General features: G+C 56.1%; 2 protein-coding genes and 1 long non-coding RNA gene across 5 annotated transcripts; 1 reads left to right on the top strand and 2 right to left on the bottom strand.

Annotated features, from left to right (window-relative positions):
- Positions 1-7,062: 7,062 nt before the first annotated feature.
- LOC117876598 lies at positions 7,063-20,165 on the top strand. Its single transcript, XM_034768850.1, has 7 exons — positions 7,063-7,445; positions 15,088-15,278; positions 15,913-16,275; positions 16,686-16,865; positions 17,328-17,450; positions 19,493-19,828; positions 19,927-20,165. Exons 1-7 carry the CDS (start codon positions 7,168-7,170, stop codon positions 20,163-20,165), a joined length of 1,710 nt encoding a protein of 569 aa, XP_034624741.1. The 5' UTR covers positions 7,063-7,167.
- An 8,657-nt stretch (positions 20,166-28,822) lies between these two features.
- LOC117876270 (CD276 antigen-like) lies at positions 28,823-40,273 on the bottom strand. Of its 3 annotated transcripts, none has more exons than XM_034768250.1 (5): positions 39,876-40,269; positions 38,622-38,984; positions 37,092-37,376; positions 36,218-36,275; positions 29,405-29,558 (listed from the first exon to the last, which is right to left on the bottom strand). In XM_034768250.1, the coding sequence occupies exons 1-5, from the start codon at positions 40,108-40,110 to the stop codon at positions 29,540-29,542; spliced, it is 960 nt and encodes a 319-aa protein (XP_034624141.1). In that variant the 5' UTR covers positions 40,111-40,269; the 3' UTR covers positions 29,405-29,539. The 3 variants fall into 3 exon arrangements, with proteins under 3 accessions (XP_034624138.1, XP_034624141.1, XP_034624139.1); XM_034768248.1 differs by lacking the exon at positions 29,405-29,558 and adding an exon at positions 34,471-35,328 and having other exon boundaries at positions 39,876-40,267; XM_034768247.1 differs by lacking the exon at positions 36,218-36,275 and having other exon boundaries at positions 28,823-29,558; positions 39,876-40,273.
- A 2,557-nt stretch (positions 40,274-42,830) lies between these two features.
- On the bottom strand, positions 42,831-50,183 carry LOC117876331. Its single transcript, XR_004645469.1, has 5 exons — positions 50,095-50,183; positions 47,582-47,672; positions 46,579-46,754; positions 45,375-45,486; positions 42,831-42,960 (listed from the first exon to the last, which is right to left on the bottom strand). It is a non-coding gene; the product is annotated as an uncharacterized LOC117876331 (long non-coding RNA).
- Between the last annotated feature and the right edge of the window lie 4,511 nt (positions 50,184-54,694).

Raw genomic sequence — 54,694 nt, 5'->3', positions numbered from 1 at the left:
ACTGCTCCCCCTCCCCCCTGCCACTCTGTGCCCTGCTGCCTGGGTAAAAGTGTGTGTGTGTGTGGGGGGGGTCAGGGGTCCGGCCCCCAAGTACCAACCACCCCCCTATTCCTGCCCCCCAACTCTCCCCCCCCCTTCAGCTCCATGGCCGGGGCTGGGGACAGCCTGGGGTGGGGGAGGGGGGCACTTACGTCCCCTCCATGGAGCCTGCAGCTGGCTGGGGGCGTCAGGCCCACCTGTGTCCGTCTGTCCCTGCCGGGCCCTGCCCGTCCCCCTGTCTGTCCTTGTGTCCGGCCCTCCCTGCGTCCGTCCGTCTGTCCCTGTGTATGCCCCCCCCCCCTCCGCTGGCTCAGCGATTCCTGTCTCTAAACGCGGCCTTGGCCCGGGGCCAGCTGCAGCCAGGCGCCCTTAAAGGGGCCAGAGAAACCAGAGCCCGTGAGAAGGGGGCTGGGTGGGGGGCAGGGGCCTGGCTGCATATGGGGGCAGGGGGGTTGGCTAGATGGAGGAGGGGATTGGGGGGGGCTGGGTAGACAGGGGTGCTGGGGTGGGGAGCTGGGTGCCTGGGGGGGGTGGGGAACTGGGTAGATGGTGCTGTGTGGGTGGGGGGTTGGGGGGCTAGATGGTGTTGTGGGGGCAGGCTGGCTGGCTGGCTGGGGGCAGGCAGGAGCTGGGTAGATGGGGATTTGGGAGCAGGCTACATGGAGCTGTGTGGTGGGGGCTGGGTAGATGGGGGTGTGGAGGCAGGTGGGGGGGCTGGGTAGACAGGCGTGGGGGCAGGCGGGGGGCTGCATAGATGGGGTGTGGGGGGGTGGCTACATGGAGCTGTGTGGGGGGGGGAGCTGGGTGCCTGGGGGGGGGGGGAGCTGGGTAGATGGTGCTGTGTGGGTGGGGGGCTGGGGGGCTAGATGGGGATGTGGGGGTGGGGGGCGGGCTGGCTGGCTGGGGGCAGGCTGGCTGGCTGGGGGCAGGAGGAGCTGGGTAGATGGGGGTGTGGGAGCAGGCTACATGGAGCTGTGTGGTGGGGGCTGGGTAGACGGGGGTGTGGGGGCAGGCGGGGGGCTGGGTAGACGGGGGTGTGGGGCAGGTGGGGGGCTGCATAGACGGGGTGTGTGGGGGTGGTTACATGGAGCTGTGTGGGGCCGGGGGCTGGGTGGCTAGATGGGGATGGCGGGGCGGGGCGCTGGCTGGCTGAGGACAGGGGGGGCTGGGTAGACAGGGGTGTGGGGCTGGCTACATGGAGCTGTGTGGGAGTGGGGGCCGGGTAGTTCTGCCTCCCCCCGGCTCTCGCTGCCATTTCCTGCCCTGCGCCTGTCTCCGCATCAGAGCCCACAGCTCGTCCGCTGGTCACTCCCCCAACCCGTTTCCTGCCCCCAGACCATTTCCTGCCCCCAGGGACTCTGAGCTCAGAGCCGCGTGCTGGGCCCCACAGACCCAGCTGGGCGTGGGGCAGGGGGCAGCGGGAGCTGGCCCCTCGGGGGGACCTGTCGTGCCAGGCTGGTTGCAAACTCAGGAAGGCGCCGCTGCTCCCCCCGCCGGGCATCGCGTCGCCAGGGCCGGGGGCTGCGTGTGGGGTGGGTGCTCGGCCGCCATGCGCCTGCTGCTCTGGGCCACTCTCCTGTGGCTGGCGGGCGGCTCCCGGCAGCGCGGTGAGTGCAGGGGGCAAAACCTCCACGTCAGACGCATGGAGCTGCGGGGCAGGGGCTGGTCCTTGCTCTGGGGGTGGGTGCTGAACCCGGATCTCGGGGGGTGGGGGTGGGGGCTGGGCCGGTAGGGGGCCCCGGTCTTGGGTGGGGGAGGCTGGGTGGTGAGGGAGCCCCAATCTAGTGCAGGGTGGGGGGCTGGGTGGCGGGGGGGATCTCGGTGGGAGGTGTCACGGACTGTGGGGGAGAAAAGGCCCTGCACCCCCCACTTCCTGTGATTTCCCCGGGACGATCAGCCAGCCAGTAACACAGAGGTTTATTAGACGACAGGAACATGGTCTAAACCAGAGCTTGTAGGTCCAGAGAACAGGACCCCTCAGTCAGGTCCATCTTGGGGGGCAAGGAGCCCAGACCCCGGTGCTGGGCCTCCCTCTGCTTCCCCAGACAGCTCCAAACTGAACCACATCCCCAGCCGTCTCACCCCCCCGGCTCCTCCCCCAGCCTTGGGCCAGTTTCCCGGGCAGGTGTCACCTGGCCCCAGCCCCCCCGGGCTCTCAGGTCACTTGAGGGACGATACCTGAGCGTAAAGTCACCCCCGATATCCCAGTCCCAGTATAACTCCCCCGCCCCATCCCCAGGCCAGCCTGCCCCCCTCCCCACTCTGTCACAGGGGGCCTGGCCAGCGTCTCCCAGCTCTGACTCTCCTCCCCCACCCAGGTCGCTGCCTGGGGGGCTCTGAGTTCTGGGTGCAGCAGCGCCCCCCGTGGGCAGCCCGGCCGGAGGGGGCGTCCCTGGAGATGAGCTGCACTGTGGAACCCCCCCCGCCGCCTGGGGCCCTCAGGGCCAGCTGGCACCGGGGCCGCCTGGCGACGGGGCTGGGCCAGGCCCGGCTGGAGAACGGCTCCACCAGCGTCCTGAGCATCTGGGCCCTGCGGGGCAACGACTCGGGCGTCTATCGCTGCCACCTCGTCCTGCTGCTCTCGGGGCAGCCCTGTCTGCTGCTGGGGTCTGGGACCCACCTCGTCGTCACAGGTACCCCCCCCCCCCCCCCCCCCCCCCCCCCCCCCCCCCCCCCCCCCCCCCCCCCCCCCCCCCCCCCCCCCCCCCCCCCCCTCCCCCCCGGTCCTGCCCCCCCCCCACCTCCCCGTCCCGTCCCGTCCCGTCCCCCAGTTCTGCCCTTCCCCTGTATCCCCTTCCCTGCCCCCAGTCCTGCCCCCCGTCCTCCCCTGCCCTGCCCCTAGCCTGCCCCCCAGTCCTGCCCTGCCCCCGAGTCCTGCCCTGCCCCCGTCTCCCCGTCCCGTCCCCCAGTTCTGCCCTGCCCCTCTATCCCCTTCCCCACTCCCGGCCTGCCCCCTGATCCTGCCCTGCCCCTGTATCCCCTTCCCCGCTTCTAGCCTGTCCCCCAGTCCTGCCCTGCCCCTGTATCCCCTTCCCCCACTCTGCCGGTGCCCCTCACTCCCGACCCACAGCCCCTGCTAGCCCAGCCCTGGCCCCCCAGCTCTGCCGGTGCCCCTCACTCCCGACCCGCAGCCCCTGCTAGCCCAGCCCTGGGCTCCCCCCAGCTCTGCCGGTGCCCCTCACTCCTGACCCGCAGCCCCCTGCTAGCCCAGCCCTGCCCCCCCCAGCTCTGCCGGTGCCCCTCACTCCCGACCCGCAGCCCCTCAGAGTTCCACAGACAGAGCTGACTGGGAGGAGATCTCAGGATGTCTCTTTCTCTCTCTCTCTCTCAGGTCCCCCTGCTCAGAACACGACCTGGCCCGGTCTGCAGGGGAACACAACCCAGTTGGAGCCCGGACGTCGAACGCTGTCCCCACATCACTGGACCATCCGGCTGCTGGTGCTGGGAGCAGGAATCATTCTCACGGCTGCCGTTGTGCTTTGTCTGCACAAGAGGCGGGGAAGGGAGAACCGGGAATGAAACCCGCGGCACTCGGCTCCTTTAGGAACTCGAATAATTTCTGCAGGGCTGAAAGGAGCCTCGTTCAGAGCTGAAATGGCACTTTCAACCCTGGATCCCTCCTGCCCTGTCACCTTCTACTCCTGGGGGGAATTCTGCACCACTGCGCGCATAATTCATGTGCTGTGCATAATTTCCCGCCCCCGCAGAAAATAACTTCTGCAGGAAAGTTGCTGCAGTTCCACCTTTTGCCCACTAGGGGCCCCTGTGGCTCTAGAACAGAGCAGGGCCACGTGGGGGAAGGGAAGTGGCTGAGTTGGGGCACAGAGTCACGTGGGGACAGTGCGAAGGGGCTGCAGGGACACAGACAATGTGGCATTAGCTCTGCCTAGCCTGCTTGATGGCCCATTAAGGCCCATCAGCTACAACTGACCCATTGAGAGAAGCAGATACACCTGGTGACTCAGCAAGGCAGGGACAGGCCTATGGACAGAGCTCTGAGGTTTTCCAGGCCATGTGCTGGATCGATGTCTTTGGGACAAAGAAAGCAGAGACCACATGGCAAGAGACTATAAAAGGCTGATGCCTCATCTCCATCTTGTCTTCAATCCTGCTTCTTACCTCTGGAGGGATTTTGCTACAAACTGAAGCTCTGAACAAAGGACTGAGGACCCATCCCAGCGGGGGATGTTCCAGAGACTTGATTTGAACCTGCAGTTTATTCCATCACTGCTACAAGCCTGAACCAAGAACTTTGCCATTGCTGTATGTAATTGATTCCATTTAACCAATCCTAACTCTCATCTCTATCTTTTTCCTTTTATGAATAAACCTTTAGATTTTAGATTCTAAAGGATTGGCAACAGCGTGATTTGTGGGTAAGATCTGATTTGTATATTGACCTGGGTCTGGGGCTTGGTCCTTTGGGATCGGGAGAACCTTTTTTATTTTTCATAACCATTCGTCCCTATAAGGAGTGGCACTGGTGGTGATACTGGGAAACTGGAGTGTCTGAGGGAATTGTTTGCATAACTTCTGGTTACCCATACATAAGAATAATCATTCCCTGTTTTCATTGCACAACCGACACTTTTGGTGAACATAAGAAAGGCCGTACTGGGGTCAGACCAAAGGTCCATCCAGCCCAGTGTCCTGTCTACCGACAGTGGCCAATGCCAGGTGCCCCAGAGGGAGTGAACCTAACAGGTAATGATCAAGTGATCTCTCTCCTGCCTTCCATCTCCACCCTCTGACAGACAGAGGCTAGGGACACCATTCCTTACCCGTCCTGGCTAATAGTCATTATTGGATTTAACCTCCAGGAATTTATCCAGTTCTCTTCTAAACCCTGTTATAGTCCTAGCCTTCACAACCCCGTCAGGCAAGGAGTTCCACAGGTTGACTGTGAGCTGTGTGAAGAAGAACTTCCTCTTATTTGTTTTAAACCTGCTGCCCATTAATTTCATTTGGTGACCCCTAGTTCTTGTGTTATGGGAATAAGTAAATAACTTTTCCTTATCCACTTTCTCCACATCACTCATGATTTTATAGACCTCTATCATATCCCCCCTTAGTCTCCTCTTTTCCAAGCTGAAGAGTCCTAGCCTCTTTAATCTCTCCTCATATGGGACCCGTTCCAAACCCCTCATCATTTTAGTTGCCCTTCTCTGAACCTTTTCTAGTGCCAGTATATCTTTTTTGAGATGAGGAGACCACATCTGTACGCAGTATTCGAGATGAGGTCGCACCATCGATTTATATAAGGGCAATAAGATATTCTCTGTCTTATTACTATCCCCTTTTTAATGATCCCTAACATCCTGTTTGCTTTTTTGACCGCCTCGGCACACTGCGTGGACATTTTCAGAGAACAATCCACGATGACTCCAAGATCTTTTTCCTGACTCCTTGTAGCTAAATTAGCCCCCATCATATTGTATGTATAGTTGGGGTTATTTTTTCCAATGTGCATTACTTTACATTTATCCACGTTAAATTTCATTTGCCATTTTGTTGCCCAATCACTTAGTTTTGTGAGATCTTTTTAAAGTTCTTCACAGTCTGCTTTGGACTTAACTATCTTTAGCAGTTTAGTATCATCTGCAAACTTTGCCACCTCACTGTTTACCCCTTTCTCCAGATCATTTATGAGTAAGTTGAGTAGGATCGGTCCGAGGACTGACCCTTGGGGAACACCACTAGTTACCCCTCTCCATTCTGAGAATTTACCATTAATTCCTACCCTTTGTTCCCTGTCTTTTAACCAGTTCTCAATCCATGAAAGGACCTTCCCTTTTATCCCATGACAGCTTAATTTACGTAAGAGCCTTTGATGAGGGACCTTGTCAAAGGCTTTCTGGAAATCTAAGTACACTATGTCCACCAGATCCCCCTTGTCCACATGTTTGTTGACCCCTTCAAAGAACTCTAATAGATTAGTAAGACGCGGTTTCCCTTTACATTGAAGTTCTCTCTGTCGGGCTGGTTTGGTTTCCTTGGTGTGCAAAGGACCCCCGCTTTGGGCTGTGACTGCCCGGCTCTGGGCGATTTGTCCTGAATTGACGCTCTCAGGGGTATCCCGCCAAAGGCAGCAGTGTTACAGTAGAGCCCGTCCCCCTGGCTTCTGGTCGGGCTCATTCTCCCGTGCCTGGAGAGGCTCTGCCTGGGGCCTGTCCCTCTCCTGTTCCCTGCTGTTGGGGAAGGGGAGAGTGGGGAACAGACCTCCCAGCCAGAGAGGTGGGGGTGTCTGTATCCAAGCCGAGGCTGTGATGGGGGGGGTGGGGTGGACCTAGTGTTGGATCCCAGCCCCTCGCTTCTCACAGAGCCGCCGGCACAGCCCGTCATGTCGTCAATTCAGATCCAACATGGCCTTGCTGCCTTGCCTTTGTTCTGAGCAGAACTGCAAGTGGGCCGGGCGCTGCACGGACCCTGGCCCGGCCTGGGGCCCCCGTCGCCCCTGCCCGGACCCCCGCCCGGCCTGGGGCCCCCGTCGCCCCGGCCCGAGACCCGCCTGGACCCCCGCCCGGCCTGGGGCCCCCGTCGCCCCGGCCCGAGACCCGCCCGGACCCCCGCCCGGCCTGGGACCCCCGTCGCCCCGGCCCGAGACCCACCCGGACCCCCGCCCGGCCCGAGACCCGCCCAGCCTGGGGCCCCCATCGCCCCTGCCTGAGACCCGCCCAGCCTGGGGCCCCCGTCGCCCCTGCCCGAGACCCGCCCAGACCCCGGCCCGGACCCCAGCCTGGCCAGGGACCCCCATCGCCCTGGCCCAGACCCGCATGGAGCCCGGCCCAGCCTGGGGCCACTGTCACGCCAGGCGCTGGATGAACTGGTGGACACGGAGCCCTGCTGTGAGCACGTCCCGAGCGAAGTCTGTGAATGTTTCACAAAGGTCGCTCAGACGCTGGCGCTGTTATTGCAGAGTTCGCAGCCCCCTCCCGCCTCCTCCTGCCTCCAAATCCAGGAGATTTTAAACAGCAGCACTGGTGGGGTGTGGGCGGGGGGGGAGGGGGGGAGGGGGGGGCTCCTTGTTCTGAGCCTGTTGGGGTCACGTTCCCAGATCATTTCCCGGCCCAGCTGGGACCCAGGGGCTGAGCCCGAAGCAGAGACTCCAGCTGAGATCCAGGGAGTCCCATGAGGGCCCTGCCCCGTTTCTTCTCCGCCCCGACGCAGGCTCCAGCGGCTGCAGCGGAAAGTGACATAAACAAGGACTGCAAGAGTTTATCTTTCGTCTGTTTCCTCATTCCGTGGCCACGCGTCCTAGGAAGCAGGGCAGGGGCGTCGGCGGGGAGCTCAGCGCTGGGCTTGTTCTCCACGGCCTCTGCAAGGAAACAGCTCTTGGGGTTCCCTGAAGTTTTGCCTCGAAGGCTGCGAGTCCTCCCGCGCCGGGCCAGGTCCTGCCTTTTTCCCAGGTGAGTTGGGCCAGTCATGGGGGCACTGGGCCTTGTTCTGTCCCGCACGTTCCTCGGCCAGCTGTAGGCACCAGCCCGCCTGCGCTTTGTTCCAGCCAGGGCCGGAGATTCCCCGTGTCTGCGCTGAGCCGGGGGTGTCAGCCCCCAGCCCGTTGATCCCAGAGGGCCTGCAGCCTCGGCTTGCCCCACTAGCTCTGTGCGGCCACCGGCCAGCCAAGCCCCGGGAATTCCTCTGGCTGGTTGGAACAGGGTGTCACAGAGTGTGGGGGGGAGACAGGGTCCTGCACCCCCACTTCCTGTGATTCCCCAGGACTCTCCACCAGCCAGTGACACAGAAGGGTTATTAGACGACAGGAACACGGTCCAGACCAGAGCTTGTAGGTATGGAAAACGGGACCCCTCAGTCAGGTCCATCTTGGGGGGCAGGGAGCTGAGACCCCAGCCCTTGGGCTCCCTCTGTTTCCCCAGCCAGCTCCAAACTGAAACTCTCCAGCCGTCTCACCCAGCCTCCCCCCGGCTCCTCCCCCAGCCTTTGTCCAGTTTCTGGGACAGAAGGTGTCACCTGGCCCCACTCCCCTCCTGGGCTCAGGTTACAGGCTCAGGTATCCTCCCTCCAGTGAAGTCCCACCCTGGTATCCCATCCCCATCCAGCACCAATGCAGACAGTCCCAGTAAAACTCCCCTGTGACATCCCCAGGTCAGTCCACCCCACTCCCTGCTCCGTCACACAGGCTCGCTGTCATTTCCCGCACCTGCCTTGGCTCAGGGCCCCGTGCCCTGGCAGGCGGCTCACATGCCCGGGAGCCGCAGAGCCCGAGCGCGGCGAGGGAGGAGCTGGGGGGGCACACGGGGGCCTCTGCCCTCATGCAGCTGCTGCAGCCTGCAGGAGCCCCCGGGGCCAGCGCCAGGCCTCAGGCTGGGCAGGAGGGGAGGGGGGACGCGACTGCTCCCCGCTAGCAACGCTGCCGCCTTTGCAGGGCTGCTGCCCCCCTGTGCCGCGCCGGCTCCTCCACGGCTGGGGCTCGCCGATGCTCTGGCTCCCCGGTGCCTCCGGAAGGTGGCTCCTCCCTGCCGAGCCAGGGCACCGCTTTCTGGCGCCCCCAGGGCCGTCCCTAGGATTTCTGGGGCCCTATGCAGTATTATTAAACATGTGCCCCTATGCCCGACGGCAGCCTGAGGTTGCAGCCCGGTGGGGGCGGGGGCGGAGGGACAAGGCAGAAGGAATAACAAGGCACCCGGCCCGCCTCATGGTGGCGTAGAGTCACAGTTCCCCGCAGAGACCCTGTACCCTCTCCCTCGCGCAGAATGGACATGCAGAAGGTATCTAATTAAAAGCACTAAACTTGGGAATAAAAAATGTCAGTCACAGGTTTTTTGATATGCCCTGAAGTTTGTCAGACATTTATTTGTAAAACTTTGTAGTAAGGGTGAGTCAGCGTCCTGCTGAATACAACATGAAATATTATGGGATCCATGATGCAGCTCTTCTCTGTTTGACATTTTCTTAATCAGTATTTCTACGCTGATTTTATATTTTAAATGTACTCTTAAGCCTTCATAAAATAATTCCAGCTGACTACATCTTTAACTCACTGAAACAGACATTATTTGAAATGAATCAGTCACAGAGGTGTAGTGTGTTCAGAACAATGTTCATTGCTTTTAGAAAAAGGGAACTCTAATTTACTGTGTGGGATCTCCAGAACAATACACATGTTTACGAAATTTCACCAACTTTAAAAAATATGTTTCCAAAGATTTTAGGCAGAACAAAGGATTTTATATCTTACTAAGGTTCTGATTTTGCTTAAAACTAGTTCATCAGATAGTCAGAAGTAAAGAAAGGGAAACTCTGTCCAGCTATCTGGAAGCAAAGGGCTGTTGCTTCCTTCAATGGTGGGGAGGGGAGAGGGGGTGAAGGGAGGAAGGGATGGACAGAAAGGACAGGAAGACTTTGGAAGTAAGTTTTTTTTACTATAGTAATTAAAATGTGTATTTTAGATAAGGGGGGTATTTTGAAGGATTTGTTTAAAAAACCATATGTCTGAAGATCCAAGCATTTAAGGCTAAAGATGATTGTGCATCTAAAATCTATGCAAGGATTTTTTAGAGATGTGATTTTTATAATCTTCACCAACTCACTAATGAAATATTTTTAAAGCAAATTTTACACTAAGGTCCCGTAGACTGACATGTCCTGAGTAAATATGACAGTCATGCACAACTGGTTTTGTCAGTACATTCAGAAACTGACAGGAGATACCTGGGGGTTGGCAAATGCCTGTTAAATGTCTTCACTACCCCTTGAATAAAAACAGGAGTACTTGTGGCACCTTAGAGACTAACAGATTTATTAGAGCATAAGCTTTCGTGGACTACAGCCCACTTCTTCGGAGGCATATAGAATGGAACATATATTGAGGAGATATATATACACACATACAGAGAGCATGAACAGGTGGGAGTTGTCTTACCAACTCTGAGAGGCCAATTAAGTAAGAGAAAAAAAACGTTTGAAGTGATAATCAAGCTAGCCCAGTACAGACAGTTTGATAAGAAGTGTGAGAATACTTACAAGGGGAGATAGATTCAATGTTTGTAATGGCTCAGCCATTCCCAGTCCTTATTCAATCCTGAGTTGATTGTGTCTAGTTTGCATATCAATTCCAGCTCAGCAGTCTCTCGTTGGAGTCTGTTTTTGAAGTTTTTCTGTTTTAAGATAGCCACCCGCAGATCTGTCATAGAATGACCAGACAGGTTAAAGTGTTCTCCCACTGGTTTTTGAGTATTATGATTCCTGATGTCAGATTTGTGTCCATTAATTCTTTTGCGTAGAGACTGTCCGGTTTGGCCAATGTACATGGCAGAGGGGCATTGCTGGCACATGATGGCATATATCACATTGGTAGATGTGCAGGTGAACGAGCCCCTGATGGTATGGCTGATGTGATTAGGTCCTATGATGATGTCACTTGAATAGATATGTGGACAGAGTTGGCATCGGGGTTTGTTACAAGGATAGGTTCCTGGGTTAGTGGTTTTGTTCAGTGATGTGTGGTTGCTGGTGAGTATTTGCTTTAGGTTGGGGGGTTGTCTGTAAGCGAGGACAGGTCTGTCTCCCAAGATCTGTGAGAGTAAAGGATCATCTTTCAGGATAGGTTGTAGATCTCTGATGATGCGCTGGAGAGGTTTTAGTTGGGGGCTGAAGGTGACAGCTAGTGGTGTTCTGTTATTTTCTTTGTTGGGCCTGTCTTGTAGGAGGTGACTTCTGGGTACTCGTCTGGCTCTGTCAATCTGTTTTTTCACTTCAGCAGGTGGGTATTGTAGTTTTAAGAATGCTTGATAGAGATCTTGTAGGTGCTTGTCTCTATCCGAGGGATTGGAGCAAATGCGGTTATATCTTAGAGCTTGGCTGTAGACAATGGATCGTGTGGTGTGTCCTGGATGGAAGCTGGAGGCATGTAGGTAAGTGTAGCGGTCAGTAGGTTTCCGGTATAGGGTGGTATTGATGTGACCATCGCTTATTAGCACAGTAGTGTCCAGGAAATGGACCGCTTGTGTGGATTGATCTAGGCTGAGGTTGATGGTGGGATGGAAATTATTGAAATCATGGTGAAATTCCTCAAGGGCTTCTTTTCCATGGGTCCAGATGATGAAGATGTCATCAATGTAGCGCAAGTAGAGTAGGGGCGTTAGGGGACGAGAGCTAAGGAAGCGTTGTTCTAAGTCAGCCATAAAAATGTTGGCATATTGTGGGGCCATGCGGGTACCCATAGCAGTGCCGCTGACTTGAAGGTATATATTGTCCCCAAATGTGAAATAGTTGTGGGTGAGGACAAAATCACAAAGTTCAGCCACCAGGTTAGCTGTGACATTATCAGGGATACTGTTCCTGATAGCTTGTAGTCCATCTTTGTGTGGAATATTGGTGTAGAGGGCTTCTACGTCCATAGTGGCCAGGATGGTGTTTTCTGGAAGATCACCGATGGATTGTAGTTTCCTCAGGAAGTCAGTGGTGTCTCGAAGATAGCTGGGAGTGCTGGTAGCGTAGGGTCTGAGGAGAGAGTCTACATAACCAGACAAGCCTGATGTTAGGGTGCCAATGCCTGAGATGATGGGGCGTCCAGGATATCCAGGTTTATGGATCTTGGGTAGCAAATAGAATACCCCTGGTCGGGGTTCTAGGCATGTGTCTGTACGGATTTGTTCCTGTGCTTTGTCAGGGAGTTTTTTTAGCAGATGGTGTAGTTTCTTTAGGTAATCCTCAGTGGGATCAGAGGATAATGGCCTGTAGAATGTGGTGTTAGAGAGCTGTCTAGCAGCCTCCTGGTCATATTCCAATTTATTCATGATGACGACAGCACCTCCTTTGTCAGCCTTTTTGATTATGATGTCAGGGTTGTTTCTGAGGCTGTAGATGGCGTTGTGTTCAGCATGGCTGAGGTTATGTGGCAAGTGATGTTGCTTTTCCACAATTTCAGCCTTTGCACGTCGACGGAAGCAATCTATGTAGAAATCCAGTCTGTTGTTTCGACCGTCCGGAGGAGTCCATGCAGAATCCTTTTTTTTGTAGTGCTGGTAGGGAGGATTCTGTGGGTTAGTATGCTGTTCAGAGGTATGTTGGAAATATTCTTTGAGTCGGAGACGTCGAAAGTAGGATTCTAGGTCACCGCAGAACTGTATCATATTCATGGGTCTGGAGGGACAAAAGGAGAGGCCCCGAGATAGGACAGACTCTTCTGCTGGGCTAAGAGTATAGCTGGAAAGATTAACAATATTGCTGGGTGGGTTAAGGGAACTACTGTTGTGGCTGCTTGTGGCATGTAGCAGTTTAGATAGTTTAGTGTCCTTTTTCCTTTGTAGAGAGGCAAAGTTTGTCTTGTAAATGGCTTGTCTAGTTTTTGTAAAGTCTATCCATGAGGAAGTTTGTGTGGAAGGTTGGTTTCTTATGAGAGTATCCAGTTCTGAGAGCTCATTCTTAATCTTTCCCTGTTTGCTGTATAGGATGCTGATCAGGTGGTTTCGCAGTTTCTTTGAGAGTGTGTGACACAGTCTCTCAGCATAGTCTGTGTGATATGTAGATTGTAATGGATTTTTTACCTTTAGTCCTTTTGGTATGATGTCCATCTGCTTGCATTTGGAAAGGAAGATGATGTCTGTCTGTATCTGTACGAGTTTTTTCATGAGGTTGATGGATTTCCATTCCATACGGCTAAATGCAGTGCCTTGCATAATGACAGGTTTCAGAGTAACAGCCGTGTTAGTCTGTATCCGCAAAAAGAAGAACAGGAGTACTTGTGGCACCTTAGAGACTAACAAATTTATTAGAGCATAAGCTTTCGTGGACTACAGCCCACTTCTTCGGATGCATATAGAATGGAACATATATTGAGGAGATATATATACACACATACAGAGAGCATAAACAGGTGGGAGTTGTCTTACCAACTCTGAGAGGCCAATTAATTAAGAGAAAAAAAACTTTTGAAGTGATAATCAAGCTAGCCCAGTACAGACAGTTTGATAAGAAGTGTGAGAATACTTACAAGGGGAGATAGATTCAATGTTTGTAATGGCTCAGCCATTCCCAGTCCTTATTCAAACCGGAGTTGATTGTGTCTAGTTTGCATATCAATTCTAGCTCAGCAGTCTCTCTTTGGAGTCTGTTTTTGAAGTTTTTCTGTTGTAATATAGCCACCCGCAGGTCTGTCACTGAATGACCAGACAGGTTAAAGTGTTCTCCCACTGGTTTTTGAGTATTTTGATTCCTGATGTCAGATTTGTGTCCATTAATTCTTTTGCGTAGAGACTGTCCGGTTTGGCCAATGTACATGGCAGAGGGGCATTGCTGGCACATGATGGCATATATCACATTGGTAGATGTGCAGGTGAACGAGCCCCTGATGGTGTGGCTGATGTGATTAGGTCCTATGATGATGTCACTTGAATAGATATGTGGACAGAGTTGGCATCGGGGTTTGTTACAAGGATAGGTTCCTGGGTTAGTGGTTTTGTTCAGTGATGTGAGGTTGCTGGTGAGTATTTGCTTCAGGTTGGGGGGTTGTCTGTAAGCGAGGACAGGTCTGTCTCCCAAGATCTGTGAGAGTGAGGGATCATCTTTCAGGATAGGTTGTAGCCATTCAAGGGGTTCATACCCCTTGAATGGCTCTTGAACAGTTTCAGGGTTGTGCTAATAGGTCTGGCCGGCTGGAGACTGTTTCTCTTTTAACTAGTAGATCCCCTGCCCAGGAAGACTGTGAGCCGGCAGGAAGGGTCGGAACAGGGATAGGAAAGCCAGACAGCTTCGCAGTGGGTGAGCCTGGGCCGCACGACCGGGCCAGGCAGGCTGCTGATTCGCGCTGGGCGACGTTTTTCACTTGACAGGATTTTCCAAGGACAGAACAATCCAGATTCGGTGACAGGGAAACGCTTTGTGAACTCGGGTCGGAAAAAGAAAAAATGCCCCACAAGTCAATTTTTTTTCCAGTCAAAAATGTCTTTAACTTTATTTTTCATAAAAAATCTGTAATGCTTCAAATGGAAACGGAACATTTAGCTCGGCCCCAGACGGATTTATCAGAATTTCCAGAGAATCTCTCCTTTGCCCAGCTCTATTTCTGAGGGCAGGGGCCTCTGTAATGCAGCTGCCAAGGGCAGCGCGAGACCCAGTGGCCGGGAGCCGACGAGAGACACAGTCAGACTGGAAATAATGGGCAGATTTCCACCGAGCGGGGAATTAGCCACAGGACCAGACGGGGGGATTCTGCACCACTGGGAGTCTGTAAATTGCAACGGGGCGTCTCCCGCTGACAGCTCCACTCTAGCTCACCCCGATGCTCTGTTCCCAGCCCGCCCCCAGAGACGTTCAGTAGACACATCCATGCTGCCACTGGAAGGCTGCAAAGAAATACATACAGCTGCCTGGCTTAGGATCCAGGCAGGAGCGGCGCCAGGGTTTTTGGCGCCCTAGGCGGGGGTCCTTCTGTGCTCCCGGTCGTCGTCGGCAATTCTGCAGCGGCGGGGGGGGGGTCCTTCCGCGCTCCCGGTCTTCGGGGCACTTTGGCGGCGGGTCCCGGAGCGAGTGAAGGACCCGCCGCAGAATTGCCACCGAAGACCCGGAGCGCGGAAGGACCCCCCCGCCGCCGAATTGCCACCGAGGGCGGCAAAATGCCGCCCCCCCCAAATCGTGGTGCCCTAGCCAACCACCTAGGTCACCTAAATGGAAGAGCCGGCCCTGGATCCAGGAGAATAATACAAGACCCCCAAACCAGTGTGAGACAAAGCAGGCTGCTCCCGGTGGTCGGGAAGCAAACTCACCCCTCCTGTAGGCTCTGTCTGCAGACTGACTCTGATTGCATCCAGTGCCCCATGAAGGCAGGTGTTCATCTTCAGCCCTTGGGGTTCCCCTTGTCTCGGCAGGGTTGGCCAGTCCCCTGTGCTGATTCCACCCCAGACGGTCCTAGCAGCTCCCTGTCTTGAACACCTGTCCTGGCCCCCTTGTCCCGGGGGGAAGTCAGTGCTCCTCCCCCCAGTCTCCCAAGGGGTGGCCATGCCCAGGGATCGGTACAGAGACAGGCTGTGAGCTCGGGACAAGCTGCCCGAGCCCACGCCCAAATCTCAAAGTGATCGCTTGCACTTCCAGCCGAGCTCGCTACACCGCCTGGACGCCCTGGGCCGGATCGGCGAACCGCTGGGGGATTCTCCGGCCAGGGCTGTGTGGGAGGCCGGGCGGTTCTGGGTCGCTGTGCGCTAGGAAGAGCCTCTCCCTGCCCGTGGAGATGCTGCGGCTGGCTTGCTGGGTAGTGCTGCTGGGACACGTCGCCGCAGGACCAGGTGAGTCCCACGAGGTCATTTCCCGGGCGCTGGGGGGACGGGGCTGGGGCTGGCTAACGATGCCGTCGGGCCCAACAGCTGGGCTGCATTGAAGGCAGGAACTCCGTGAACTACTGTCCAAGGGGCTTATCTGGCGCCCATCACCGGAGCATCTGAGCACCGCACCACCTCTGAGTGGATGTATCCTCGGACGCCCCGGGAGATAGGGCAGGGTGCTGTCCCATGGGATGCCTGAGAGACGTGCGTGTGGGGTCCTCCGCTTTGATCCCCTCCCTGCCCCCAGCCTGCCAAGCCACCCCAGGGACAATCTAGCCCTGTGCATTCGAGTCCCAGTGCTGGTCACGGGGCGCTTGGCTTGGCTGCCGCGGTTCTGAGATCTGCCGGAGCCCAAAGCCCCGTGCTGGGCCCGCTTCTCGGATCCGAACCCTGGTGTCTCCCCATCTGAGTGTCCTTTGCCCGCTGGCGGCAGCAGTAGGCTGTTACCCACATGTGCCAGAGGATTCCCTGAGCTCCCGGGAGGGGCTGGGGCTGGCAGCTGCACGGCACCCGTGATACAGCTGCATTGTGTGTGGGGGGTTGTCCAGGAGGGGGACCCTTGTACCCGGTAACCCCCCCCCCCTTGTCTCACCTGCAGACATGGCCACTCAGGCGAGTGACGGCCCCCAGCTCCACCACCGAGCCAGCCAGGACGTCACGCTGGAGTGCAGGACCCGAGCACCCCTGGACCCCGACCCGCACCACCTGCGCGTGCACTGGCACCTCCTGCGGGGGCCGGCGGGGGACTCCGTGGTGCACAGCTACCACGCGGGGGCCGACCAGCTGGGAGACCAGGCCGAGGAGTTCAGGGGCCGGACGCGGCTCCTCCTGGAGGGGATCCGCGAGGGGGTAGCGGCCCTGAGCCTGGCCGGCGTGCGGCCCTCGGACAGCGGCACGTACCGGTGCTTCATCATGGACGGTCAGGGTGCTGACAGCATGGACATCGTCCTCCGTGTGGCAGGTAACCGCGGCGCGCCGGGCCTGGCTGGAGCCAACCTGCCCTGGGGGTGTTTTGTTGAGCTAAGCGGCTGGAGCGCCTGGCGTCTCTCCCTCGAGGGCACGTTTCTGATCCTTCCCGGGGCTCTTCTCTGACCCCTCCGATGGATCAATCCCCGGCGTGGATTGTGGGAAACGAAGTCCCCTCCTAGCCGGAGAGCTAGGCGGAGACGCGGCCCCCACGGGGGAGCCGGTGCTAACATGGACGGGAAACCGCCCTGGTTGAAGATGTTGTGACTAGGAGTGGGGGGAGTTTTGGGCACCGGGCAGGGGACGCTGCAGTACCAGGGCAGGGGGGCTGTTGAGGGCTGAGTCTGGCAGCCCTTTCTGTGGTTGGGGGCAGCAGGCCTCATCCCCCCTTCTCTCCTTTCCCAGCCCCGTACGAGCCCCCGCAGCTCACTGTGCTCTCCCGGGCTGGGGGGCAGCTGGTCCTGCAGTGCCGCTCCGCGGGGGGTTACCCCCAGCCCGAGATAACGTGGCACGACGGGAACGGGACCCGGCTGAGCCAGGACGAGCCGGTGGAGCTGCAGCGGAGCAGACAGGGGGGCCTTCGAGGTGTGGAGCAGCCTGTCGCTGACGCCCCGCCCCGGGGGGGTCCGTCTGCTGCGCCCTGAGCCACCGGCCCCTGCAGCAGAACATGAGCGTCTGCGAGACCCTCCCAGGTGAGCAGGGCCGGGACGCTACCCACAATGCCCGGGGCGGGTGTCAGCGCTGTGGGGCGAGAGCCCCCTTCCCCCGCGCCCCGTCGTCGCCGCTTGGTGGGTGGCCACCAGGGGCCTGCTGCTGGGGACACCCCTCCAAGAGCGGTCCGAGCGGTAGAGCTCGGGGGGGCTGTGCCCATCACCTGGGCGTCTGGGCTGTGGAGGCTGGATCCAGGGAGAGGGGCATGTCCGCGGGGCCGGGGCTGGGGTCTGCGCTGCCGGGGGCTGAAGGCCGGCCAGCTCCTGGCTGGGCCGGGGGCCCCCTGGCTCTGGGTTCAGTCACAGCCCGTGTCAGCCCCCTCTCCCTGCCCCACAGCAGGGCTGCAGGCGCTGGAGCAGCGATTCCCCGGGTGGGCGATGGCTCTCGTGACGCTGGCGCTCGTGACCCTCGTGTGCGCGGTGCTGATCCATTGGGGGCTGCCGCTCATCCCCGCCGAAGGTGAGTGACGGCCGGGGGGGCGGGTCCATGAGACCCCCGTGCCCTGTGGAGCCGCCTCCCAGCCAGGTTCCCGCCTGGCCCTGCTCCTGTGGGGCGCTGGGCCAGATCCTCCGGCTCCGACGGGTTGAAACCGTCTCCAGCCGCCCGCTGCGTCCCGGGGCCCCCCAGAGCGACCAGACCCCCCCGCCTGCGGCCCGGCCGAGCTGTGACTCCTTGCGTGTGATGGGCTCTGCTCCGCCCCCCCTGCCCCCGAGGCCTGGGCTGAGACTGGGCCCAAGTGACTTAGGCACCCTGCGTTTTAGTGCAAGGCTGGGCTCGCTCCGGGATTGTCTCAGGAGCAACGCGGCCACCTCAGAGCCTTTACTAATAACGCTGCCACCTCGCGCGTTCCACCCCTGGTGTGCCAGCCCCTCGGTGTCAGGACCCTCATCCCACAGGTGGGGAAACTGAGTCACGGAGGGGTGAGTTCCCCAGGTGTCCCAGTTCAACGCGTGACCCACTAGGCCACGCTGCTTCTCCGCTTGCTCAGCTCCACTGTTGGTAGCAGCAAGTGTGTGTGTGACGGGGGAGGGAAAACGCCTCCCCCCCTGCCCAAAACCTAACATTGAATTTTTAGAAGCAAAAGTTTCCGTTGAAAGGAATCTGTTATCCGGGTGGGAAAATCTGTTTGCTGAAAATGTTTGCGGGTCAGTGGGACCCTGGCCCGGCTAACGCTGCCGCCCCCATCAGGGCTTCACCTTGGATGGCGAAGAGCGCCCGGCTCCCAGGACTGGCACCGTGTCCGGACGGACCCCCCTGAAGTGGAAATGGCTGAGCGCTAGGTCTGCATGGCCCCCCCCTCGTCCGCCCCTCAGCCGGCGGGGAGTGACGGGCTCAGACTGCAGCGGGGAAGAACGGAGGTTTCTGGGTGGAGCGATGTGACGAAGTGGGGGATTTTCTTGTTGTATTCAATGGTTTGCACGCAGAGGGGGTGGGACTCAGTTTCCCTGGGGGTTACTGGTTTAATGAGGTGAGGGGAGAGGGAGTTTGTGGTTACAAAGGACCAGTGACAGAACTTGGGACCCCAGCTGATGGCCTGGAGGATGGAGACCCCAGCGACCGGTGACCTGAGACCCCGACCCGGAGACCCAGCTCAGGAGTCGCAGCCGGTTCTGGCCAGTGGGAGGACAATGGGCTGCGGGGAGAGGACCCCGGTGACCCAACCAGCCGGTTCCAGCCCGAGGGGGACAGAGGTGGGCAGAGAGGAGATGAGGCCCAGGTGACCCCATTTACGACCCTGTTTCCCTGGAGAGAAGACAATGGACAGAGGCGGGGCCTGGGGCCAGTGATAGCGGATGCCCAGCTGTGAGCAGTGGGGCTCGGGGCTGGAGAGGGGGAGCAGGCAGAGCCCACCTGGATGCAGAGAGACTGGGATGTGCTGGGCTGAGGGAGGCCAGGCCTGAGGCCCTGAGAGTTTCCTGTGCTGGGTTCAACCCTCAATAAACCTCCTGTGTTACGCTGGCTGAGAGTCACTCCGGTCTAGAGAACAGGGTTGCATCAACCCCTTTGGGGGGTGGAGGCCCCGGGGGTCCAGAACGAGGGGACTCCCTGGGGGGCCCACGGCAGAGACAGACGTGCTAAGGCTCAGGGAGGTGCGGCTCCAGGAGGTGGAGGGGCCTGACCCCGAGAGAGAGTGAACCCCCGAAAAGGGGTTGACCCAGAAAGGGGCACCCCCCCACGGACCGCACGGGGCCAAGAGTGGGCACGATCTGTGAGTCCGTGACAGGCAGGACGGGAGCTCGCACCACGCGGAGCAGAAACTCTGGGCTGGCTGCAGAGATGCCTGTGAAGTAACCCGTGCTCCTGCCGGGTGGCAATGCAGCTGGCGAGGGACTGGGAGGGGTGAGACGCTGCGTGGAGCCCTGGGATGGGCAGGCGAGAGCCTGGGGCACCCTGAGCAACCCTGGGGAAGGACTGAACGAGGTGAACCCCTTACAAGTGCGACTGTGTCTGTGTCCCTGGGAACTGTACGGCCCTTCTCTAATGAACGTCTCAGTTCTCAGCCTTGGCAGCCCCCGGGGCAGACATGCGTCTCCTGGTCCCCGCCGGCTCCTCCAGAGACCCCCAGACAGAGAAAGGACCTGGGGAACAAACCCCCAAGTTTAGGCCTTTCTTCCGGATCCCGGTTCACCTGACCCCTGAGGGGCAACACAGGAGCAGCGGCCTGGAGCTGGGACAGCCAGTTCACGCCAGCCAGGGCCGCTTGTTTCTCGGGCGGTTTGCTCGCAGCACGGCACTGCACGGGCTCCGGGCGCGCCTGGCTCTGGTCGCTGGACCCACCCTCCACCCTGCTGCGGGGAAGCAGCGGATCCGTCGCTCCCGGGGCCCACCAGGGGAGGGTGCGTTCAGGGACAAGCCAGAGCTGGGGGCAAGCCCCGGCCCCTCGCCCTCCCTGCCGCCAGGCTCTGCGGGTGCCGGGTTTGCGGCTCCCCCTCAGCTGGGCAGCTCCCAACCCCCTCCCCCCGCAGGCTGCTCGTCAGGCCGAAGAGCCGGGCAAGGGCACCCCAGAGCGATGCTGCCCCACGGGAGGCAGCAGGGACCCCGGGGCTGTCATGTGAATTGTGCTGGAAGAGCGAGAGGTGTCAGCGCGACACGTCCCCGGCCCGGCACACGGTCGAGTTCGGGATCCAGAGCCCTTGGCCGGCTCAGCGCTGGGCGCCCGCGGCTCCTGCGTGACACAGAGCACAAGGGCAGCCCGGCCGAGCCGTGCAAATGCCAAGTGTTGAGCCAGGCTGTCGCTGTCCCAGCATCCCTGGGGCCTGGTACCGGAGAGAGGTCGGGGACGGACCGTGGGTCAGAGCTGGTCACGGGAAGGGTGAGATCCAGCCTTTTGGGGTCTGGCGAAGATGGGGGCACAGTGGGGCTGCAACTGTGGGGGTCTGTGATAAACATAGGGAGAAGGGTAACATAAAATCCCTCCTTGGCAGCTGTACTGAATCGCCATACCCCTAAGGGGTTAAGAAGCTAAAATCACCTGGTTGGCACCTGACCAGAAAGGCCAATGAGGAAAGAGGATACTTTCCAATCTGGGGTGGGGGAGTTGTTTGTTCCCTCTCTGGACAGAGAGAGAGACCAGGCAGGTAAAAATCTCCTGAAAACATACCAGAAATGAGTCATCTAAGATTACAAAAATTGTAGGTAAGGGCAAGGAAAGGCGCTAGATTATCTTTTGTTTTAGCTTGTGAATTTTCCCTATGCTAAGAGGTAATTTCATTCCTGTTTTGTAACTGGGAAGCTGAACCAGAGGGGGATCCTCTGTGTTTTAAATCTTTTTATTTACCCTGTAAAGTTACCTTCCAGCCTGATTTTGCAGGTGTGATTCTTCTACTTTTTTTTTTTAATAAATAAAATTCTTCTTTTAAGAACCTGATTGATTTTCAGTGTCCTAAAAACCCAGGGGTTTGGTCTGTGCTCACATTGCTAGGGCAATTGGTTGGTATATTATTCTCAAGTCCCCCCAGGAAAGGGGGTGAAGGGGCTTGGGAGGACAGGGATTCCAAGTGACCCTTCCCTGAATTTTTGTGTAAATCACTTAGTGGTGGTAGCAATACTGTCCAAGGGCAAGGAAGGAATTTTTGCCTTGGGGAAGTTTTAACCTAAACTGGTAGAAATAAACTTAGGGGGTCTTTCATGTGGTTCCCCACATCTATACCCCAGAGTTCAGGGTGGGGGAGGGACCCCTGACAGGGTCCGACCCCCTTTCCTAGCAGGGGGGAGGGACGCGCCAGGGAGAGAGGCGAGTAGCCCAGCCAGCAAACGCAGCGTCTGGCTCTGCCGGTCACTTGCCTGCACCCCACAGGCCCGGCTTCCCGTCTGTCCAGCCCCCCCAAGCCCTGGGGAGCCCCAGGAGAGGGTCAGGAGAGGGAAAGAAGATGGGAAGGAAAAGGATGTGGGGGAGGTGTGACAAATTCTCCCGTCCCCAGCCCTGTTTGGGAGCCAGTGGAGGAGCCGCTGTTGTCGGGGTGGGGCCGCGCTCTGGCCTGGGCTGGTCGGGACGTCTCAGGATCAGGACGATGAAGGCCCAGGGATGTGACAGGGGATCCCAGAGTCCCAGGAGACGGCGGGGTCGGGTGGGCAGCGCTCGCTCCTTCCCCGTCTTCCCACCACCAGCCCTTGAGTTCTGTTGTCACCTCCCCCCGCCCCCCCAAGTCTCTGTCTGGGGACCCCGGAATGGAGCAATGCCCAGCTCCCCCCCTCCCCTTACCTCTGCACCAATTAGACCCAATTTCTCACACCCCATCGGGGTCACTGATTTCCGGCCCCCCACGTCACCTGTTCACCAGGCCGATCCCCACACGGCCCTTGTGTTCTCTCTGCCTGCACGGATTCAGCCCCCCGCTGTCCCCTTTGCACCGAGCCGTGCGAGGTGCCCAGGCCGCTCTCCGAGCTCCCACATCTCCCAGCTGCACGCTCACGGACGGGGCATTCGTAGGCCCCATTATTACCCCACGGGTCCTCTCCCCTGGGCTGGCTCAGCTCCCGGCTCCGGGCCCCAGCTGGGGGTCTGGCCCCATTGACACACAACAGCGGTTCCCACTCACCCCATCTGGGAACGGTTTCTGGCCCGTTCCCCGGTGGGTGGGTTTGGTTTCCGCTAGCAGCCAGCGGATCCGCTTGTGCGTGGGGTCAAAGCGGGCGCTGAGTCCCTGGCGTGCTGGGCTTGCTGCCGGAGTCGGTGGTTCCCGGAGAGGAACAGGGGCCGCCCAGCTGGGCTGCATTGGGTAACTTTCAGGAAATGCAGCTGAGATTCCCCTGCGGGGCGGGGCCCGATGTGGTTTAAAGCCGGGCGCTGGGAGCAGCGATGCAGAGCAGGGAACGGGTCACGGCGTTAACACGGCTCCTCCCGCGGCTGGGTGAGTCCGGGCAGGGGGCGGGGGTCAGAGCCGGGGGCTGCCAGGGGTCCCTGGGGTGGGGGGAGCTGGGTCGGGGCACGGGGAGGGGAGAGCTGGGGGTTTGTCCTGGGGGTTTGTCCTGGGCAGAGACTGGAGTTTCAGAGACGCCAGAGCCAGCAGGGCCCGGGTGCCCACCCCGTCTGAGCTCCTGTGTGACCCAGGCCGGAGACTCTCCCCGGCGATTCCTGCCCCGGCCCCGTCGCTCCCGGCTGAGCTCGAGCGGTGCTTCCTGAGCTGGCGAGGGAGGGAGCCTCCGCCCAGCCCCAGCAAGCCGGCCCCTGGCTAGTCCCCGCCCCACTGAACATTGGCGCCTTTTTCCCCGTGTGAACGCGTCTGGCGCCAGCCCCCAGCCTGGGCCCTCACTCTGCCACTGTCGGCTGGGGGAGGAGCCCCCGGCTCTCGGAAATCTCTTCCCGTGGAGCTACTTCTTGAGCCGGAACGAGTCATTTCTCACCCTCCCTCCCGCTCCACGTCCAAGCTCCTTCGGCCTCGGGCTGCCAGGCGGGTTTTCCGGCCCTCGTATCCTTCCCGTGGCCCTTCCCTGAGCCCCGTCCAGTCTGTCAGTATGACACCGGAGCCGGAGGCAGGATCCAGCGCTGGGCTCCCTGATGCCCCATCCCTACCGCTCCTGCTGGATATGCCCCCAGGATCCTGTCCCGCCTGGCAGGGGGGGCTCTTGCCAAGGGGGGGTCAGTCTGTCTGTCTGTCTGAGCCCTGGCTGAGAGGGGACGTGTCTCTCCCGTACAGATCACCAGGACGGACGCAGGCTGTGGCCCTGGGGCTGAGCTCGGCGTGGCCAAAGGAGCCGGAGGATGGTGCCGGTTTGGGAGCTGTCGTGTGAACAGCTGGAGGAGAAGATCCAGAAGGTCTCCAGGAGCCATACAAAGTATTTCTACATTGGCTACACTGAAACGGTGTCCCCCTATCTCCGACGCACGGGGCCCAAGTCGGAGGAGTGGACAGAACTCAAGAATCTCTTCCTCAAAGACACCGTCTACTACTCCCAGGTGACAGCCAGACACATGGCGAGGTTCAGCGAGCAGCGCCTGATCGACCGATACAGGGACCGTCACAAGTGCCTGCACGAGAGCCCCCAGGGGAAGCACCGGCCGGGGGTGGTCTACGTGGTGGTGTACATGGAGAACCGGGCGGCCCCGCGGAGAGGACCATTTCGGGGAGGTGGGGCAGTGGTGCGGGATCCATGGAAGAATTATCTGCTGCTGCAGATCAAGGAGATAAAGGAAAAGTACCAGGCCAGGGCCATCTGAGCAGCAGGATCTGCCAGGAGCAGGCGCTAGGGAACGGTGCCCAGGGCCGGGGGAACCAGAGCCCCGTCCCCTCCCCTAACCACGGGTCCACATTTCTCCTCCCGGTGCTCAGCGCCATTGGCCTTCCCTTCCCCACTCCCAACTTGACCCCAAAACCATGTGATTGGCGTAGAAATCATGAGGTTTTAAGCAATAATAAATGTTGGTTCCGAACGTTTACGGGGCGCTCGGGTCAGGTTTTCAAACTTTTCTTCACGATCAGGAGGGTGTGACGTTATTAACACAAACTGGGACCGTATCAATCATTGTTGCAACCAAGGTCGTGTAGTGGCACCAAATCTTGTATTAAGAGGGGTTAAATAAAGTGTCTAAGACAAGGTTATGGTTTGCTGGTTATGATTTTGCTATCTGTGTGTGTATCAATGTTGTAGTTGAAGTTATGAATATTGGCTCTGTACTGTCTGTATTTCAAACTTGTGCTCTGCTTCTGGGAGACACCCCAGACAAGTTTGTGTTAGCTCTGCCTAGCCTGCTTGATGGCCCATTAAGGACCATCAGCTACAACTGACCCATTGAGAGAAGCAGATACACCTGGTGACTCAGTGTGACGGAGCAGGGAGCGGGGCAGATTTAACCTGGGAATGTTGCAGGGGGATTGCAGTGGGGATGGGGGACTTCCCTTGAAGGAAGCTACCTGAGCTGTAACCTGAGCCAGGAACGGGGGTGGGGAGAATTAACACCTTCTGCCCGGGAGACCGAACAAAGGAGAGGAGGAGCTGGGGGGAGGAGGAAGAGAGGAGCTGCAGGAGGAGTTTGGTTTGGTTTCAGGTTGGGCTGGGTGGTGCAACGCAGGGAACCCCAAGCTGGGGTCTAAGCTCCCTGAACCTCCCAGAGGGACCTAATTGAGGGGGGTCTGGTCGTACCTACACGCTCTGCTTGAGACTGTGTTCCTGTCCTTAAATAAACCTTCTGCTTTACTGGCTGGTTGAGAGTCGCAGTGAATCTCAGGAAGAGGGGTGCAGGGCCCTGACTCCCCCACACTCCGTGACACTCAGCAAGGCTGGGACCTGCCTAGGGACAGACTTGGAGATTTTTCCAGGCCATGTGCTGGGTGGCTTGTCCTTGGGACAAAGGAAGCACAAGCCACATGGCAGAGGATATAAAAGGCCCTAGAAACCACCCTCCATTTTGTCTTCAATCCTGCTTCTTACCTCTGGAGGGACTTTGCTACAAACTGAAGCTTTGAACAAAGGACTGAGGACCCATTCCAGCTGGGGATGTTCCAGAGACTTGATTTGAACCTGCAGTTTATTCTATCGCTGCTACAAGCCTGAACCAAGAACTTTGCCATTACTGTATGTAATTGATTCCATTTAACCAATCCTAACTCTCATCTCGATCTTTTTCCTTTTATGAATAAACCTTTAGGTTTTAGATTCTAAAGGATTGGCAGTAGCGTGATTTGTGGGTAAGGTCTGACTTGTATATTGACCTGGGTCTGGGGCTTGGTCCTTTAGGATCAGGAGAACTCTTTTCTTTTACTGGGATATTGGTTTTCATAACCATTTGTCCCCCTAACGAGTGGCCCTGGTGGTGATACTGGGAAACTGGAGCGTCTAAGGGAATTGCTTGTGTGACTTGTGGTTAGCCAGTGGGGTGAGACCGAAGTCCTCCTAGTCTGGCTGGTTTGGTTTCCTTGGTGTGCAAAGGACCCCCAGCTATGGGCTGTGACTGCCCTGCTCTGAGCAATTTGTCCTGAATTGACACTCTCAGTTGAGTCCCGCCAAAGGCAGCATCGTTCCAGCCTCCCAAGGGGAACAGTGGGGGCAAAACCCCTGACTGGCTTCAAGCCGGCGCTGATAAGTGTGTGGAGGGGAGGAGATGATGGGACTGCCTACGATGCCGTGTGGCCAATCCATGACTGCTCGCAGCAGAGATCTCGGATGGCCGGGGATGGGGCACTAGATGGGGAGGGCTCTGAGTTACTACAGGGAATTCTGTCCCAGGCGTCCGGCTGGTGGGTCTCACCCACACGCTCAAGGTCTAACTGATCGCTGTATTTGGGGTCAGGAAGGAATTTCCCCCCAGGTCAGACTAGCTGAGACCCTGGGGGGGTTTCACCTTCCCCTGCAGCCTGGGGCCCGGGCCACTGGCAGGTTTGAACTAGAGTAAACGTCGGATTTTCTGTAACTTTTGTTGTTTTAAAAGATGTATTAATACCAGAACATTCCCAGATATCACCCAAAACGTGCTCCAGGGATGCTAAACTAAAAATTTGCATCTCAGTACGTCCTATGGCCAAGGCAGTTTTATTCCCTAATTCTCTTTGTTGTTCATACAGCAGCCAGGAGGTGGTGCTCAACCACCACCACATATTCCATGTTGCTTTTAGATTTCCCAGACCTATTTGTACCTAATCCACAATCCTAATCCTGCTGCAAGACAAGCCCAAGAAAGAAACCAACAGAACTCCACTGACCATCACCTACAGTCCTCAGTTTAAACCTCCCCAACGCATCATCAGTGATCTACAACCCATCCTGGACAATGATCCCTCACTTTCACAGACCTTGGGAGGCAGGCCAGTCCTCGCCCACAGACAACCTGCCAACCTTAAGCATATTCTCACCAGCAACCACGCATCGCACCATAACAACTCTAACTCAGGAACCAACCCATGTAACAAACCTCGATGCCAACTCTGCCCACATATCTACACCAGCAACACCATCACTGGACCTAACCAGATCAGCTACAACATCACCGGTTCATTCACCTGCACGTCCACCAATGTTATATATGCCATCATAGGCCAGCAATGCCCCTCTGCTATGTACATTGGCCAAACTGGACAGTCACTACGCAAGAGGATAAATGGACACAAGTCAGATATCAGGAATGGCAATATACAAAAACCTGTAGGAGAACACTTCAACCTCCCTGGCCACACAATAGCAGATGTAAAGGTAGCCATCTAACAGCAAAAAAAACTTCAGGACCAGACTCCAAAGAGAAACTGCTGAGCTCCAGTTCATTTGCAAATTTGACACCATCAGATCAGGATTAAACAAAGACTGTGAATGGCTATCCAACTACAGAAACAGTTTCTCCTCCCTTGGTGTTCACACCTCAACTGCTAGCTTAGCACCTCACCCTCCCTGATTGAACTAACCTCGTTATCTCTAGACTGATTCTTGCCAACATATTTATACCTGCCCCTGGAACTTTCCATTACTTGCGTCTGACGAAGTGGGCATTCACCCACGAAAGTTTATGCTCCAATACATCTGTTAGTCTTAAAGGTGCCACAGGACCCTCTGTTGCTAATCACAGTGTTATCTGCCTGCTTGTGAATGAGAAGATCTTGCAGTTGTGACAAGGAACTTAACTTATTCTTAATTACCTCCAGGTTGACAGTATTTATAATCCCTGCTCCCAGACCAGTCCCTCCTAGTATGGTGTCCGCTCCCTGAGGATGTTTCCCTGGTAACAGACCGGCATCCCTTGATCTCTGCCCAGCCATCCTTTCCCTGCTCCCTCCCCTGCCCCCAGAGAAACAGGACACCCCCCCGGCAGCGCCAGGAACACAGCCAAGGCAAGGTGGGGGCAGGGTGGGGCGAGGGGTCAGGGCTTACGGCCGCAGGGTCAGTCCGTGGGACGCCCCGGGGGGACTCTGCCCTGGCCCAGATGCCCTCAGCGGCAGTTGCCTGTGGTGGCAGGTTTGGCTCCAGCTGGGCAGGAAAACGCCGGCACCAGGACCCGGCTCCTCTGTCTCGGCGTCACCGCACCACTCGCAGGCGGGTGTCCCGGAGCCCAGGGTCTGGCCTATGCCCAGCCTGTGACCAGTCCCTTACGGTGACCCTAAGCAGGTCGGGCCCTAAGGACCCACCCGGCTCCCTGGGGCAGGCCTGGGGACCCCCAGACTGGGCCTTGGGCACCAGCGACCCCCATCTCTCTCTGGGGCTCCAGGCAGTGAATCCAGCCACGCCAGACCCAGGAGCAATGAAAGCTGCCGAAAAGTGGGGGGCCCGAGGGCCCGAAGTGTCGCCCCCCACCCCCGGGTTCTGCTCTCGCACCGTCTCTAGCAGGGCCCCATCAGTGAACCAGACCCCAGCGGGTCCCACCCTTCCTCCAGGGTCGACCACGCAGCCTCCCCACCCCCCCCCGACCATCATGTTCTCGTCTGACCTCCTGCCCCAGAACCTCCCCCCCACCCCGGTGACAGACCCCCAACCTCTGGCTGAGTCACGGACGCCCCCACATCCTGGGTTACAGACAGTGAGAGAGACTCCCCCACGGACACTCGCTCTAGCCTGCGAGTGACCCCGCCCCACGCTGGAAGCAAACACCCCCCAGGCCTTGGCCAGCCTGACCGGGGGAAATTCCTTCCCGACCCCAAACACAGCCAGCAGCTGGACCCTGAGCGCCTGGACCAGCCCCCGCGGCCGGACGCCTGGGAGAGACGCGTCTGCAGTAACTCCGAGCCCTGCCCGGCCAGTCCACTGAGCCCGGCCCTGGCTGCTGGCCGGGACACACCCAGCCCAGGGGTCCCGGGGGGCCCAGAGCCCGGCCACGCTTCAGCAAGCACCATTATAGCCTCTCCCTGTACCCACGCTGGCAGGGTCGCCTGGGCTAGTCCTTCAATGACCCCCTGCGGCTGGAACGGGGCCTGCAAACTGCAGTCGGAGCCGTGGCAGCCGTGGGAGGGGAGCCTCCCCCCGGCCCCCAGCAGCCAGTCACGGAGGCAGGAACCCACCGCTGCAACGCACGGGGGTAAGAGGAGAGATCAACAACGGGGGGAGGCAGAAAGGCCTGGGACAGCGATGGGGCAACACCCCTGCCCCGGCTGCCTCCGGAAACACAGCCCCACCCCCATGGGACTGAAGCCTCCCTAGGGGCCAGGGGCCAAGAACCATCTTGACCAGGGGCTGGCCAAAGAAAGCCAGTGTGAGGGCACAAGAGACCAGGCTCAGACAGCGAGGCGACACACACACCCTGCCCTGCGAGCAAACTGTCCTTCCCCCCATGTATCAGGGGGTAGCCTGTTAGTCTGTATCTACAAAAACAACAAGGAGTCTGGTGGCACCTTAAAGACTAACAGATTTATTTGGGCCTAAGCTTTCGTGAGTAAAAACCTCACTTCTTCGGATGCAATATATAGGGGGAAACTGAGGCACGCAGCAGACTTAAAAAAAAAAAGCTATAGAAGATTCCCAGTTCGTCCCACTCAGTCCTTTGCCCTCCTCGCACAGTGGGACGAAGCCCAGAGGCGTGCACAGGCCCCACGAACATATCACTAGAATTCCCATCGTTGTCACAGCGCCTGTGGAGCGACAGCGGAGACGTGCTGTGGGCGGCCGCTGTTCTTTGGGAGCCTCCGTGGCCAAAGCCCGGCCTCGCGGTCTAGCAGGAAAGCAGCTTGCAGGCAGGAGACCCATGCCAAAGGGGGCAGGTTTGTATTTCATTAAACCCAGTGACACCAAGGAGGGGCCAATGGATTCGTTTTCCGCGCTGCACAGGCTGGCCTTTGGGTTGGTGACCCTGCTAGCAAGCCGAGCGGCTCGCGCCACAGTTACCTTGCGCGCGATCTCGGCACACTGGGGAGCACCTCGAGTCCTTTGCCACTGTGGAGCATCCCGTGGGCAGCATGTGCTTCATCTTCCTCTTGCCACTGTGGCCAACGCTGGGCATCAAGCCTTGGCCCTTGGAGCTGCTGCGAGCTCGGTTATCGATACCGCTTGGTTTACGCCCGTCGCGTAGCCTGGCTGATGGCGGCTGAACGTCTTGGTTCCCCAGGGCTCTGAGTGCAGGCCAGGTGATAGTGCCTGTGCCCACGGGTGGGTGGTTTCCCGGTGACGCCCGCTGGCCTCTCCCAGGACGGATGTTGTACTTAAAGTACTGCACAGGATCTTTTCAGGGGGAATAAGACAAAACGCCACATTTATTAGTAATACATGTATTCATTAACACTGTATCATATGCATATAATATATTACACTTACACTCACACACACACAAACACACTCCGTCTTGTTGTTACCAATTAGTTGCTCCCCTTAACTTCACTGGCCAGGTGAGTTAGATGGGGGAGAGGGTGGAGCCGGGCTTCTGCCGATCCGGATCGATGCTCCCATGTTGACAAGACGAGACCCGGGGTCCTCTGCAAGACACCTCACTTTTATAGCAGCTTTCCTCTTATGCAAATCTATACCAGATTCAAACTCTGTGTCTGTGTCCACTGGTCCTTTGTGCTGCTTTCTTTTGAGTGTTGTCCCAATGCTGCAAAGAGGGTGTTTCCAAAAGAAGGTGCTTGCTTCTAACCCCCGAGGCCGTTGGTATGTCTGCTTGTCTTTAATGAGCCCACTTGACACGTTTTATTGTCCTTGGGTCTGGCTCCCAGCCCCTCTCCAACAGTTGAGGCTGTCTGGAGGTGCTGCCTTCCATGCCTTGCTCATCCACACCTCATTCATTCAACAGGGCAATTGATTAAGGGGGCGGGGGGAGAGCTCTTGTTCTACTGCTAGCAAAAAGAAATTTTTCTTTTATCTTATTTTATCCTTAGGGGCTATAATATTATACGAAGGGCAATGCAAAGTTTCTAAATGCAGACTAACACGGCTACCCCCTGATACTTGACAACATGCAAGGCACTAAATTTAGCCGTATGGAGTGGAAATCCATCAACCTCAACAAAAAACTTGCACAGATACAGACAGACATCATCTTCCTCTCCAAATGCAAACAGATGGACATCATACCAAAAGGACTGAAGGTAAAAAATCCATTGCAATCAACATACTACACTGAGTATGGTGAGAGACTGTGCCACACACTCTCAAAGAAACTGAGGAACCACCTGATCAGCATCCTGTACAGCAGACAGGAGAAGATCAAGAATGAGCTCTCAGAACTGGAGACTCTCATACAATACCAGCCTTCTACACAAACTTCCACGTGGCTGGACTTTACAAAAATGAGACAAGCCATTTACAATGCACATTTCACTTCTCTACAGAGGAAAAAGGACTGTAAGCTATCTAAACTAATACCTGCCACTGGGGGCTATAACAATGGTACCCTCAACTCATCTAACAACATTGTCAATCTTTCCAACCACACACTTAGCCCAGCAGAAGAGTCTGTCCTATCTCGGGGACTCTCTTTCTGTCCCACCATCCCCACGAACATGATACAGTTCTGCGGTGATTTGGAAGCCTACTTTCGTCGTCTCCGACTCAAGGAATATTTTCAACGCACCACTGAACAGTGCACTGACCCACAGGAACCTTCCTACCAACACTACAAGAAGAGCAACTCTGCGTGGACTCCTCCTGATGGTCAAAATGACAGACTGGACCTCTACATAGAGTGTTTCCGCAGACGTGCACAGGCTGAAATTGTGGACAAACAACATCACTTGTCCCATAACCTCAGCCGTACAGAACGCAATGCCATCCACAGCCTCAGAAACAACTCTGACATTATCATCAAAGGGGCTGACAAAGGAGGTGCTGTAGTCATAATGAACAGGTCAGATTATGAACAGGAGGCTGCCAGGCAACTCTCCAAGACCACATTCTACAGGCCACTATCCTCTGATCCCACTGAGGAATACCAAAAGAAACTACACCATCTGCTCAAGAAACTCCCAGCTACAGTACGGGAACAAATCTACATGGACACACCCCCAGAACCCCGACCAGGGGTATTCTATCTGCTACCCAAGATCCATAAACCCGGAAACCCTGGATGCCCCATCATCTCAGGCATTGGTACTCTGACAGCAGGATTATCTGGCTATTTGGACACTCTCCTCAGACCCTATGCTACCAGCACTCCCAGCTATCTTCGAGACACCACCGACTTCCTGAGGAAACTACAGTGCATTGACGTTCTTCCTGAAAACACCATCCTGGCCACCATGGATGTAGAAGCACTTTATACCAATATTCCACATGAGGATGGACTACAAGCTGTCAGGAACAGTATCCCTGATGAGGCCACAGCAAGCCTGGTGGCTGAGCTTTGTGACTTTGTCCTCACCCACAACCACTTCAGATTTGGGGACAACTTATACCTTCAAGTCAGTGGCACTGCTATGGGTACCCGCATGGCCCCACAGTATGCCAACATTTTTATGGCTGACTTAGAACAACGCTTCCTCAGCTCTCGTCCCCTAGTGCCCCTCCTCTACTTGCGCTACATTGATGACATCTTCATCATATGGACCCACGGAAAGGAGGCCCTTGAAGAATTCCACCTGGACTTCAACAATTTCCACCCCACCATCAACCTCAGCCTGGACCAGTCCACACAAGAGATCCACTTCCTGGACACTACAGTACAAATAAGTGATGGTCACATAAACACCACCCTATACCGGAAACCTACTGACCGCTATACGTACCTACATGCCTCCAGCTTCCATCCAAGACACATCATACGATCCATTGTCTACAGCCAAGCCCTAAGATACAACCGAATTTGCTCCAACCCCTCAGACAGAGACAAACACCTACAAGATCTTTATCAAGCATTCGTAAAACTACAATACCCACCTGGGGAAGTGAGGAAACAGATTGACAGAGCAAGACGGGTACCCAGAAATCACCTACTACAGGACAGGCCCAACAAGGACAATAACAGAACACCACTGGCCATCACATACAGCCCCCAGCTAAAACCTCTCCAGCGCATTATCCACGACCTACAACCTATCCTGGAAAATGATCCCTCACTCTCACAGACCTTGGGAGGCAGGCCAGTCCTTGCTTACAGACAACCCCCCAACCTGAAGCAAATACTCACCAGCAACTACACACCACACCACAGAAACACCAACCTAGGAACCTATCCCTGTAGCAAACCTCGTTGCCTACTCTGTCCCCATATCTACTCTGGCAACAGCATCAGAGGACCCAACCACATCAGCCACACCATCAGGGGCTCATTCACCTGCACATCCACTAATGTCATATATGCCATCATGTGCCAGCAATGCCCCTCTGCCATGTACATTGGCCAAACCGGACAGTCCCTCCGCAAAAGAATAAATGGACACAAATCGGACATCAGGAATGGTAACATACACAAGCCAGTAAGTGAACACTTCAATCTCCCTGGTCATTCTATCACAGATTTAAAAGTCACTGTCATTGAACAAAAAAACTTCAGAAACAGACTTCAAAGAGAAACAGCAGAACTAAAATTCATTTGCAAATTCAACACCATTAATCTGGGCTTGAATAGGGATTGGGAGTGGCTGGCTCACTACAGAAGCAGCTTTTCCTCTCCTGGAATTGACACCTCCTCATCTATTATTGGGAGTGGACTACATCCACCCTGATTGAATTGGCCTTGTCAACACTGGTTCGCCACTTGTGAAGTAACTCCCTGCTCTCCATGTGTTTGTATATAATGCCTGCATCTGTAGCTTTCACTCTATGCATCCGAAGAAGTGAGGTTTTTACTCACGAAAGCTTATGCCCAAATAAATCTGTTAGTCTTTAAGGTGCCACCAGACTCTTTGTTGTTTTTGTAGATACAGACTAACACGGCTACCCCCTGATACTTGACAAGTTTCTAAATGAGGCTTTGATACAAAGTCCCATGAAAACAGAGGTCACACGTGGGTAGACCCACCACAAGATTATATGAAGAGGCACAATGTAAAGTTATATGAAAAATTATCAGAGATTGATCTACATTGTCCCCCTTTTGACCTCTCAAGAACAATTCTTGAGTGGTCACCATATAAATTTTTTGTATTTGTTGCAAACAAACCAAACAATTATAACCAGGTGAATATAACTAAAACCATTACAATTGACTAAACCCCAGATATAACATAAACACAAATGCAAACAATTATAATTATAATAATTGGAAATACAACAAAACCATTACCATTCCAATAATTGGGTACATTGACAAACAAAATGAGGCCCAAGTTTGATGCTGCAATAGCCATCAAACAATAAAAGTCACTGAGGTCAGGACCTTCTTAAGCACACACAACAAATAAGATTTTGTAGGAGTACCACAGTTGTTAGGCAAGGTTAAGCTGATTTGGACTTAAACTAACGTTTAGTTGCCAAAATGTTGTAGAATTTCCCATTTTTAACAGTTGTTTTTAAGAGGTTTTTGGGGACCTGAAAGATGGGGCCATACAATTATGGGCCAAGGTTTTACAGGTTATGGGGGCCCAAGAACTACCCTTCAGGGCTTGGGGAAATAGAACCAGAGTGCATAGAGGAAAGTGTGGAATTAATAATAATACAAGCAAATGTAACTAACAATACAAATGTATTAATAACAAAAATTAACAACAAAATGACTATTAGAGAACCTGACAAAACAAAACAAAATAACCCTGATGCCCTGGGGACCAAAGTTTTTTGGACACAAGGGGTGATTGATAAGTTGGATGGAGATGGGGGGAAGTAGAGAGAGGAAAAGACATTTGCCCTGTCTAGTGTAGTATTTTCTCTTTTTCTGGACCCAATGCTAGCACAGGACACCACTAGAGACAGACACAGAACATGCAACACAGAACACTGAACACAGACTTTGTCATGACACTATAAACATGGTATTTTATAACTCTTCAGCTGGTACCAGCTCTCCTGATGTTCTGGGTCAGAGCCTGAAAGATAGAAGCTTGGAAACAAATTAGCACAGTGCTTTCACCCTGGCAGAACCTGCTTGGTCTCTGCCACAGTGTGTTTGGTACTTGGGGCTGCACAAATGCTAATTAAGTGGTGCATTTCTTGTGAGTGTAAATCCTCCCTTTCTCTCAGTAAAAGGGCGTTAACACAGAAGCAGGCACTGTTTCAACGGCATTTTGGCCCTGGGAGGAGGAATTTACCCAAATATCCCAAATAACCCCCTTTCCAATCTCCAGAGGGGTCCCAAAGGTTTGCCCCCTTTTGGGGTCTTGAATGTTTTTTCTTCTGATGTTACTGCTGCTGTAAGATTTGAGAGTGCTGTTTTAACTCTCTGTACCCAACCTGTTTTTTAGTTTATTTATTGCTTGTCTGGGCCCGATCCTGCTTTTTTTAATAGACAGTTTCTTTTCATGGGCACAAGCCTTGTTCCACTACCAATTTAGCAAGGAGGGTGGGCTTTCCAACTAGCCCCCACCCTTCCTGGTTTTGTTTCTTAAACATTTTTTTCAAAATTGTGAAATTACCACAATATTACTTTCAAAAAAACCGAAACAAACAAACATAAACTACACTACACTGCCCAAACGCCTATATTTTTCAGAGTTTGGTTTAACAGAACAAGATCTGCATCTTATGTTTTTAACCTACTCTGGCCCAGAGGGAGAGCCGCTAAGCCTCCCTCTGTATTACTCGGTCTGCTACCACCGAGGGTTCATACACCAATTATACAAATCCTTCCCCGGATCAGAGTGAGAAACACTAAGTTCTCCTCTTTAGCTCAGTCTTTCTACGGCTGAGGGTGTATGTACCTCTACAACACAATTTAAACCTAAACTCCTATATCCTTCAGAGTTTGGTTAATTAACTGAAAGTTTACGCTCTTTTTCCTATAGTGCCAGGCTTGGTAAAGCTGGCGGTGTGCACACCAGTTTTATAATAACTGTGGATTCTATGCTTGCTCCCCCTTTCGCATTCTCCACCAAAATGTTGTACTTAAAGTACTGCACAGGATCTTTTTAACTTCACTGGCCAGGTGAGTTAGATGGGGGAGGGGGTGGAGCCGGGCTTCTGCTGATCCGGATCGATGCTCCCATGTTGACAAGACGAGACCCGGGGTCCTCTGCAAGACACCTCACTTTTATAGCAGTTTTCCTCTTATGCAAATCTATACCAGATTCAAACTCTGTGTCTGTGTCCACTGGTCCTTTGTGCTGCTTTCTTTTGAGTGTTGTCCCAATGCTGCAAAGAGGGTGTTTCCAAAAGAAGGTGCTTGCTTCTAACCCCCGAGGCCGTCGGTATGTCTGCTTGTCTTTAATGAGCCCACTTGACACGTTTTATTGTCCTTGGGTCTGGCTCCCAGCCCCTCTCCAACAGTTGAGGCTGTCTGAAGGTGCTGCCTTCCATGCCTTGCTCATTCACACCTCATTCATTCAACAGGACGATTAATTAAAAGGGGGGGGAGAGCTCTTGTTCTACTGCTAGCAAAAAAATTGTTTTCTTTTATCTTACTCTATCCTTAGGGGCTATAATATTATACCAAGGGCAATGCAAAGTTTCTAAATGAGGCTTTGATACAAAGTCCCATGAAAACAGAGGTCACACGTGGGTAGACCCACCACAAGGTTATATAAAAAGGCACAATGTAAAGTCATATAAAAATTATCAAAAATTTATCTACACGGACCTCGCGGGTTTCCCCCACTCACGCGCTCCGTGGGTCGCACATAGGGTGACCAGATGTCCTGATTTTATAGGGACAGTCCTGATTTTTGGGTCTTTTTCATATATAGACTCCTATTACCCCCCACCCCCGTCCTGATTTTTCACACTTGCTGCCTGGTCACCCTAGTCGCACAGCTGCAGTGCCCAGCAGGACAATCAGCACCGCAATGGCCACGTACCCAAGGGTTAGCCCCAGGATGACGTACGGCTCCTCGGGTCGGCTCCCTTCCTCCGAGGCTGTGAAGAGAAAGTCAGACTCAGGTCCCCATGTGGCCCTGGGTGGTTCAAGCTATTCTGTTGGCTGGGTTGATGGCTACAGCCCCCCCCCAGGGACCCAGCAACGGAGCCGGACGGGGGGACGAGAGGAACCTGTGCCCGAGCCGAGGGCCAGGTCTGGGGCACCCGCAAGGTCAGCAACACGGGGGCAGTCGGGTATCCTGGCTACGGGCACCGTACCGGTTAACGAGCGCCGGGGGGACATGGTCAGGGGAACCGTTTGCCCTGGGAATAGTGACGTGGGGCCTGGGAACGTGTCGGGTTTGGCAGGAAAAGGCAAAATGAAGGAGTTTCACTTCTGCATTCGGTACGGTAAAACCTGGTTTGCTTCACCTGAGGTCCTTCAGTTTTCGTTCTACTTTCTAGTCTATTGCTTGGGTCGGAGTGTGATAATCGGCGCTATGTATGGACTGCCCCGCCAGCGCTCGCAATGCCTGTGGAGCTGATGTTAATGGATTAACCCTGCTGAAGCAGAACCCGTCAATGTTTTCCACGTTGAAATGTTTCTGAATTCTGGCTCTGTGGGAAATTTCGGCTTTTCATGCCGAAGCCAACGGCTCCGGTGATGGGCAGGGCCCAAGCACACATCCCCCCTGCCCCCGACCTCCAGCTTGCGGAGGGGGTGGTATTTTCTGCTTGCATCCGGTTAAGTTGTCACCCCAAACCCCAGAGAGCGGTGACGACGGGGCGCGGGGGAAGGGGGCTCTCGCCCCACAGCACTGACGCCCGCCCACGTCTGCCCCCGGGGATTGTGGGTAGCGTCCCGGCCCCGCTCACCTGGGAGGGTCTTGCAGACGCTCATGTTCTGCTGCAGGGGCCGGTGGCTCAGGGCGCAGCAGACGGACCCCCCGGGGCGGGGCGTCAGCGACAGGCTGCTCCACACCTCGAAGGCCCCCTGTCTGCTCCGCTGCAGCTCCACCGGCTCGTCCTGGCTCAGCCGGGTCCCGTTCCCATCGTGCCACGTTATCTCGGGCTGGGGGTAACCCCCCACGGAGCGGCACTGCAGGGCCAGCCGTCCCCCAGCCCGGGAGAGCACGGCGAGCTGCGGGGGCTCGTACGGGGCTGGGAAAGGAGAGATCCATAAATGCAGGAACACGGGAATTGCTGGGTGAGGTTCTCCTGTCTGGGGCATGTGGGGGGCTGGCCTGGGCCTGTCAGATCTAGGACTACCAACAGTGTGAGATATGAGCCGCCCCCCAACCCCGCAGTGCAATTCTCCTGGGGTCCCCCCGGCCAGTGCAGGGAACACGTGGGGTGTGTTGTAATACCTGGGCTGACAACGCTGCCCTGACCGTGGGCGTGAGAGCTCACGCCGTGAGCCCCCAGCCCGCACCAGCAACAACCAATGGGAGCAGCACGGCAGGGAGACGCAAGGACTGACTTAGCCGTGTCGGGATCAGGAGAGACGTGCCATCCAAACGACATCAAAACCCTGTGATATGGGGCCGATCACAGGGCGCGTCTGTCCTCATTGCACCCACCGCCGCCAGGTAAAGAAACAGACCTTAAACTCTTTAAAGAGAATGTTCCTTCTGGCCGGGAACCACTTACCAACAGTGGTGACAGTGAAATCCCTACGTCTCTATTGTTTTGCCTTTACGGTTCCCACGTCTCTGTGGTTTATTTGTAGGGTTCTGTCCGTTGCAGAACTAATTTGGTAAGGTGTAAAACAATGAAAGTGGTGGGGTATGATTGTGTAAAGAATTGTTTTACATGATGGTAGGATTGGTTAGTGATATTTTAGCAACTCCAGGACACAGCCCCAGAGATCAGAGCTGTCAGACCTCAACGCCCTGCCAATCACAGTGTACAGGAAACTGGACTCCCCCCAGATGACCTGATCCTGACTGGCCAGCAGGAAAAGTTCACCTGCCTTATTGGGAGTGGTGAGCGTTGTCTGCATAGCGTGTGCCGTCTGGTTTGGGGATTGTTAATAAAGAGACGTTACGTAGGATATTACTGTGTAAGGCTCTTTCACTGGTAAAAGACCCCGTAAACCCACAAAAGATTAAGCCCTGAGCCCACAGGGAAAGGGGGTTTGCCCGAAGCCCACGGAGGAGTAGAGCCTGGAGCCTCAGAGGGGTAAAGTTCGGTGCCTTTCGCCTGGAGCCCGAGGGACTGGGAAAAGGTGAGGTGTCCTAGAGTGTCTGCGACAGAGAGTTTTGTGTGGGTAACACCCGCTGCCCTGTTTATCTGCAGAGCCAGACCCTCCCTTGCGGACCCTGCTGCCCAAGACCGCGCCTGTGGATGGGCCCAGGTGCTAGCCTGCAAGGAGCGTGCGCACCTGATCTGGGTGCAAGCGGTTACCTGCCACGTGGAGGACGATGTCCATGATGCTGTCAGCCTGGCTGTCCATGATGAAGCACCGGTACGTGCCGCTGTCCGAGGGCCGCACACCGGTCAGGCTCAGGGCCACCACCCCCTGGCGGATCCCCTGTAGGAGGAGCCGCGTCCGGCCCCTGAACTCCTCGGCCTGGTCTCCCAGCTGGTCGGCCCCCGTGTGGTAGCTGTGCACCACGGAGCCCCCCGCCGGCTCCCGCAGGAGGTGCCAGTGAACGCGCAGGTGACGCAGGTCGGCTTTTGGGGGCGCTCGGGCCCTGCACACCAGCGTGATGTCCTGGCCGGCCCGGGCCCAGAGCTGGGGGCCGTCGCTCGCCTGAGGGGCCGTGTCTGAGAGAAGGGACACACACGGGAACCCGTGGGAATGAGCCCACCACACTCAGATTGGGCCCAGGACGGCTCCTGACTTCGGAGAGCCTCGCTGCAGCCACCAGGGCCTGGTCTGCAGACGGCCCTGCGCTGACCAGGCTCCGGTGGGGCTCTGCCAAGTCAGGGGCCACACTGGAAAATCGGGGCCTTGCCGTGGGCTCTGCCCCTCTCAGTGCCTCTGTTTCCCCTCCTTCCTTTGTCTGTTCAGACTGTGAGCGCCGTGGGGGCTGCATGTCACTCTGCGTCTGGGCAGCGCCCGGCCTGACGGGGCCTGAGCTCGGTCGGGGTCGGTGCAGCGCCCAGTGCGACAGGGCCCTGATCTTCGGGGTCTGGGCAGCGCCCGGCACAAGCGGGCCCTGGTCTCGGCTTGGCCCTGGCCCCAGCAGCCCCCTTCCCAGCCGGGCTCTTGGCCTGCAGGCAGCTGCTGCGCTGCACAGAGCCGGGACCCGGAGCGGCCAGTGGCTCCCGCCCGTTCCCCGCCTGCGCCCGGCGGCCAGGGACCCCGGCCAAACGTGTGGGGGGAGACGCAGCGGGAGGACAGAGCCCCCCGCAGGTCACATGGGGCGGGGAGAACGCGGCGGCTCCATGCTGGGCACAAGGCAGGGGGTCGCCGGGCAAAGGAGACGTGGGGCGGTCACATGTCCTCCCCTGTAGCTGGAGCCCCCCGCAGTGTGGGGAGCCAGGAGTCGTCTCTGGCTGTAAGATAAAGAACAGTGCTCTCGGGCCAGGCCCCCCGCACGCGTCAGGGCAGATGGTTTCGTTTCCTGTCAGCGCAGCTGCAGCCAGCGGATCCCAGGGCCTGTGTGACTCAGTGGGGCCCCCGCACCCCTCCGCTCTCGGCTTCTAACTCACCTGGTCCCGCAGTGACCCACCCCAGCAGCACGGGACACCACAGCAGCCGCAGCATCTTGGCCGGAGGGGAGAACAGCCAGGGCCGATCCTGCCGAACGCGCAGAGCGTCTGGGGGAAGCAGCAGGGAGCGGGACGGGGCAGGAGGCAGAGGGGAAGATGGGACAAGGAAAAGAGCCGGGGCGGGGCGCTGGAGAGGGAATACTTGGGATTGTTCTGGGCCATGCCCTCTACTCATCCCGGGGGGTGCGAAGGGGGAACCCAGCCTTCCCAGCGGGACCTTGTCCTGGTTTCAGCTGGCTGGAAAGTTTTTCCTGCTGAAAATTGAAACTTTTCATTGAAAAGCCTGGAATCCCGGAGCCACCACGTGTTTCAGGTTTTTTGGCTGAAAAGTTCCAGTTTTCTGGCAGGGGAGCTGCTCTTTCTGCGCGGGAATGAACCTGGCAGATTTCCCGCAGAGCTTCTGGGGAAGAGCTGGCCTGGTTATTGAGCTCGGTGGTGGGAAGGGCCCAGGTCAGGCTTATCTCAGAGTTTAAAGGACCTTCGTAGATTAGGAATCAGAACAGCTCTCCGGGGCAGCGGGCAGGACTTGTCTGGAGGCTGCCTGTCATGGAGTCCCCGGGCGATGCTCTGGAACTGCTCCCCACGAAGCCAGTCAGGACTCTGGGGAGCCTCCTCTCCCTCGGAGCAGACTGTCTCCAGGGCAAGGAGCTCACACAGCTTCACCTCCTGGGTCTCTCCTGGGAGCATTCAGCATATGCCCCTCCGTGCGCTTCCCACAGCGAGTCCGTCCAGGCGGGGTCCTGGGGGAGCCAGAGGGTCCTGCACCCCCTGAGACGTTATGAGTGTAATATAATATTTCATTAGAAGGTGACAGGGCCAGAAAGAGTGAATTAACTCACCGACTGACCTGACCCATGGGTGAACCTAGACTGGTTAGGAAGATAGATAAATGAATAGAGCTTTGAAATGTAAGTCTGCATTTTAGAGGTAAAAGGGTAGATGTTTGCTCAGGGCTTGTGATATAAGCAAACAAGTCTTGTCTATTGCTATAGTTTTAATTCAAAGATTAAAAAAGGAATATTAATATTTAGGAAGACACTTGAGTGAAATAGTATTATTGTCTCTGTCTCTTTGAAGGTTGTGGTAACCTGGATCTGAACTGTTTAATGGATAAATGACCCTGTGCTAATTGCCAGGATATTTGGGAGAAGGAGAATTAAGCCCATTGTTTTCTCAGGCCGAAAGGCTGCTGGAAATGTATAAGACCCTGGGACACGATCCTGCTTCATCTCAGATCTGCTTTGGGTTTCAAGAGGGGGAAACCTTAAGCCACAAGGATTGAGATCCCCAGTCACTGACTGGAGCCACCCTGAATATGGACATTGGACTATAACCTCTGGACTATTTCTAAAAGGACTTTTGACAACAACAAGCTTATCTCTGCTGTGTCTGAACCTCAAGAATTGAATTCAAGTCTGTCTGTATATTGATCTGTTAACCAACACTCTCTCCCTTTTCTTTTTAATACATTTTAGTTTAGTTAATAAGAATTGACTATAGGGTGTATTTTGGGTAAGATCTAAGTTATAATTGAACCTGGGTATGTGGCTGACCCTTTGGGGTTGGAAGAACCTTTTCTTTTATATGATGAGATCAGATTGTCAGGAATCATCATCATATCTGACAGGTGTGTCTGGACGGAGGCCGGACGCTGGGCACTTTAAGGGAACCGCGTTGGTTGGACTCTGAGTAACCAGTGAGGTAATACAGAGGCTGGTTGGTAAATCTAAGTATTGGAAGATCCACCAGCATTTGGGGTTTGTCTGCCCCGTTCTGTTTGCAGTTCACGCTGATTGAGTGACCTCAGCTGGCTCCTACGGGCAGCACCGTCACACACCCCACTTCGCAGTCAGACGTGACTCTCAGCCAGCCAGTAACACAGAGGTTTATTAGATGTAGTAAGAGGAGGCCCTGAGATATAAACTTTGGTATCAGAGGCCTGGTATGAGGCCTGAGGCCTGAACTAAAGTAATGGTCAAGACTTTGCAAACATAAAGCAAAGCTAAGCTGTGAGCCAGAGGCAGGCCCTGCTCACAGAAGCTGGCAAGGAAAGGGCTGATGCTGCATAAATATATATTAATTTAACATAGTTACAGTATAAACATGGAACCAAGACACACTCTACCGGAACATTCCACAGATAACAAGGAACAGGCCGACCCATCCCAATGACGGGGCAAAAGGGTAAAATGATGGATAGAGTTGTTTTGATCGAACCAACAGGTACAGGGTGAGAGGCGGCACCTTGCCACGTAGAGGGGTCGTACCTTGCTACGTAGAGGGGTTGCACCTCAATACGTGAGGAGTGATGTGTAACTTGTTTGTACCTGTGTATAAGAATGTGTCCCTGGGGTGGTGTCTTTGTCCGGCTGAGGGGGCAGTGAAAAGTCCCGCCACTGAGCTGAGTCCATTGCCGAGCGGCACTTTCTAGCAGTATGCCCGGTAGACTAAGTAATCTACAGGGCACTGAAATTGTGTCAGGGTCGCAATAAACCTGGCCGAAGTGCCTTTATACCTTACTAGACTCTGTGGTTATTGGGGGTTCTCGTCGGGTTTGCTGTGTCAGCGATCTGCGCAGAGCTGGGGCAGCACACAGAGGTAACACACGCACGCAGCCGAGTGATATCAACAGGAGAAAGCAGAAGCACCACACCGGTAGCATCTGACAACATTAGACAACAGGAGCACGGTCTAAACCAGAGCTTGTAGGTACAGCGAACAGGACCCCTCAGTCAGGTCCATCTTGTGGGGCAGTGAGCCCAGACTCCGGCCCTGGGGCTCCCTCTGTTTCCCCAGCCAGCTCCAAACTGAGACTCTCCAGCCCCTCCTCTGGCCTTTGTCTCTTTCCGGGGCCAGGAGGTCACCTGATCTCTTTGTTCTCCAACACCTTCGGCTGGCACCTTTGCAGGGGAAGGGCCCAGGCCATCAGGAGACAGAGTGTCGGCCATTCTCTGTGCAGACAGGATCACAGGGGCCCACTTGGGCTCTGCAACAATCACACAGCCTGATCCCCCCACCTAGATACCTAAGAAATGCAAAGGGGAAACTGAGGCACCCACACAGTATTCAGAGAAAACATTAAAAACATTCCCACTTCGTCACACTGCTAATGGCAGGAGACAGTGTATCTGAATCACAGGAGCCCATGTCAGCCCTTGCTTTAAAGCTAAAAGTCAGCGAGGAAATGTCAAGTCCTTGTGGGGCACCACTCAGCCGCTGCTTTCCAGCCAAGCTGATTGGTAGCAGAGCGGCTTCCCCCTGCAGCTGGAGCCTGGGGGTGTTCCCGGCTGAGTCACCTCACAGCCCTCTGCCCGGCACAACTGTGTGTGACGGTTGGGAGGAGAGCATCTCCCAGGCCCACCCAAACCTGGAGAGAGCAGCTCGGCCTTTGGCTATTTCAGTTCAGTTAGTTCTGTCTCTGCTGAGCCTGGATGTCGGGGCATGTGGCCAATGGATCACGGGGCCTCATTTCTTTAAGAACATGAGAACGGCCACACTGCTCTGTCCAGCCCAGTGTCCTGTCTGCCGGCAGGGGCTGGTGCCAAGTGCCCCAGAGGGAATGGACAGAACAGGGAATCATCCAGTGATCCATCCCCTGTCGCCCATTGCCAGCTTCTGGCAAACAGAGGTTCGGGACACCATCCCTGCCCATCCTGGCTAATAGCTATTGATGGACCTACCCTCCAGGAACTTCTCTAGTTCTTTTCTGAACCCTGTTATAGCCTTGGCCTTCACAACATCCTCTGGCACCGAGTTCCCCAGGCTGTCCGGGCGTTGGGGGAAGAAATACTTCCTTTGTTTTAAACCTGCTGCCAACTAATGTCATTGGGTGACCCCTAGTTCTTGTGCTATGAGGAGGAGTAAACAACACTTCCTTATCCACTTTCTCCACACCAGTCATGGTTTTATAGACCTCAATCATATCTCCCCTTAACTGTCTCTTTGCCAAGCTGAACGGTCTCAGTGTTTTTAATCTCTCCTCACACAGAAGCTGTTCCAGACCCCCAATCATGTTTGTTGTCCTTTTCTGAACCCTTTCCAATTCCAGTCTGTCTGTTTGGAGATGAGGTGACCACATCTGCGCACAGTGTTCAAGGTGTGGGCGTATCAGGGATTTATATAGCGGTGTTCTGACATTTTCCATCTTCTCTCGCCCGTTCCTAATGATTCCCAACGCTCTGGTTGCTTTTTCGACTGCCAGGTCTGCCAAGGCAAAGGTAGCCCTTCCCAGACTGTTTTGGGCTTAATTATCTTGAGGGATTGTGTATCATCTGCAAACTTTGCCACCTCCCTGGTTACCCCTTTTCGCAGATCATTTATGAATATGCTGAACAGCCCTGGCCCTTCCCAGACCAGCACAAGCCCTCAGGGGACACCACTATTTACCTCTTTCCATTCTGAAAAGGACCATTTATTCCTACCCTTTGTTCCCTGTCTTTTAACTGGAGAGCCTGGCAGTGTTTTCAGGATCACTTTAATTTAATTTAATTTAATTTAATGACAAGCCTTTCGTTATCTGAATCACCCTGCCTGTGTTTACAAACAAACTCTCTGCCCGGGGTGGAAGTTGTTAGCAGCAGAGAACTCGTCACAGTCCACGCTCCGTCTCTGGGTCCTGGTGTCTGTGGGTCCCTGGTATCGGGGGTAGCCGTGTTAGTCTGTATCTACAAAACAACAAGGATCTGGTGGCACCTTAAAGACGAACAGATTTATTTGGGCATAAGTTTTCGTGGGTAAAAACCTCTGGGAGACCAGAATTGCTCACAAACAGTGCTCCAGCTGAGATCGCTCACCAGCTCCACCAGCATATCCTAACACTTCCTGGGCCTGTCTCTGCTGGAAACACCTCACCTGATCCTTCCCAGGCCCGTGTTAGCCTTTTTCACGGCCGCATCACATTGACGGCTCCTAGTCATCCTCCTGTGATCAACAAACACGCCCAGGTCTTTCTCCTCCTCCTGTCACTTCCAACTGATCCGTCCCTAGTTTATAGCACAAATTCTTGTTGTTAGTCCCTAAATGCAGGACCCTGCACTTTGCACTTAAATTTCATCCCATTTCTATTACTCCAGTTTACAAGGTCGTCCACGAAAGCTTATGCCCAAATAACTCTGTTAGTCTTTAAGGTGCCACCGGACTCCTAATTGTTTTTGTGTATACAAACTAACACGGCTACTCCCAATACTTAAGGTCGTCCAGATTTTCTTGTAGGATATTCCAGTCATTCTCTGTATTGGCAACACCTCCCAACTTTGTGTCACCTGCAGATTTTATTAGCACACGCCCACTTTTTGTGCCAAGGTCAGTAACGAAACATTAAATAAGGTTGGTCCCAAGACCGATCCCTGAGGAACTCTGCTAGTGACCTCCCTCCAGCCTGACAGGTCAACTTCCAGCGTGACCCATCGTAGTCTCTCCTTCAACCAGTTCCTTACCCACCTTCCAGTTCTCCTATTAATCCCCCTCTTCTTCAATGTAATGAATGGTTTCCCATGTGGAACTGGATCCAAACCCTTCCGGACACCCGGGTAGCTTGGATCCACTGCACGTCCTGTGTGAGATTAGTAACTGTTAACACCTCTTGAACCCAACAATCGAAACAATTGTAGAAAAATCTTCAGTTACTTTCTATCATTTCGGTGACTCACTTTTTGCGGTTCCCCAAGCTTGGAACAGATCCTTTAACTTTAGGAAACATCCTAAGAGCCCTTTCTTCTCTTAATCACCCTGTTTATAAACACAATTCGGACCTGCCTCGGGGCCAACCAAGGAAGGTTTTTTAAAGGCTTTTAAAGTTCCCCCTAGATCTGTGTGTGCGCGCAGCAGAGATGGAGTGAGGATGAAAAGCAAAAAACAAAAAGCGGAAGAACCCCCCAAAACCCAGAACCTGTCACCCGCTACTTATAACATGTGATGAACAAATAAAAAAATACAAACCCAAATCTGATTATCGTAAGTGGAGCTGACGATTAAAAGCTGCACAAAGCGTGCTAGCGGTCTGCGTAACGCCACTCGGTAACTCAGAACCCAGCCCAAAAAGCCAGCCGCGTCTGGGCCCGGAATTGAGCAAGGAACTCTGCCTGGCGGGCGGCTTCCCGGCTCCGGCTGTCACACGCTGAACGGTGGCTCTGGTGCTTTCTCTCACCGACACGCTCTGTTCCTGCCATTACCTACTCCAGGTTAGTCACTCCACTAAAAACATATTGACCTCATGGTAACGTCCGCGATTAAGGGTTTTCTCTGTTATTAAGAACAGGAATTGATTTTTCTAATTATTTTGGCATTTCTGTTTACCGATCACAATCACGCACGTGACTCACTAGCACCTGACTCCATTACTGCTATTGGTATGAGACACGGCACCGCACTCACTTTTGCACAAATTTTGTTATTTTACAGATATAAGTAAAAATACAATTTGAAAATAAGCGCCTGTCATCTGCGCAGTGTCTAACGTTCTGTGTTTAGCTGCTGTTAAGCACTTGTCGATATTACAGAGTAGCTTTCTTTCTTTCTTTCTTTCATGAAACTGGCACTGCTAAGGGGAGGCAGTACCAAGAAGTAACAACAACAACAATAATAATAACACAATCCCCCGAATTAGTTACAAACTGTAATAATACAGTTTTTAAAAATCCCTGACCTATTCTTGTGTGTGTGCCCTGTTAGTCCTGGATTGCAGGGGATGAATAAACACCAGCTTGCTTTGCAAAGGCCGCCCGGAGCCCTGTGCCGCTGACAATCCGGGCTGGCTGCATCATTCCCAAAGGCGTGAAGTCTCTGCGGGGCTCTAAATCCATCTGGACTCGCTGGGGATCCCTGGAGGGAACAAGGGGGCGCTGTCACCTCATTGTTTACCCCTCTCCGTTCTGAAAACTGACCATTTATTCCTACCCTTTTGTGGAAGAAACGAACTCCACTCTCAGGTTGGAAGCAACAAAGTCGGAGACAGCTTTATTCAGGACATGCAATTGCAAGGGAAGGACACAGCTGACAGAGAGCATCTCTGCCTCGGTTTCTTCAAAGTACAAACAATATCACACAAGCGTTTATACAGTTTAGTGGCCTGCATTAATCACAAACATCTGCAGTTTGTTTATGTTCTGTCCTGCCCATTCCTGTATTTTCTCACTTCTGTTCTCAAATTGTCGCTATCTCAAGGCTGGGTCACACTGACTCTACTCTGCTGTCTTCGCACCCGCTTCTGACATGAGCCCTGCTTCTACAGATCACGCGATATTAGGCTAAGACTTAGCATGACAGTTGCTCTGTTTCTTACAACTGAGAGGCCTATATTTAAATCCTTTAACCCTGTTGCCACACTTTGTTTCCTGTCTTTTAACCAGTTACTGATCCATGAGAGAACCTTCCCTCTTAGCCCTTGTCACTTACTTGGTTTAAGAGCCTTTGGTGAGGGATCTTGTCAAAGGCTTTCTGAAAGTCCAAGCACACTCTGTCCACTGGATCCCCCATGTCCGTGTGCTTGTCGACCCCCTCAAAGAATTCTAGTAGATGGCTGAGGCATGATTTCCCTTTACTAAAACCACGTTGGCTCTTCCCCAACAAATTATATTCATTGATGTGTCTGACAATTTGGTTCTTTACTATAGTTTCAACCAGTTGCCTGGTACTGAAGTCAGACTTACCGGCCGGTGATTGCCGGGGTCTCCTCTGGAGCCTTTTTTAAAAATCGGATTCACATGAGCTATCCCCCAGGCATCTGGGACAGAAGCTGATCTAAGCGATAAGTAACAAACCACAGTTAGTAGTTCTGCAATTTCATATTTCACTTCCTTCAGGACTCTTGGGCGAGCCGATCCGGTGACTCACTGCGTGAGCCTGGTAAGTGTCGGCCCCCCCGCCCTCTCCCCCCAGGGTGGCTTGCAGGAGCGGAGTCAGAGTCAGGAGCGTTGCTGGGAATCACCCCCCAGGGCAGGTGCTGAGATAGCCAGTCACTGTGTCTTTGCGGGTGGGGAGCGGCTCTCCCTACCGCACACAGGCCCAGAGCCCCTCAGGCCAGCCGGGCCCTGGGGCCCATCCAGCCGGCCCCCCGCACAGCCCCAGCCAGACCATCTCCCCAGTGATCTCTGCAGCCACGTCTGGCCAGCTGGGGCTCCAGGGCGACGTGCTCTGTGGCCGCACACCCCCAAGCTGGGCCCTCTGGCTCCCCCAGGCGTCCGTCCCCCCAGGGCTCCCCAGCGAGTCCAGATGGATTTAGACCCCGCCAGAGACTTTACCCCTTTGGGAACGATGCAGCCAGAAGGAATTGTCAGCAACGCAAGGTGGCATTTATTCGCCATCACCTGCAATCCGGGGCTAATGGGGTCTTCGCCCATGGGGGCCACATCCCTGCCTCTCTGGCCCCCCAGCCTGCGTGCCCAGTCTGGTCCCCTGGCTGCCCCCTGCTTCCCGTAGAAGTTTGTGTGTCCGTGGCCGGTCGCGGGTCCCCATGGTCTCTCCAGGCAGCCCCATGATCATCCGTTCAGACCAACCCAGCCAGCGCTGCTGCCGATGTGACGCCTGTGGGTCCCACGCCCGCGGAGCCATGGCGGCCCTCGCTCCCAGGCTGTCTGGGGCGTTCTCAGGCAGGCTCCCCAGGTGGGATATGCTTCACCTCAGGCCTATTGCTTTTCCTAATGGCCCATTGCCCTGAACAGGCCGGTCCCAGCCAGCTGTCTGGGCTGGAAGCCGTCTGCCTCGTGGGCGGTCCCCAGGTGGAACCACGTTTGAGATACGGAGACAGTCCGTGTTCAGAGCTTCAGACGCAAAACTGATTTGCTGAATATAATTATCCTAGAGACGACTAACGGCCCGTCAGCAAAGACAATGGACCGTGGCAGAGCTTCACCGGTGGATAATGGTGGCTATGACTCTGCAGGGCGTGGGACAGGCCACGTGACACCAAACTCCATTTTGGGACCTGTCGTTTTCCTCAAACGGGGCTGAGAAAGCTTAAAACAAGCTCGTTCTCGCCAAGGGAAAGGCTCTAAAGGATGGGAGAGACGTCACTTATGGGCCTCTCGCCCCACACAGGAGAACACCTGGAAACAGTGGAGGAACAGGTCTGTCGTGCAGCAAACGCACCTGACAGAGACCGGCCCGTGTGCAAACAAAGCATTGCCGATTCCCTGCGGGGCGGGGCCCGATGTGGTTTAAAGCCGGGCGCTGGGAGCAGCGATGCGGAGCAGGGAACGGCCACGGCGCTAACACGGCTCCTCCCGCGGCTGGGTGAGTCCAGGCAGGGGGCGGGGGTCAGAGTTGGGGCTGCCAAGGGTCTCTGGGGTGGTGGGAGAGCTGGGTGTTTGTGGGGGGATTGGGTCCTGGGCAGAGACTGGAGTTTCCCAGACGCCGAGGCCAGCAGGGCCCGTGGTGCCCACCCCGTCTGAGCTCCTGCGTGACCCAGGCCGGAGACTCTCCCCGGCGTTTCCTGCCCCGGCCCCATCGCTCCCGGCTGGGCTCGAGCAGTGAGTTTTGAGCCTGTGAAGGAGGGAGAATCTGCCCCAGCCCCAGTGAGCACCAGCACCTGCCTATTCCCTTCCCTGCCGAATCTTTGTGCCTTATTTCTCACGTGAATGCGTCTGGCACCGGTCCCAGCCGGCGCGACCCCCTCAGAGCTCGCTGGCAAGGGCAAAAAGCCTCCTTGGCTTCGACCTTCCTGGGTCTGACCTCGGAGCAGCCAGTATCCCTGTTCCCACCCACACTTCCCCTTGGGGGAACAGCCAGGGGGCCTGCCCCCCAACTCTGCACTCAGACGTGCCTCTCAGCCAGCCAGGTAAAGCAGAAGGTTTGTTGGGTAGCACAGAGCTTGTTAGCACAGAAATCAGTGACTTTCAGCCAAGTCCATCTTGGGGGAACCCCGGGCCAGACAGCCTGGACTCCCCCCTCCGAGTCCCCCACAGCAGACTGCCCTGGACCCCCCTGCCTGGCCTCTGACCCACCCGTGTGGCGTTTGTCCTGCTTCCCGGGCAAAGCGTCACCGGTAGCACCCCCCTCCTGGCTCTCAGGTTACAAAGGGCATCGGCCATCGCCTACGTGCAGACAGCCCAGCAGCCTCATTTCCAGCAAAACTCACACCCCCAGTTCCCGCCACCGAGGCACTGGAGCAGCACCCAGGGAAACCGAGGCACACACAGTATTAGTACAGGACAGTAAGACTCACCTGCAACACAACAAGATGAATAAAACCTCACTTGGTCACACCTAGGAAATAAACAAAACACACAATCTAAGCTGACAATAGTAATGAAATTGGAGCTGTAGCAAACTCCCCCGAACGTTGTTTCAGGCAGGCTGCCGAGACTCTTGAAGGCCAGATGCACTTCCTGGCAGCTTAAAACTCCAGGTCTCACTTTCCCAGGCTAGGAATCTTTCTAGCCTGGGTTCAACCCTTGTCCCCACTTCAGTCCGTGTTTCTCGGGTGTTTCCAAGCACCGGCCTTGGGCAGGGAGTCAGAGAAAGAGAAGAACCCCAGTGAGGTCGCTCCCTGCCTTACAGGGTTTGTTTTCAAGCGGGGTTCGCACGTCTGTCAGGGGGCGAGCCCTGGTATCCTCGATGGATTCCTGTGCCAGGTGACACCCCTCGTGGGGTATCGTGTACAAATCACAGCAGAGGTTGGTGTAATGTCACCCCTGGTCGTGTCATTGCTCACCCTCCCTCCCGGCTCCACATCCGAGCTCCCTCAGCGTCGGGCTGCCAGGCGGGTTTTCCGGCCCTCGCCTCCTTCCCGTGGCCCTTCCCTGAGCCCCGTCCAGTCTGTTGCCCTCTCTTGAGCCGGGCAGACACCGGAGCCGGAGGCAGGCTCCAGCGCTGGGCTCCTGGGGCGTCTCTGCGCTGCGGTGCCCCCCGCGGCCGGCCTGGCTGACTCGGGCTCGCCGGGGTACAAGTGCAGCGCAGATGTTCAGGTGGGGCTGGAGGGTCCCAGAACTCAGGCTTCAGCCCCAGCTGAACGGCTACACTGCCGGGTTCCAGCCCTGCCTCCCCCCGGGCCGTGATGGACCCACAGACGCTGCGCATCGACCCCCACCCAGCTCCATGCTCCCTGCTTACCCCAGCAGGGCTTGTCCTTGCTCACTGAGTCACCGCGGGGCACGGGGAGCTCACGCTCAGGGGCTGGCTGGGCTACGCCTGGCTGAAAGGGGACGTGTCTCTCCCGTGCAGGTCACCGGCTGGACGCAGGCCGTGGGGCCCTGGGGCTAAGCTCGGCGTGGCCAAAGGAGCCGGAGGATGGTGCCAGAAATGGAGCTGTCGTGTGAAGAGCTGGAGAGGAAAATCCTGGAGATCTTCTGGAGCCATGGGAAGTATTTCTACATTGGCTACACCGAAACGGTGTCCCCCTATCTCCGAAGCACGGGGCCCAAGTCGGCGGACTGGCCTCAGAGGAAGGCGTCCTTCATCAAAGAAGCCGTCTACTACGGCTGGGTGAGAAGCCGAGACCTGGCGAGGTTCAGCGAGCGGTGCCTGATCGACCAGTACGGGGCCTCCCCCAAGTGCCTGAACGGGAGCCACCGCGGGGAGCACCGGCCGGGGGTGGTGTACGTGGTGGTGTACACGGAGAACGGGGCGGCCACATGGGGGGCTGGGGCAGTGCCAGGGGGCCAGGAACCATGGGGGATTGATCCGCTGATGGGCTTTACGGGTGAGCGCCGGGGTCGAAAGGCAAGAAGCAGGGCTGCGAGAGGGAGCTTGGGGCAATGGGGTTGGGGAAACAGTGCGGGATGGGGGAGTGGGTGGGGGGCCCAGGGAGGCAGCAGCAGCTTGGGGGGATGGGCGGGTGGGAGTTTGGCACGGGGGGCTGGGTGGGGGGCTCAGGGCAGCAGCGGGAGTTTGGCACGGGGGGCTGGGTGGGGGGCCCAGAGAGGCAGCGGGAGTCTGGCACGGGGGGCTGGGTGGGGGACCCAGAGAGGCAGCGGGAGTTTGGCATGGAGGGGTGGGTGGGGGGCCAGGGGAGGAAATGGGGGCCTGTGGTGATGGGGGTGGGGAGCCCAGGGATGCAGCAGCACCCTGGGGGGCTGGGGAGGTGTGAGTGGGGGCCCTGGGGAGGCAGTGAGGGCCTGGGGGGGGGTACATGGGGGCCCGGGGAGGCAGTGAGGGCCTGGGGGGATGGGGAGGCAGTGAGGGCCTGAGGCACCAAAATACAAGTTTGCCCAGGCACCACTTGCCCCGAGGCCGCCCGGCTGCTGGCAATGAGCAGGGCCACAGCTGCAAAGCACCAGGCTGGGAGATCCGAGCTGGAGGATCTGCCAGGAGCCGGCACTGGGGAAAGGCCCCTGTCCCCATCGGTCTCGCTGCTGCCCTCCTCCCGTCCCCCCAGCAGCCAGACCAGCCTTTCACCGTAGAATCGCAGAGGGGAAGGCCTGGAAGGGCGCGACCCGCTGGACCCCAGGTAACACCCTCCAGCCCACAGTCCCCACTGCTGTAGGGGTATGACGTGTTTTGTACAAACAACGCCGTGTGAGGTCTCATTTGAAAAGTCATAATTTGCTGAACCTCATTGTCCGGCTAAAATGTATGCAGAGTTGTTGCACGTGGAGGTGCAAGGTTCTGCTATGTGTTTGTTACTGAAACACGCTGTCGTTCTGGGGGACGCCCACCGACCCGCCCTTCAGAGACACTAGGAATGAGCACAGGGGTTGACACACCGTTAACTGCTTCATCGGAGAGGTGTAGGGATGCCTGAGCCCGTGACCCGGCACAGTGTGAAAAGCGGGCAAAGGCGTCTGGTCCCCTCTCCACCCCTATCCCTGCCTGGCAGCATGAACATGGGAAAGACAAAGCTCCATCGCTGACCTGGGGACTGGCCCCCGCTGAATGGAGACAGCCTGGGACGTGTACGGCAGCGTCTGGGGGCCCATCCATTCGGCCTGTGGAACCATCAGCCTTATAAAGTTCAGGAATTCAATTGCGGCTTTACCCTTTCCTTCCCTTTTGTAACCCGCTCTGACTGCTGGGCTCGGTCACTTACCATCATTTCAGATCGGTCTGTCTCTAGGTAATCACCTCGTTTGAATGAAGCCAAGCGAGCGTTTCGGCTCCTGCCCCCTCGGCTGGCTGCTGCCCGGTGACACCTGCTCTCGCGGGGACCCGACCCCCGTCTCTGCCGTATCAGAGCACGTCGGCATCGCCTGACACTTAGTCCCATTGACCTGCCCCTCCCTGGCCCCGGAGTGTCTAGGGCCAGAGGCAGGAGTGGGGGCTGTCGTTTGGGGGTGGGGCGTCACATATATGACAATACTCTGCCTTGGCCTGGACAAACCTCACGGAATTAAGCTGAGGTATTTTGGGAGCCGTTTGTACCGAAAACGTGAACGTTACCCTGCTCCTGTGGGGCTGTCCAGCGGTCACCTCGTGGGCCAGCCGGGGTGAAGGGGGTTTCCTCAGGCTCCCGGGGGGGGGGGGGGGGAAAGGAAATGACCCCGCTCGGATCTGTCCTTCTGGAGCTGCGCTCTGAGCCCAGCCCCCGTGCCCGGCTCACCCCTTTCAGGGCTCTGCCAGGAGCCAGGCTGGGCAGCCGCGCGGCTCGCCGCCGCGTCCCGGGTCTGGTTTGGTGCGAAGGGGGCGATGGACTGGGAGGCACAGGACAGTCCCAGCTGGGCGCTGGGGCGAGCTCCAGTACGGTCACTAGTCTGCGTGTCGCGTCTCTGGCTGCGGGAATGTGTTTTCTCTGCACTGCTTTTACCTCCGGGATAAAGGGGCCGGCGTGGAAGGGCTGGTGGCACCTGGCCCGTGGCAGTTACACCAGGCACCGTGACTGAGGAGAAAAGCAAACAGAGGGGTGGCCAGGCAGCCGGACTCTCCAGGGCGCTCATGGCGTAGGCAGGGCGCGGGAAATGCCCCGGGCAGGCGGGAGAGAGACACGGGCTCCCCCGGAGAGGTGCTGGCTGGGGAGCCTGAGGAGGGTGCCCGGCTGGTACAGGGGCCGGGGCCCTGAGCTGTGGCAGGGGTTGTTTCATTAATACAGGCACCAGCCAACGTCTGCAGGGAAACCTGCCGCCCCTGGGCCTGTCCCCGGCCCCGGGAACCAGTGGGGTGATGCCCACGGGGGTCGGGCCCTACGGGAACTCAGGCATTCGGGCGTCTATCTTTCGGGGAAGAAGGAGCCCCGGGATGACGGGGTGCCAGGGATACTCGGTGCGTGTTACTAGCCGCCCCGCCTACTGCGATTCCTCCTCCCGCTCCTCCCCACTGCGGCCCGCCTGCATCTTCCTGCACAAGGGCATCACTGAGAAGCATAGGGTGAGACACCTGGTTCTGCGAGGGGAGCGGGGACGGGGAGCCTGGACTCCTGGGTTCTCTTCTGGCTCTGGGAGAGGTGTGGGGTGTAGTGGGGTGTGACGGAGCAGGGAGCAGGGCAGATTTGACCTGGGAATGTTGCAGGGGGGTTGCAGTGGAGATGTGGGACTTCCCTTGAAGGAAGCTACCTGAGCTGTAACCTGAGCCAGGAACGGGGGTGGGGAGAATTAACACCTTCTGCCCGGGAGACTGAACAAAGGAGAGGAGCAGCGGGAGGAGTTGTGAGTTTAGTTTTCGGTTGGGGCTGGGTGGTGCAACGCAGGGAACCCCAAGCTGGGGTCTAAGCTCCCTGAACCTCCCAGAGGGACCTAATTGAGGGGGTCTGGTCGTACCTACACGCTCTGCTTGAGACTGTGTTCCTGTCCTTAAATAAACCTTCTGCTTTACTGGCTGGTTGAGAGTCGCAGTGAATCTCGGGAAGAGGGGTGCAGGGCCCTGACTCCCCCACACTCCGCTACAACTGGTGGCAG

This window comes from Trachemys scripta, chromosome 4 (genome assembly GCF_013100865.1).
Source record: "Trachemys scripta elegans isolate TJP31775 chromosome 4, CAS_Tse_1.0, whole genome shotgun sequence".
NCBI lineage: Eukaryota > Metazoa > Chordata > Testudines > Emydidae > Trachemys > Trachemys scripta.
The sequence above is the reverse complement of the archived record's forward strand: the minus strand, read 5'-3'. Positions and strand labels throughout refer to the sequence as shown.

Excerpts from the sequence above, each read along its gene's own strand:
- LOC117876598 (XM_034768850.1), top strand. The coding sequence starts at position 7,168 with ATGAGGGCCCTGCCCCGTTTCTTCTCCGCCCCGACGCAGGCTCCAGCG. Across the intron at positions 16,866-17,327 it reads CAGACAGGGGGGCCTTCGAG|CAGGGCTGCAGGCGCTGGAG; the intron begins GTGTGGAGCAGC and ends CCTGCCCCACAG. Across the intron at positions 19,829-19,926 it reads CCGGGGCCCACCAGGGGAGG|CTGGGCAGCTCCCAACCCCC; the intron begins GTGCGTTCAGGG and ends GCTCCCCCTCAG.
- LOC117876270 (XM_034768247.1), bottom strand. The coding sequence starts at position 40,110 with ATGAGTAGAGGGCATGGCCCAGAACAATCCCAAGTATTCCCTCTCCAG. Across the intron at positions 38,985-39,875 it reads GTGGGTCACTGCGGGACCAG|ACACGGCCCCTCAGGCGAGC; the intron begins GTGAGTTAGAAG and ends CCCTTCTCTCAG. Across the intron at positions 37,377-38,621 it reads CATCGTCCTCCACGTGGCAG|CCCCGTACGAGCCCCCGCAG; the intron begins GTAACCGCTTGC and ends CTCCTTTCCCAG.